The following is a 72,089-nucleotide window of genomic DNA, read 5'->3' as shown; positions in this document are numbered from 1 at the left end:
CTGTCTCGGATCACACACTCATTCCTCATATGATCAAGCATGTTGTCCAGAAGGATCTGTTTCATGATCTTCCCAGGTACAGAGATGAGACTCACCAACCTGTAGTTCCCCGAGTCCTCCTTTTTCCCTTTCTTGTAAATGGGAGTGACGTGACCCTTCCTCCAGTCATACAGGACCTCACCTGACAGCCACAACTTTCCAAATATAATGGAGAGCAGCTTGGCAACCACCTCAGCCAGCTTCTTCAGAACCCTGGGATGTACGCCATTCAGCCCCATAGACTTGTACACAATTCAGTCTCATGAGGCAATCTCGGATTTGCTCTGCCCTTACAGTGCGGGGGGGGATTTACTGCCCTGGTCCCCACCTACAGGTTTAGGGATACAGGGCTCAGGGACATGAGAAATATTAGAATCCTGGCTGCCAGTGAAGATCAAGGCAAAGAACTCATTCAGTACCTCAGCCTTCTCTTCATCTGTTAAAGCCTGGTCTCCTTTTCCATTTACTAAAGGAGGTACACTTGCTTTGGCCTGTCTCTTCTGGCCAATGTACCTGTAGAATATCTTCCTATTGTTTTTCACGTCCCTCACCAAGTTCAGTTCTGCCTGCGCCTTGGCTTTCCTCATCCCACATCTGCAAGTCTGGATGGCATCCCTGTATTCTTCCCACGTGACACATCCTTGTTTCCAGAGCTTGTACGCACCTTTCTTTGCCCTCAGTGTGCCCAACAGTCCTTGTTGAGCCTTGCTGGTTTCCTACCTCTTCTGCCTACTTTCTTATTCAGAGGGATGGAGGGCTTTTGTGCTCTCAGAAGGGCATTTTTGAAGAGTAGCCAGCTCTCCTCAACATCTTTGTCTTTAAGAACAGCCTCCCAGGGGATTTTGGCCAACAATTCCTTGAACAGCTTAATGTTCGCTCTCCCAAATTTCAGGGTCCTGATGCCACTCTTTGCCAGACCCACATTCCTCAAGATCACGAACTTGACCAGGACATGGCCACTGCAGCCCAGGCTGCCTCCAACCTTAATACCTTTAATGATCTCCACTGCATTGGTGAGCAGGAGGTCCAGCAACGCTTCACCTCTGGTCAGTCTGTCCAATACCTGGACCAGAAAGTTATCATCAATGGATTCCAGGAGCTTCCTGAACCTCTTGCAGCTCGCTATGTGGTCTTTCCAAAAGATATCTGAATGGTTGAAGTCCCTCACCAGGATGAGAGCCTGTAAGCATAATGCCTCCCACATCGAAGCAAGAAAGCCTTGTCAACAGTCTCCCCTTTATCAGGTGGCCTGTAGTATACTCCTATCACCAGCTGGCCTTTATTAGTCCTATCCCTAATTCTAAGCTACAGGCTCTCTACCTGTTCCTGACTGGATCTATGGCCTGAATACTATGACCTGGATGAGGGCATTGAGTGCACCCTCAGTAAGTTTGCAGATGACACTAAGTTGGCTGGAAGTGTCCATCTGCCTGGGGGTAGCAAGACCCTACAGAGGGATCTGGACAGGCTGGATAGCTGAGCTAAAACCAATGGGATGAGGTTCAACAAGACCAAATGCTGGGTCCTGCACTTTGGCCACAACAACCCCAGGCAAAGCCTCAGGCTTGGGGCAGAGTGGCTGGAAGACTGTGTAGAGGAAATGGACCTGGGAGTATTGATTAATGCTCGGCTGAACGTGAGCCAGCACTGTGCCCAGGTGCCAAGAAGACCAATGGCATCCTGGCTTGCATCAGAAACAGTGTTGCCAGCAGGAACAGGGAAGTGATTGTCCCCCTTTACTCAGCTCTGGTGAGGCCCCACCTCAAGTACTACGCCCAGTTTTGGGCCCCTCGCTGCAAGAAAGATATTGAGGCCCTGGAGCCGGTTCAAAGGAGGGCAACAAAGCTGGTGAGGGGTGTGGAGTACAGGCCTTATGAGGAGCGGCTGAAGGAGCTGGGATTGTTCAGTCTGGAGAAGAGGAGGCTCAGGGGAGACTTTATTGCAGTCTATAACTACCTGGAGGGAGGTTGTAGTGAGCTGGGGGTCAGCCTCTTCTCTCATGTAACCAGTGATAGGACTAGTGGGAATGGCTTCAAGCTGTGCCAGGGGAGATTCAGGCTGGACGTTAGGAAATACTACTTCTCTGGAAGAGTAGTCAGGCAGTGGAATGGGCTGCCCAGGGATGTGGTGGAGTCACTGATCCTGGAGGTGTTCGAGGAACGTTTGGACAAGGTTTAGTGAGAACTATTGGTATAGGTGGATGATTGGACTGGATGGTCTTGTATGTCTTTTCCAACCTTGAGGATTCTGTGATTCTGTGATTCTGTGATTTTCTCAGAGGGATCTCCTCATTGTCTATCCACTCTAGGTAGTGGATATCAGGGAGCTATTTATATATTCACTAGTATAGTTTTAGTAAAAACCAGACAAGTCGCTGGCTTTTGTTTTTGATGCCATCAGACAGCTTTCCAACAAGTTTTACTCAGTTGTCCACTTTTAATGCAGTAACAGCTAGGCAGGCTGGTAGAGTGCATGCAGGTGTTAAGGCAGTGTCTTTTGCTATTAAAAAAAAGCAGTACAGTGATACAAGCTGCATTAGTTTGATTTTTATTTGTGATCTTCAGAATGAATGAGATCATAAGGTCAATATACTTTTTTTCTCTTTTACTTTACACTTCTGATAAAATCTGCACTTGTATTGGGCAAAGAAGTTTTGATACTGTAAGGTTAACAGCCATCACAGTGTATTATGATTCTGCTAAATTTAAGAGGAATCTCTCCTAAAAATGTTCTTAGCGGTGTAGTCTTATAACAGTGAACAGAGGTACCTGAATGTCAGCAATGCTATCTGCTTAAGGCATGCGATTAGCCTGTCACCTCTGAAAGTGATCTTATGCTGAATATATTAATGCATGACAAATGCAGCAAACATGTATGAGATTTCCAAGCAACATAAAGCAAATCCAAATTATTCTTGAGCTTCCCATGTATCCTGAGCTGTTTCAGATCTACTGACTGCAGCTGCTGATGGAAAGCTTAGATATCTATATGTTTGTCAAAAATCTTACTAGATCCCTGAGTACATTTACTTTCATTAAAAGCACTATGTTAGCTGTTGCTTACTTGCCTTAACGGTTGGCATCTGCATTCAGATCCCATACTGTTTTCAAAGAACCAGACCGTTGCTTTTGGCCCTGTATCAGAAAGTCTTACTTACTCCACTCTAAAAGAAATTAACATCTTAAAGACATGTTGGTCAACAATGGAATAGTAAATACTGGCCTAATCTGAGAACTGTGGGTGAGACGTTTAGTTATAACCATAAAGAAGCAAAGGGCATACAAGTACCGGGGTGTTTGGATTGTCAGGGCTGGCGCAGCAGCATACACACGGGACCACGAATAGCTGCTGCTCCCAAGCACAGCCAGTATGCCAGTGTGTGCTGTACTGGGCCCTGAGTACTAGAGTGGGTAAAAGAACAAGAAGTGGTTTGACTGCATCATAGAAAACAGTTCCTCAGAAGTCTTCTGGGCATGAGCAATGCAGTTTTGCACCAAGCTGCCTTGAGGCAGGGGCAACTCCATTCCCTGAAAGTTCAAAACTTGCCCAGATAAGGCCCTGAACAGCACAATTTAGCTTTGAAACTGGTTCTGCTCTGAGAGTGGATTAGATGATTTCCAGGAAGTTTTCCTATGGTTCTGCATTTAAAATCCAGTTAATGACACAGATCTTTCTGTTTACTTGTCTGGTAACATTCAAACTCGCTGCTTACATCTCAGGCACTACCGCTCATGGAATAAAGACAATTTCTGTGTTTGCATTACAATTTTCATATGTAACTTTGGTTTTCTCTCTCGTTAGGCACAGCATACTGAAAAATTTTACAACTAACAGTGAAGTAAATGTTCTTATGATGCACACCAGGATACACGACCTAATGGGAAAGCCAACGTAGCAGAACAGTAGAAATCACCTCAAGTCTTTGTGTAAATCTGGTTAAGAAAGAGGTATCATTGGCCATCCATAAATGAAATCTGCTTATATATGTTTCCTTATATTTATGAGTGTTCATACATGCACTTGCATCCCCTCCATGCTCTGCTAGAGTTTTACAAGCTCTTGTTAATGTTCACCAATCTGTTGTTACATGTTACACATAGAAAAACTGATGAACAGAAAAGAGATTCGCTGTAAATGAAATGAGAGACAAATAGAAGAATGGCTGGAATATACTTTCCATTTGCTTACCACAAGGGCTATTTAATGGCCTTTCAAATCTACCTAGTCCAAAGGCAGCTGTGACTCCTTACGCAGCACGGGACTGTGTTGTCGTGCCATACCTCTAAGGTCCATGAACCATAAATAATAGAACATGATGGACTTGAGCACAGAAACTCTAACAAGCCAAGGGATCCAGTGACAATACCTCTTTGTATCTAGCTGTGTCAGCTTGTCCGCTTAAGAAGATAAAGTGCTGAGCGAGGCATTTTCTTCTGTGCCAGGCTAAGGATTTCTGTGAATTTTGCACATTTATTTCCCTCTTTCAAGCACACTGTACAGAGCAAACTGGACTGTTTCCTGATACACTTATCTGTGTACTTCTTTTAAAAGCAAACTGTTAAGTTTTAGACAAGTTAAGCTATAAATTTGTCAAGTTGGAAATAGTCACTGGTTTAGTTTCCTTCCAATTTGCACCAAAGAAAAGCACCAAAGTGAATTAAAGCACTGACAGAGTATATTCCCTGCTTCTGACTTGTGCTGTACTCACCTTTTAGATTTTCATTCATATTCAAAGTAGGGACTGGGAATCTTTTTTACGTCTTTTCTGTGTACTCACGGCAGCTCATAAAGTAATAGTCTGAACCAACACTGATTCCATGCAAGACAAGTTAATATGGCAGCTTAACCTCTGGCTTTAATTGATTTTATGCTCTTCTCTGTAACCAAATACCCCAGTATTTTTATTTGTTTCTGAGAATCAGAATAATCCAGGATGTACTTCTGTTTGCTTATTCTTGTTCTTTGTCTCAGGAGATGGATGGTGAATGTTACTCTGGACTAACCCAAGCTTTAGAACAGCTAGAAGTGAGTGCTGTATCCCACACTGGTTCAGGGATTGGGGTTTTCCTGTTCTCTTTTTGAATGCATGATCAGGCTGGATGCTTTGCTTCCTCCCATTCTAAACTAATTTAAAGGCACATTCATTTTCTCAGTTGTCCCTACAGCACCATGTTGAAAAGCGCCACACTGTTTTTTGTTAAATTGACTGCTACTGAAGTGTCAGACAATGAATAAAAGAACAAAATAAACATCAGGATTGCTGATTATTTTTCATTAGTGCTGATTTATTTCACAGCTGCTTGCAGAGGCCATTCCCCAAAGTGAATCCGTGTAAGTGCTGAACACCAGATGAAAGTGTTGGGATAGTTCTTAGCGACATTCATGCGTGAAGCACTGAACAGCCTCCTCACTCACCAGCAAGGGATTCTCACTGGTCAACAAAGGACCTTCATATGGTATCCTGTAAGTAGAAATGTTTGATGACTGCAAGTGATCTTCGAATTACTGAAATGGCCAACAAAATGATAGTCTTCAACATTTGGTGGTGATTTGTATTCAGGTTGCCAGCTTAAAAAATCACTTTTAACATGTTTTCTTTTTTCTCATGAAACCATTTAAATCCTGTTCCCTGTAAATAAGAAGCTTTCAGCTTTTCTTTCTCTGTGTTCACTTAACATAACTTATATCAGCAATGAACATGTCCAAGGAATAAAAAAGGTTATGCAGAGCAAACTATTAATCTACTGCCAGCTCATTCAATAATCTGTCAGCTATCTACTTCTTTCCAAGCAACTGTGCAAATTCTATCATTAAGGCAAAATTTACCTGGTAGTGGGAACTTTGTAATTTGAAGGGATCACAACAAATAGTTCAGATATATATTCAGTGGTGACAGATTCCTCCCTCAATTACTTTGTCAATCAAAAACAAACAAACAAACAAAAAACCCAACAACCAGCAACCATGAAACTAACAAAAAAAAAAAAAACCCTCCACAACACCCCTACTACTGCTACTTAATGAAAGAGATAGTTTTTTCTTCTTCAAAGAAAATTAGAATGACTGAGTTGTTCTTGCATTAGTAATTGCACATCTAATCTGAATTTTTGTACTGAGATTTTAGTAAATGTCATTATTTGAAAAAGGTTAATGAGAGAACTTCTTTTAGCACTTGAGGAACAAGCTGAAGTTTAGAAAATAACTATTTCTTAGATAGTAAGAATATTCTTTAGAGGGAGTAAATAAGTTTCAAGCTTCATATGACCAGCAGACTACAAGAGCTTGAAGTAGTAATATATTTTGAAGTGTAAAATTATTGAGCTATTTATTTCAGATGGAACTGGAGAATAAAATGATGCTTTTTCCAGCAGATGTGGCTTCTTTCTGCAGCCTGTTCTCTCAGGGCAAGAGCTCTCTCCTAGAGCCATCTTACTGGCTGCTTGCTGAATAAGGCCATTTTTATCAATATCCTTCCTCTGTTGGTGGCCCCAAACCAGATGCAGTACCCAGATGAGATCTGATGAGCTCTTAGCAGAGGAGACAGCCTTCCTTGGTTCTCCAGGCTGTATTCTTCTTTGAGACATCTCTCTGGGTGCTGCTGTTCATGGGGTCCCTACCAAGCCCCATCCTCTCACATGTTCAGGTATCCACAGACAGCACTTCTGTTCTAACCAGTGTTCTGCCTCTTCACCAATTTGTTGTCCTCTGCAAGCCTGATAATCACATCCTCTATGCACTTCTCAGAATTCCTGATAAAGATGTTGATCAAGACTCATCCCAGGATAGAGGGAAGTCTTCCAGGCTGGAAGACTGTGTAGCGGAAACGGACTTGGGAGTTTTTGTCAGCGTTCAGCTGAACACGAGCCAGCAGTGTGCCCAGGTTCCAAGAAAGCTAATGGCATCCTGGCTTGCATCACAAATAGTCCTGCTAGTAGGAACTCTGTACTCAGCTCTGGTGAGGCTGCATCTTGAATACTGTGTTCAGTTTTGGGCCCCTCACTACAAGTAAGACATTGAGGCGCTGGGGTGTATTCAGACAAGGGCAATGAAGCTGGTGAGGGACCTGGAGCACAAGTCCAATGAGGAGAGGCTGAGGGAACTGGGATTCTTCAGTCTGAAGAGGAGGCTCAGGAGAGACGTTATTGCTCTCTACAACTGCCTGAAAGGAGGTTGTGGTGAGGTGGGGGTCGGCCTCTTCTATCATGTAACTAGCAATAGGACTAGAGGGAACAGCCTCAAGTTGCACCAGGGGAGATTCTGGATAAACGTTAGGAAATACTTCTTTGAGAGAGGGCTCAGGTTGCTGGAATTGGCTGCAGTCACTGTCCATGGAAGTTTTCAAGAAGTTTTTAGATGTTGTTCTGAGGGACATGGTTTAGTGGGGAAATATTGGTGGTAGGTGGATGGTTGGACAAGATGATCTTGGAAGTCTTTTCCAACTTTGGTGATCCTATGATTCTATGGTTCCCTTCTTGTTACCCACCTCCACGCAGTGCACAAATCATTGACCATATCCCTCACAACACAAGCAGCTAACCACTTTTTTCCCTTCCTTTTGTCCTCCCCTTCTAGCTACGATGTATCACAGATTGTACACAAGAATATTGTGAAAGATGGAGTAGAAAGCCTGAAAGTAGGCAGGTTGGTAAGGTGCAATCAACACTTGGTAGCTCCATACAAAACGTTTCTCATGATCTTTCCCTTCACGTGTCCATCAAATTTTATCATGGAGACTAATAGGAGTACCTAGGCCTAGGGAACCAGTGTAGTTAAAGTACAAATTAAAAATATCAATTTTTTTTCTTTGCTTTCTGTCTCTTATGCTGAGTTGATGCTAACCATGATCTGTTACATAGGCACAAATTTACAGGCTTTCATGAATTAGAAAGGGTAAGTGAAAGATATAAATGTACAAATTAGTTTTTATACAATAAAGACCTAAAAAATTATGAAGTAAAAGTAGCCCAAACAAAACCACAATTTATCATTTGCATGCAGCTGCAAGAGGGACCTCACAGGAGGCAACACTGCTTTTATGCACTTATGGCAATCTATATTCAGTGATCAGGGACCATTTCCAAGGGGCCTTTCAACAATGAATATCTTCCACTGGAGGGAAATTGCTGTTCAGAACATTAAGCTAATCCTCTCAAGTTGCTATCCAACTACTTGAAATCTATGGACTGACAGAATAATAAAGCATTTTCATTTATGAACAATCTGAAGTTTGAACTCTAAAAATCATGTCTGGAGAATGTAGGGAAAAAGTACCTGAAAACCACTTTTTCTACAGAAGTTATGTTCTCCCTCCTATTCTCATCCTCCTTCTCCAGCCTGGTTATTATGCTCAAGGGTTGCTCAGGACTACGCTACACTACACTACAACACTAAATACAATGAGTCAACCATCTTATCCCATAAATATGAGCAGCCCAAGAGCTTCTTCAACTCTAATCCTCAGAACAAGACTGCTTGTGACCTCCCCAATTCCTTCTAAATATTGTGAAGCTCGAGTGACTATAGTCTCAGTGTGAATTATATGGAACTATTACTGGAAATAACTTATTCGGATATTCCCCTTTTAAAAGAAGAAAAGCTTCAGATAAACCTTCAAGGGTGCAACACAGCAAACATCCATGGAGCGTGTTCCATGGCAGTTCCGTAAGCAACACAAGATCTACAAATCTTAGCTTCTTAGCACCACCAGAGGAGCTTAGAATACATGGAGAGTAGAGCAGAGTGTAAAACTCCACAGCCAAATTCTTAAGGGTGATCATACAAGTCCATTCGGATGCAGCTAGATGAAGGTGCTCCATGCTATCAGTGAATTCATAATGGTAAGAGTTCTCACTGGGCATGGCTAAACTCACACAATTCCATTCCACGCAACTGGACCTGTACCACTGAATTGGGTATTAACCCTTTAGCATGACAGTATGTCTACAGCAAACAAACAAAACCTATTAATCTCTTTTTCCAAATAATTTAACTTGACTTTGTGCCCATTGTTTCCTGTGTTCAAGCAATTCATTATACACCAGGGTGTGTCCTAGTTAACTTCAGGTTTCTGTAATCGGTTCACAGTTTGTGGAATTTAGATTTTTATCCACAGATTAGGTCCAATTCCGAGCAAGTTTTTATAGCTTGGTAGAAGTATGTACTTGTCCAAAATAGGACTATGCAAGGGAGAATCAAGACCAGTATCATTCAACATGCACTCTATATTTTAGATTTTCAACTGCCTAGATATGCAGCAGGCAAACTGTATGATTTCATAGCCTCTCTCATTCCCCTTCTTAAAGGCTTTTTCATTCAATAGGGAAAATCTGAGATTTTTTTTAAGAAAATGAAAGTGAAAAACAGTAAACCATGAATGTATTTTATTTTGCACTTAAATAGAGCAGATCACTTCAAGCCTGTTCTTTCAATACTTGGTAATACTAACCATTTGTGTCAAGGCAAGATGAAGAGGAATGTGTTCTTTTACAGACATCCTGTAGCATGCTGGCAGGCCTTCACTTAGCTCAGGTAAGAATGAGCTCTGAGAATCCATTTAGCAACTATCAACACAGCCACAGACTGCTGCAGAGGCAGTGCTCAGTGCCACTACACCACCTTCATTAGGTGCCAAAAGAGTCACATGACAGGGCAATAAAACAGAGTCAAAGACACGCAGATGGCAGGGGAAAAAAAACTGTTCAAAGATAGTAAGGCATTTGTCTAAGCAAGTTGGAATTGTTTATACAGAAGGAATCCCTGACTACTTTCCAAGCCTGCAGTAGAAATAAACAATCTCAAAACACAAAAAAAATTAAAGAGGGCAGAGCAGAAAAACCTATGTGAAAGAGCGAAAAACCATCCGCAATTAAGAGCAGACCATTTTATGTACCCTTAGACCATGTTATGTAACTGGCTGTTATACCCCTTTCCCTCCTCCCTCCAGCTATTTGAAGGCATAGTGTTAGGCCTCCTATGAACTATAGAAACAACTTTTGTGTCTAAGCACTGTTCTGACAACTTTGTTCAGTAAACTGAAATCAAAACAGAAGATAAATCCCTAGAGCTTACAATTTCTGTTTCAGATTCTGAAAAAAGGGTTTAAGTTTCAACTTCCACTGAATGTTAACATCATAAGTGCACTTATTGATTATTCCAGGTGGCGTTTGGTACGACACCAGTGACAGCAAGGAATTTTAGCAAAAAAAAAGTGGAGTTAAACATATTCTGTACAAAGACAAAGGCAAAGCTTTTTGCTTCCATTTAGTGCTGGCTGAGAAATCAGCTTTAGATTTTGCCACATTTCAGCACACCAGTGTCACAGCATTCTGAGTTAGACAGCTAACAGGAAAAACCAAACAACAACAAAAAAAGCAAAACAAACAAAGAAACAAAGCCAAACTAACTGATGATTCTCACATTAGGCTGAAATTAAAGGCACTTTATTTTGCTGAGTAGTTTCTGGGGTAAAGAGTATTCTTAACCAAAAAATTTAAAAGGTCTCCTTGTAATCTCTTATTTTCAAGTTATTTTACGCACATTCCAGATACAGGAAACATCTAGAGGCATACAAGAGTTGCCAGAGATAGCTTGCTAAAGCTTCAATTCCCCAAGGAGTAGTGAGTTTCCTAAATCTGCAGAAGTTGGAAACTGTCCTCATCTGTCAAGACATACAGAGAACAGCATCAAGGGAGCAGGCCCTAAATGTAAGCACAGTGAGAAGAGGCATTAGAACCAAGTCCAGGAACTAATCCAAGTCCTGTCCTGACTTTTATGGTTATTATTTTAGAGCATAATTGATGGAGAATTCTTAACAAGTCATTACTAAAGCAAGACCAAGAAATGTTAGCTTCTTCCAGAACATGTCTTATCCTCAAACCTTTATCCAAGCAGAAGTAATTTCTTCACCCTGGGAGAGAAATTAACCATTTTATCATAGCTGCATTAGGCTTAGCCACAACAAAGTACAGCACAGTTCATGGGAGTGACAATTCAAGACCAAGATCCAAAAAATGAATTTGGCATTAAGAAAATGACTGAGCAGAATATGGCTTCCCTAGCCATAAGTTGGAGACTTCTGAAGTAGTCATAGCATAAACTAATAAAATCTTTGTATTTCTTAATTCCATACTTAATCACAGAGCAAAATACTTGAACCACAGAATCTGCAAGGTAATTCAGTTGTAGTTCTTTATTGCACTAGTGTACAAGGAATAGATTTGGTGTTACTAAATTGAACACGCAAACAGAATGCACTAGACAACTGCTAGGGGGATGAATTCCACCTTCTAAGGAGTCAGAACAGTTGTAGAATTTATTATTAATTCTTGTTGTCACTTAGGAGAAAGGCTCCAGCAGTGAAGGTGATCAGAACCACTACTATAAATTGACAATCTAAGGTGAATTGTTAACTCAGTTTGCATTTTACTTGCATTTTAAGTTAAATGTCCCAAGGTACAAGCAAGTGGGAAAAACTCAGCAGATCGACCTACTGCATCTGTTGAAGGCAGAGCACCAAAAGTCATAAAGTACAAAGGTCAGCATCACTCACACAGCGGCTCAGTTCCTCCCCTCCTATTCCAAATCAGACAGTGCTCTTGCTCCAGAAGGGAAGGGAACACTACCTCACACGTGTAGCAACATAGGTTTTTTGACCCTGAGACTCCCAGAGCAGGCTACCATGGTGAACAAAGCAGCTACATCTCCGCCATTCCTTCACGCAAACGTAGGCACTAAGATGGCACCAGCACCATAGTTGCCATCAAGAATAAGGGCTAACAACTCGCATCACTGCTAGCTTGTACTATGCAAGGCATTTACCTGACTGACACTGCTTTGACACCCACCTCTGGCATGTAGCATCTGTCAGTACTACCTCTTATGCATGGAAGCGTAGTTGAGGACTGACAGTAGCTAAAAAAATACTACTCCAGTTGTCCAGCCAGACTCTTACAAAAGACAACACTGTCAGATCCCTCAATCAGCTGGCAGGTCAGTACTGCCTTTACAGTCTAGGTACTACTGAAATAACTTCAGCCAGCACTTCACACTCTGACTGACTCTGGAGATATGTTTCACTTCAGTGGAAGGAGAATAACTGAGACCAATACTTTAACTGTTTTTTTTTTTTTTTTTAATATATTTTTATTTTCACCCCTTCTCTGAATTTCAGATTTACAGTGGTTTCCCCAAAGAGAACCCCAAAGATTCATAGTAGATTCATGTAGAGTTTTAAGAGGTAACAGACAAGATTGTTTCAGTCATACATACAAAATTACTTATGCTTACAAATTTTTGGCAATCATAGTAACCCGTTTTCTCCTATTGCCATTGCCCCAACTATTGAAAAAGACAGTGTACAATAATTTACATTTTAAGTATTTCAAAGTGCTTGATAGTGATTTTCCAGAAATATTTACAAGTGGCATATACACATATGTACAGCTGTTATACTATAGCACAAGTTGTGGCTGGAATATGGCTTTCTATGGAAAGTGCTTTGTATTTGGCCAGTGGTGTTACCGACTGACCAATTCAAGGGTTACTGATAAAACAGTAACCACTAAAAGCTGAATTGTTGTGGACAGGTATTTACAGAGTTAGTTGTTAAGCTGTATAAAACAGCTAATTATGTAAGTGTTCCATACACAGAGAAAGTTTCTTCATTCTTCCAAGAATGGAGGAAGTCTTTCAGCCACAAGCATGTTTATCATCCCCGTAAGTGTAAAACACAAAGTAAACTGAAAGTGATTGCTGATCCAGTGCTCACAACGTATCATCATCTGTGCTTACAACAGATATCTGTAAAAAGAAAAGCAGCATGTTAATTACAATTTTACCAATAAAGGACAAAAAAAAATGCAAGTCTTTGGTATAGGGCAGTCTGAAGTAGGTGCTAGTTCTGCAGGCTAGAAACCATACTCGCACTGGTTTACAAGTTGCCTACTATGACTTAAATCTTGATTAAAAGTATGAACTCTCAGTTGATTCAGCCCAGTAGTTTCTGTGCCTCCAATATGTCTCTGCTTTCCAAAAACAGACACCTCTCCCAATTTACAGAATCATAGAATCCTTAGAGTTGGAAGAGGCCTTTAAAGGTCGTCTAGTCCAACTGCCCTGCAATGAACAGGGACATGCACAGCTAGATAAGGTTGCTCAGGGCCTGATCCAGCCTCATCTTGAAAGTCAACTGGCAGTTCTTTGCTACATCTGCTCTGAAGACTAGCCTGGAACCTCAGGCATGTCAATCAGTTTACTTACTGCAGGGTAGGTGTGTCCAACTGAAGCACCATGTCTGCCAATATCAATTGCAAGATCCTCTTCTAAAGTTTTCAGATAGACGGGATTATCAAAATTCATGCTTTTCATGTTCTTGTGCTGCCAATTACGCCATATGAAGTAGCCAGCCACTGCAGCCATCGCCAGCAGTACTTTAGGAAGAGACATACATTTTAAGTATAGAGTAGCATCAAGTCAAACTTGTGAACAAGAGCTTATCTCACCAAAAGTGAGCTCAACAAATGGTACTCACAGATAGGAAGAACAGCCCAAGCTCCTGCTACTCCTCTTGCAGCTACTTCAGACACCACACCACTTGTGTTGAATCCTGCACAAGAATTCATAAAGTAGTGAGGTTGCTTAATCACAAACTAGCAGATTTTTTCAGATTTTTTACTAAGACATTAAGCCCAAAAGTTGCTCCAACATTATTAAGTTAATATTCTATAAGAACAGTGCTAAGAGGCTTCATCTTAACAGTAAGTTTTTTTGCTACCCTTCTTTGAGCACTCTTGGCATTTCATGGAACCTACAGGTTCCATACAGTCATAAATAAATTCTGTTTATCACATACTCCAGCTGTTGTACTTCTACTACATACATGAAGTAGCTTGTTTTTTCTACTTGCATGCAAAGGAGAAGATTTCAAGTATGCTAGTAGGTCAGTTGCATTTCTCTTTTGTTTAGCAATCTGAGTTATTGGGACCAGTACCTCCAGGAACTAGTCCAACAGTTGGAGATTTTTCAGTTGTGCTGGTATCTTTAGCCTCAGTGTAAGCCACAGTTGTTCCAGTACCTGAAACTAATTATAGATCAAGAACCCAGTTAATCCTGAAGTTCTGCAATGGCTTAACTTAGACAGCCATGGCAGCGAATGTTTAGCAGATGGCAGAATGGTCATGCAGCTTGTTAGCTTTATTGGAAACACTAACATTAGTTATTTCACTAAGTATAGCTTCTATTGAAGGTGTTGATCAAAAATGATTCCATGAACCAAGTAAGCCAGTTAAACAGGCATAAGCTCTATTGAAAATATAAGCCACCCAACTCCTCATTTCAGGCTCTCTATATAATATTTGGTTCCATAAAGTTCAAATACAGCCTTTGACATTCATAGTTATCCTATACAGCAGCCACTACCTTCAGCCAATGGAGAACCACATCTTCACATTCACTGCTTTGACTGGAGCAGTCAACTGACATGCAATTTATTAAGAGACACCTTGGAGATACTACTACCACTAGGCTGGACAAACAAGCCTGCCACACAGCCAGCGCTCAGCATACTAGCAGCAGCAGGTTTACTTGGAAGTGGGAAGGAGGTACACAAACTCAGCATGATTAACCCATGAGCATTTCAAGATAGTGGATTCACTGTAAAGCAATGTTAGTTTATACCCTTAGTTTTCTAACAAAGGGACTAGATATGCTTTGTGCACATGCCTGCTATCTGCAGAAAGCTGCGGAAGCACAAGGTCTTATTGCAAATGATGATGATACAGAAGCCAGGCATGGACTTCGAACAGTACCTGCAGACTTGGAGGGCAGCTTAATGCATGCTACAAGACCACCCTCTCCAAGATGAATTACATCAGATTTACTCATGCAAAGTTGTCAGTCTGTACTGTCATGTTTGCCTCTTACAGGTTTAGTATCCTGATTCCCAATTCTTTCCCCATCCATCCTGAAAGAAGTTTGTTACCATACCTTCACATCTAAGACCGTCCTCCTGCAAGAAATATCCAGCTGGACATGCGCAAGTATACTTTGGAGAGTGTTCATTTATCTGAGGAGCAGGCAGGCACAGGTAGCTACAGCCTCCATTTACCATGTTCTCTTCACACCAGTTCCTGCCTGTTGGTACAGGTTCATTTTAAGTGATTGACAGGAGTGAGCTTTCTTGCTCCAAAGGTACAGCATAATTTTTTGCTCAGTAGTTGCTCTGGTGAGTTGTTTATCTCTGCAGGTTATATCTGCTCTGCCCAAGCAAGAAAAATTGCAACTAGATTCTCTCTCAAACCCAGTGGGGATGCTAGACTAGCAGAAAACTTCAAGTACCAAAATGAACTAGATAACTATACAGGGGTAGGATACCATTCACTAACACACAATCACGGCAGGTTTCATGCAAGTGTATGTTGATATAACTATAAACTGTAGTAATTACCTGAAGGCTGAACAAGTTCATGATAAACAATGATGTCCTGAGCATCATTGAGGTTGTTTACTAGGGTGACCAATTCAGCTCCAGTAAATTTGTTGGCACCATAGACTGCCTCATTCTCTCCATCAATCCAGAATACACGATCCTAGAAAACAGTCATTACCTCCCATTATCTCTGTGTTTCTTTCAGCACCATTATTGCTAGCCACATACTAGGAAGAAAAGCAGCTCTGACAAGTACTGTAGCAAGCCATTCTTACCTCAAATATTGTTAGGGCAAGAGGATGAGGAAGGAACATATGAGACTTTAGCACAAGTCTACGATCCTGGCCATTCAGATCCACACTTGACAGCATATGTAGCTTAGAATCAAGCCAATACAGACGGCTTTTTACAAGATCTAGGAGGGGAAAAGAAATACCAAACACCACTTATTGGCTACATGGACAAGACTGCCAGAGTTTCCTGCGAAGGCTGCAACACCCACAGGCTCAAGAATACTTGCAATGCTACCATATTGTTTCTTATTATATGGGAATGCAGAAAACTGCTGCAGTGCTGTCTAAGCGCACTGTGCCTCAGCTAGATACAGAACAGTGCAGGGAAGGTTACCACTTCAGCATGTGAAGTGCTGCACCTGTTTGTAGCGTCTCTAGGCATGCAAGAACTTCCCAATATCAAAAGCTGAAAATAGTTCTCTAAAGGATGACCTTGACTTCTGTAGCCAAGAGACTGCTAAAGCTCCACACTACCTCTGGCACAGAGACAAACTCAACATACCTAGAGCAATTCCATTAGGCCATTGGATTTCTGTTGTCACAAGCTGCTGTCTGTCAAATCCATTCATTCCTGCTTTTTCAATTTTTGCTGGTTCACCCCAGTCTGACCAGTACATAAAGCTGTGAAGCAGAATTTATGTTATATAAACACACTATAGTAATGTATAGTATCACTTTTAAATTATGACATTTGCTAACAAGTAGCTAGACAAAGGCTGTGTAAACCAGTTATCGGAACACACATGGATTAGATAGCAGATTTCTTCTTTCCAGAGAACTAGGACAAATACTCACCCAGACAGAGGATCCACAGCAATAGAAGCTGGTTCTCTGAGCTCAGAAAGAAATAAAACCTTTCTTTTCTTGCCATTCAGGCTAGCCACTGAAATGGTCTTTGCAGATGAATCAGTCCAGTAGATATTCTTGTAAATCCAGTCTACAGCAATTCCTGCAGGGCTGTATATGTTGTCTAGGATTCTAGTGTGTGTACCAACCTTATCACGGGTATCAATAGAGGCACTGGAAAACAAAAATTACTTGCTTTTACTCCTCTTTGTCACCACAGACTACAGCTTTGCACACTTCAGCAAATGCTGCATGCATTCTAGAAGATGTACTTGTAAAACAGACACCTTAGAAAAAGTCATAATTGAAGCTGATACAAGGAAGTGCAACAAGTATACACATGCTAGCTCCTGGAGGTTGTACCTGCTCTGCTTAGTCATGGACATCAGTTATCTAGTTCTCAGCACAAGAGCCTACAGGAGAATCTTGAGTAAAATGCAGGATGCTAAATGTAGCACTAAGAGTGAGAGGCTAAGTCCATTTACCTGAAAATTGCTTTTTGGCTGAAGTCAGCCCAATAAAGCTTTTGCTCAGCAATATCAGCATCTAGAGCAACTGTGTTTCTTAGCTGCTCTACTAGTTGAATGTATTCTTTTCTCTCAAGGCCAATCTTCCTGATATCCCGTCGGTTGGTGAAAATTAGACATGGTTCTTTCCCTGCAGAAAAAAGTATATATTATCTATGTTTCTAGACATCAAGTCACACACCAATGGCCTTTAAGACAGTTTTAACGAGTATTTAGTATCTGCCATTCCACACTTGGAAATGGATGCTGACAAACAGCTGTACCATACCCCATTCTTTTCTTCCTTTATGATGGACGCCCTCCTCCCCTGGGAAAAAGTTTGCCATGTAGACATGGTAGCTTTAAAGGCTGCCATGCATTATTCAGAATGCTAGGACTGTCCAGGCCTGTACATGTTATGTTCTTAAAAGCACAGCTAGTGTCATAACTACAACAGCATGAAAATGTACATCACTTCCTGCCTCACTTCAAAGCAATGACTTCAGGCTTAGGGATATTGTCTTATGCCAATACTTACCCACAGCCTTGCACACTCCTGTAGCAAGATCCATCTGATAGCCACGGCTACATTCACACTTGTAACCCCCCTTTAAGTTGATACAGATTTGGCTACAGATACCAGGATTCTGGCATTCATCAATATCTGTAAAGAGAAATTAATTTTGTTCTCATCTACAGTACTACTAGTAGGTTTACTATTAACTTATTTGATACTTGCCTCCACAGGTTCTCCTGTCTACAAGCTCAAACCCAGCTGGACAGTCACATTCATAGCCAATAACAAGATCTCTGCAGATGTGAGAGCATCCACCGTTGTTGACTAAACATTCATTTACGTCTATAGAAGAGAAGAATTGGTCATTTCTTAAACAGCATATATATGTAGTCCTGAAATCTTAGTCATGGAGTTCTGTACCAGACCTCATCTGCTTTCTCACAAAGAGAAAAACCACAGTGGTACTTGAAGTCATTTGCAAGAAAACCACCTCAAGACCACATATGCTTAGCTATCAGCATGCTGCTTGTGTTATAAGTAGTCAGCAGAAGAATAATACTATATATATGTATATGAGGATCCTGTAACCTTCAGAGTTTAATGGACTCATGTATCTTCAGGTCACAAAGTCATCCCAATAGTCAGTTTGGCTACCATAAAGACAGTCCTATTAACTGGGGTACTCTTGTTTATTTTTGCTATTAAGTAAATACACATAGGTATTTCAGCTCAACATCTGACAGCTGAGAAATCATTTAGTCAGCAATGCATAAGAAGTTCGTTCACTTACTACATTCCTTGAGAGGCTCATCACTCCAGTCCTTGCAGTCTCCCTGACGGTTACACACTTTATTAATATCTATGCATTCTCCACTTCTGCACTTGAATTTGCCAGGTCCAGAACACTGAATAACTGAGATAATGAAGACTATAAGGAGACTGCCAGCTTTAGCAACTCGGCAAGTCTTCAGTCTTGCTTAACTGCCCACTTACCATTGTTACAGTTTGCTTCATCAGTGCCATCCAGACAGTCTCTCACACCATTGCACTGCCTACTCCCATGGATGCAGTTTCCATCTTCACACCTGAACTGGTCTGGTCTGCAGGTCCGAGAAGCTGCGGGGACAGCCATTAGACAGTTTGACTCCTGAAGTCTGCTAAAGGAAAATCAGAGGCCAAGGAGCACCTCCTATAGAAGAAGGACCAAGTTAACTTACGGCAGTTGATTTCATCACTTCCATCTTTGCAGTCAGGATCTCCATCACAGCGCCACTTCTTGTGGATACATTCACCTGAGCCACACTGCACCTCACTGGTAGAACACTTCACAGGAGGTGCAGGCTGTCGGCCACATTGCTCCAAAGACTCATCAGAGTGGTCAGAGCAGTCAGCATCATCATCACACACCCAGCTGATAGGGATGCAAGTTGAGCTCTTGCACTGGAACTCATGAACACCACATGTTGGAGGTGCACACTCCAACTCATCACTACCATCACTGCAGTCATCTTGACCATTGCAGACAAAGCTCTTGGAAATACACTGTCCACTACTGCATGTGAACTCTGCTGCACTACAAGTCACGTTGCCTGGAGTAACAGGAGTGAAAAATATTAGCAGGTTATCACAAGGAAGACTTTTGAATTAACATGTTTTGCTTCTCAGTTTCTCTGCTCCATCAGCTGTAAGCTGACAGTAGGTCAATATCCTGTACAAAGAAGGCTCTAGGATAACCTGATTGACCACCTACAAGGCACACGCAACATGTAAACTGCTGTCCTTGCCTTAAGTATGAAAAGTGAGAAACATCAGTTCTGAGCTACTGAGTGAAAATAACCTCCCTCTGAAGCAGTGAGTTTGTTCTGCTTTAGCATGCTAGCCTTCAGGAAAACAGGCTCAGAACCTGTGAACCAGAGACAGAAGGTAAGAGAATTGCTAACTCTGGAATACAGTCTAAAGTATTGGTAGCCAGATGGTCAGCATGCACTGTAGTTTGAAATTGAAGTGTTTTGTGCAGATCCCCAGGATAGTAGTGGCCCATTTACCTGGGCCACTGAAGATAAGCTGATGAAGATCTTGCAAAAGTTGGTCCTGTGACATTAAGCAGTCACAGAACTGCTTAAAGTGGTACAGAATCTGCACCACAGAACACAGTGGTACACATAACACTGGTTTTATAGTAATGTAGCTAGCAGCTCAGTATGCCTAGGCTGATAGTTCTATCAACTTCATTAGAAATGTTGTCTGTAGATATACTTGTCAGGTTAAATAATTTGCTTGCTGAAAAAGACAGCTACCCCACAGATGCAGAGTACAAGTCCAAAGATCTATACCTCATTAGCAACCCAGGCAAGGTAGCTGTGGTAGAAGCGAGCCCTGTAACTCTGCTTACAGCAAATTTGTCTCAGGACACCTCAGGCAACTCATTTGCAGCAAAAACATTAGAACAAACCACAGACACTGCACTCTAACTGGCAGCTTTGGCTTCACTTGTAGACTGGCTTGAAGTTGCTCCTTAACGCTTGAAACCCAGCTTCCTTAATCTACACATTCAAATAAGTGTGCAAAATACTGTAAAACAGGGCTATGTAGTAGATTAGCTGCCTCCTTGGTCACAAATCCCAGCTACATCTTTAGGAGACAAACTTAATATAAGCAGCAACTAGAGTTACCTGTTAAGAAACCCTGAAAAGAACAAGTTCTGATGGTTTGTCTGACATGTAACTAAGTCTACAGCTATTGCCAAAACTATCCACAGAAAAAGACAGATGCTGAATAGCTTTCACTGTTGTACTTCTTAACTTCAAAGTTAAGAAGAGGACTGTAAGAAAAGGTTTGCTTTATTAAGTGGGCTGCAATACAAATAGGTTTAAGTAAATAGTGATATAAGGAATTTATCTTCCCAGGTATACTGTCCAGCTAGCTCCTTTTCAGACAAGTCAATTTCAAATAGAGTTATGCAGCCACCATTTCATCCCTTACCACAATTCTCTTCATCTTCTCCACTGTCACAGTCTTTTTCACCATCACATTTCCAGGACACTGGGATACATTGGGTTGACTGAGGACCACAGCTGATTTCATTTACCCGGCATGTTCTCATATCTATTGAAAGAAGTTCAAGTTCAATTTAAGAGTTCTGAAATTTAAGAGCTATTGATCTTGGATTTTAGCAGTTGTCCTGAAAGTTGAATCTGGAAGGTTTCTGCTCTGAACACAGCCAGAATCCAATGAAATCATTGGCTCTGCCATGGAAGAGGTTTTATTAGTCTGTAGTATTCAGTAGAAAAAAAAAAAGAACTGGAAGCATCTTTTAGAAGTATCTCTGTCACAGTAGCTTTTGTGACTGAACATCACAAACTGTTAAACTGTAGAAGACTATGTAATATACAGTAGTAGGCAAGAGTAAATACAAAGTGAACTTAAGCTCAGGGCTGAAATACAGTGATTGCACCTTAGCATAGGTCCTAGTGATAAAGAATGAGGCTTCACAGGTCCCACAGACCTGTATCTCTTAATTAGGACTGTACTTAGGATTGATGCTGCTAATCTCATAGTCAGAGATTAGTACTTCTGCTTCTGTCCCCCCAGCTCAAAGTCAGTCACTTATTTCCTATGGCTAGCCCTGGTAAACTTGCATAGTAGCTGTCTTGGAGGATGGATCACTCTGAACAAGACACAGGCCTGCAATACTGTTCTGTTACAATTAGAGATGCTAAGCAATCTTATATTTGCTATCTTTAGCCAAGAACAAGTGCAGACTTCCCAGTTCCGAATCCTTTTAATCAGCAGTAAGTCTTGTCAAGACCTTGACGTGACCAAAGCCAAGCTAGTGCTTAAAGAGGTGCATTTCCAAGACAAGTGAAACTTTTTTTTTGTTTGTTTTTTTAAAGGACGCAAGCCAGGTGACAAGCAAGCAAGAAGTCAAATGGCTGTAACCTTCTGGCTTGCTTGCACTGGTAGGCAAGGCACACTTACGGCACAGTTCAGCACTCTCGTCAGACCCATCCTCACAGTCTGGATCTCCATCACACTGCCATCTGTTCGGCACACACTGACCACTGTTACACACAAAGTCAGATTCAGCACATGTCTTCTTCACTGAAAGGGAAAAGGACAGGCACTTTTTTTTTTATACCAGATCTCATTTTTTCTGTTGCTAGATAGAGATTAGCTACTTCACCCACAGGAAACCAGTGCAACAACCTTAGTTCTTGGATGTCTGGTGTTTTCTTCCACCAGTCTAACACCACCACCATTTGACACTTCCCAGAGAGTTATACAGCACACAGAAACACTTATACTCCCAAAAACAGATACTGAAGAACTGCTAATGTTAAAGAAGAGTAGCTTGGTAGACAGAAAAATTTACATGAGTTAAATTAAGGTCTGTTAACAGCTATTTTCAGATTTTGAACTTTATGCTCATTACCAAGGCATTTGATTTGTGGTGTCATTATAGAAGCCTGGTATTATGTAATCCAACTGCGTAACTCAAGCAGACCAGCAGTCCAGCCACACCAGTGCTGGGATATGAAGTCTGTTCTGCCTTGTCTCTAAGTACGTCTAGTCACCTGCCCTGGCCTTCATGTCAACAAAAACCACCAGGTTGGCAGCCAGAGCTAGAATCAGCATTTACATGAAATGCAGGAGAACCACTTTCACACATAACAGGATATCTAACTTTGCAATAGCCATCAGCTGCATACTAACGGCAACAAGCTTCTATTGTGTTTTAAAGCAAAAACTAAGAATTGCATTCTAGGCAATTGCCACCCCAGCAAATAAAGTTTCAATCATGAGCCTCTCTCTCAATATCAGAAGACTTCCAGGAATTAGGAAAATTCAGCTGAATCATACTGATACAGGATATCCAGATAGTCCCCCAGCTTTTCTATGCAATTTTTCCTCTACTCTGTATTAGAGCTGTAAGAAGTGCTGGTCAGAATAAACATCTCCAGTTATCCATTTTCTGCTGTTAACCCCTACTGCAAACTACTGAGTACAGCTGCAGAGGGATTACAGCTGCTTGACTACTTACCACAAGCACTTTCATCACTGCCATCTGAACAGTCTTCATCACCGTCACACTTCCAGAGTAAAGGAATACAACGTCCATTACTACATGGGAACTGGGATTCCTCACATTTTGTTTTTGCACCTTCAATGAAAAGAAAAGAATCTGAGCCCCTGTGCTACATAGCACTATTTCCTTTGTTTCATCCCATACTCAATAAACAGATGTTTTCATGCTGATGCCAAGTTCTGAATTATTTTATTGTCACCTTTGTGAATCACGACAGTAGAATCAGCAGCTTTCCTTCACTGTACAACTGCAGAGATTAAGCAGTGTAACAGTTTACCTGCCAAATAGCAGTAAACCAGTCTCAGTGTTCACGATATTGAGCTTCCATTTTTAAGGCAGGGTCAAGTTTACAGGGGAAAGGGATGCTCATGAACAGGCTCCTGCTACCTACCGCCTATCACTGCATTCTAAAAACTCCACAGACTTTGAGTAAGCTACTTTTAAACATGACTGAATTTCAAACTGGACTGGCATTCTAGTACTCTGAAACTAACATATTACAACCCCAGACGTTTGTAAAGGTGGCTTAGATATCAGCTCTATAACTGAATGACATTTTTTCATCATGCAAGTTACTTCAGTAATAGCCCCAAAGTCGCAAAAATTACAATAATGGACAGAATTAGTTCCCACTATCTGACTGCTAACAGAGTCCCCATAAGCAAGGGCCCACAGAGGAATTCCTTGCTAGATGCAAAAGGAAGTGCGATGACATATCTGAATTTTTTTCCTCATTATTAAAGCTAGGTCAAGAATAATGGTAAGAGAGCAAGATAGTTCTAGAAAGAAGTGATAAATTAAGTCTCTTGTCTCCAAACTGTTAAGTCTGATTATTAATATGCTTAAGTCAGGTACTCTTTTGTGCATGACGCTTGAAGTGAACTCTCCAGAATATCTTCCATCCTGAAATGGTATGTCCCTGTCCCTCAAGGGAATATACTTTGTCTTGAAGCCCTGCTATAACTGTCAGTGAAAGCAGCAGCATGCCTCTTCAGCAGAGAAGTCAGAGCTGTTCCACGTAATGCTTGCAGGCAAGTGAGTATATGCATGAGTTCTGGATGCACATGTCTATGGCATGATGTAAAAGTCCTGCTCCTCCTTGATCTACTGTAATGGTGGTGCTCTGTTTCAGCCTTCCACAACCTTGAGAGGGCATCTAATTTTAGTAGAACTCAACTTGCTATTTTGTATCTTCTGTGTATGACATGCAATATGCAAGACAGTTTCCAAATGAAGGGAAGCCAATCCACTTTCTGAAACAGATCCATTTCACATTATGTTGCTAGCTCTCAGGAATTAGAAAACAACAAGCACTGGACAGAGCATAAGCAAGAAGAACAAGGGCAGTTTTACTTGCCAACTGTATAATGTAAATTCATGCTGTAAGTAAATGATTTGAAATAGCAACTTACTGAGCTCTGCTGATGTTTCAGCAGTTTTACTGGTTGAGTAAAACACTGACAGAGTCAAGCTGTAACAATTTGTTTTGTGGGAACTGTTTAAGGAGTGCCAGGACAACTGAACATCAGCACATACACTCTGTAGTTCCATCACTCCTTTTCAGGGTGGGAGTTGTGCCAGCAGGCAGTTTCCAACACAAGTTTTTCAACATTAACACTGCTTGGTCAACAGCTGTCAAACAAGCAGCTTGCCTAGTAGTGCCAGAGGGGAGACCTCAGCCAGCTGAGTGGGTACAGAGGCCACAGCTATCAGCTTGCTATTGGTTGGCATTACCCTACTGTCCGATTGCCTCTAACAGAAGTAGACATCTGCTTGCCTGGTCGCACAGCATTCTAGTTATTTCTGTATTACTAGCTAAAACACAAAGTGACTGACTCCTGCTAGTTTTGAGACATTCTTATCCAGGCATTTGGAGTGGGAACAGCCAACCATTCCCAAAATAGCACACTAGAGCTATAAGACTAAGCCTGCCACTCAGGAGATCCCAAAATAACTTCTGCAGTCTTTAGTTATGCTATTTCAAGCTAGAATAACTTAGTAAAGGCTTGCACAGTATATTGTGACTTACAGCGTAACACCACTTCAACCAAAAACAACAGGGAAGCTCCCCACAAAGCTAAATGGAAAAGGAGCTGAGCTGGGAGTTAAAGCTATAACTTTACAGTCATAACAAGGAGGCATCCCAAAGAGGTGCCATTTCTCTTGTAGCTGACCTACCAAAGCAACTACTTTTGTCAGCCTGTGAACAAATAAGGAATTGTTAGCACCAAACACTCACCCACCAAAGTCATCATCTGTTGCTACTTCTTTAAGTTAGTGCTCAAGCTCTGAAGGCCGCACTCAGCAAGCTCCAGCTAATCACCACCTTCAGTCCCATCCTGCACTAAGCACAGTTCTGCAATGCCAGGCAGACATTTAAGCAAGAGGCTACCTCTAATCCACCGTTCTTTGAAACAGCCTCATAGCTCAGCTGCTGCTTCTGTCACTAGCCATCTAGTGATTTTCAGATTGATATCAAACAACCATTAATTCAAAAGCTGTTTTGCATGTGCTGGTCATACATCAGAAGCACCTTCACACCTTTCATTCTCTTTAGGAAAGTCTTATGTGGAAGAATAGAAGACAAATAACTACACAGGCCAAGTGTAAGAAACATCACTGTACTGTTTCCCAGGTTACCCACTTCTGAGGAACGAACTTACAAGCAGGGTGAAGGAACAGTTACCATTACCAACTAAGTTAAAGCATCCAAAACTTTTTCTCTTAGCTCTGCCTTAACCATTTGTCTCCACTCCTTAAGCAGATTGTCAGCTTACTTGTCTGAGGACAGCTAGACATGTGACAGTTGTGTGCTGTCATATGACACCAACTACCAGAAAAGCCTGCAATCGTGATTGGGAAACCCGCACACAGAGGAACAAGCAGAGCCAGCTGCTTTGGGAGGCCACTACCTCGAAGTGAATGAAGAAACTCAGAGGACTAGAGCTGCCTGCAATGCCTGACTCCTCATATAATTTCTAACTACCACACACTAGTGGTATCAATGCCAGCAAGCTCCAATGTTCACATTACAGCTGCATAACCAAAGGGCCTGTGTCTACCGTAGAGAAGGCATGGGAGCCGTCTACAGATCAGGAAATGGAGGCATGGTCTGAACATACACTTCTTTCCCATTTATGCCAGGAGAACTAGGAGGCAGCCTCCTGGCAGGGTCCCACCCAGCAAAGCCCATGTCTAAACTGCAGCACACTGCTGGAACTACAAAGCCTAACTCTATAAGCACGTGTTGAGAACACAACCAAAGCCAAACCCTTCAGTGCACGTCAGAGTACTAGTCAGGAGATTATGGCACGCTGCTCCCAGGCCTTCAGCTCAAATGAGGGCCAACAATACACTTCAACTGCCCACCACCCACCTAGAAGAGCAGCTCAGACCTCAGATCCCAGAGAAAGAGAGAAGTCCGTTCATTGATTATCCCTCCAATCAAAGGGAAAATGATTTTAATCGACCATGCAACTAACTTAACGTTCAAGTTCCACTGCTGCAGAGGTAACCACATCGACACCGGCAACAATCACCGTCTGAGCTACCTGTGAGGGCCCGCTTCGCGAGGGCTTCAGCGCGGGCAAGGCTCAACCTCGCCGCCAGGTGGCGATCCCCCATGGTGGTTACAGCTGGCCCGAAGCGAGCCACGCCAGCGCCGCTGGATGCCACCGAGCCAAAGTTGCCGAGTAGTTTGACAACCCCTCCGGCACGGTGGCCGTCCCGGAGCTGCGCTCCTCGCAGCCCAGCGTGGAGACCCTCCCTCATCGCCAGGCATCGCCAAACCTCCCGCAGCAGCGGCGGCACCGCAGCGCTCCCGGCAGAGCCGCTCCGGGGCGGGGAGGGGCGAGCCGGCCGCGGGCTCGGGCCCACCCGCAGCGCCCCGTGCGTGCTCCGTCCGCCCGTGGAAGCGGTGCCTCGCGGCGGAGGGTGGTGGTGGCAGGCAGAGACCGGAGGCCCCGCGCTCCCCCTCCTCTCTGCGGAGCCCCAATCCCCCCCGCACAAAACAAAAGCACACCCCAACTAGACAACGCGCAGACAAAAAAAAGCCAAACGCAAAAACAACCGAAGAGGGTGAAGGGGAAGAAGCGATCGCGGGGAGCGGCGGGAGCAGCCCCGGCGGTGCGTGCCCCAGACCCCCGCGCCCCGCACTCACCGTCGGTGGCAGTCAGCAGGCGGCCGAGGGCGAGCAGCAGGCAGAGCGCACCGCAGCGCGGGAGCGCCCACCGCCGCGCCCCACACCCGCCGCCGGCCACCGCGCCCCGGTCTCCACGCTGCCGGCTCGACCGCATCGCCGCGCCGAGGGGACGGAGAGAGGGAGGAGAGGCGAGCGTGCAGATGCCGTGGTCAGAAAGGCGACGAGGAGAAGAGGGAGCCCCCGCGGCGCTCTTATATCAGCTGCCCGGCCGCCCTGCGCGGCCGTGGTGACTCACGGCGCCGCGCCGGGCCCCGGTTGGCTCGCCAGCGCCGCCCGCCCCCGCTTCCTCCTCCGCGGCACCTGCGGCCGCCTCGGCGTGCCCGCACACCGGCTCGGATCGGCGCGGTGCGTGCCGCGGGCTGAGCTACCTCCCCTTCCCTCGCCTGCGGGCAGAGGCTCGCGGCTCCGCTGCCAGCCCCTGCGCGTGGCCGGCGGTGGGGGCAGCCCTGGTGGGAGCGGGCTGTGCCGGGCAGCGGCTTGCCGCGGCTTTGTTCCCGCACGCGCCGATCCCGCGCCCCGCCGCGGGGAGGGGGTGTTGCTGGGCCCTCCGTGCTGGGGAGCACCGGTGGGAGCGAGGCGTGCCGGAACACGCGCCGAGGGATGGCTGTTGCCAAAAGAGCGTTTGTTGAGTTCGGTGTCCCTTCGCCGCGTGCTCGCCTGCGTGTTTCCTCCCTCCCGCAGCAGAAGTTGGCTCAAACGAAACCGGCGCTGGCATGGAGCCAGCCACCCCTTATATAGTGACCTCTGTGCCCTGGGAGCCAGGAAACATCTGCATGGAGGTTCTGTGCCTTGGCACAGCCGTAGCCTTGCAGAGGCAGTGTGGGGGTAAAAGGGTCTGTGCTGCATTCTGTGAGTAATTTGTGGCTTTGGCCTTGCATGAGTATTCAAGCCCAGATAGATCTATACAAGAGAAGCAGAATAAAACAGTTTATATTGCGCATACACACACCTGTGAGAAAAGCAGCCCTTCTCTGCTACTGATAATGGAAGGGCAAAGCACCCAGGGGAGCCTGAATTTCAGTAAGGGTGCCGAAGCTTACGGGGAGTGTGAGATGGCATTTTTAGTACTGAGACCTTCCATCATCTGCCTGAGAAATGCATGAACATTGCTTTGTTTCTGTGTGTAGCTCTGAGTCTCTTTCAGTTCTTGCTGCATCTGTTTGATGGAACTTCTTCAGCTATCAAGAGGTCAGGCAGCCACAGATGCAAGGTGGGTGAAAAGGTGGGAGCACAGGATGGCATCGAGGTGGAGAGCTGGCATTGCCACCATTGTTCTGAAAGGTCCTGTAGCCAAGAGCAGTCTCAGAGAGTGCTCCCCTTGCTCACGTAAGCAGCATATGTCTGTCAGCTGTTACTCACATTACTACGTGTCTGCTATGATGTTATTAATTGTGCACTATAAATACACATGATGTGCAGAGCACAGGGCTAATGTTTCCAAAAGCTTTTAGGCATTATCCAGGGCTAACATCAGACTGTTTGGGAGACCAGAGAAAAGCATTCAGAAAATTTGTTTCTAGCTATGGCTTCTCATGCAGTATTGAGTAGGCAGTTTCAGTGGGGCTTCACCAGATAGGAAATTTTTTGTCACAGGTTTCGTCATTCAAGATGAGAGGACCTGCTTTGTGGGGTATTCTACAAATGATCTGTTCATGTGTGCAAAGAACTGTAAAGAGTCAAGTGGTACTTGGTATTGAATTTTATAAATAACAGTTTTATAGTTGCTTATTCTTTTAGACAGGTCTTCACATCTCCATTTTGTTTAATGCGCTATTACCAGCAAACATTTCTGAATATTTAGTGATGAAAAAAAAGCTGGAAAAGATTGCCAAGAAGCTTTGTGAACCAGCCAGGCATTGCCTTTGCCTTGGAAAGTGACCCTAGTAAGTGGAAATGGCATCACATTAACTTACCTTTTGGGAATTCTAATGGATATAAGGACCTAGAGACTTTGCAACATCAATTCAGCTGAAAATGCCTTTGGACTTACATTAGGCCTAGATTCTTTGGGATAGTTGGTTGTTTGTATTATAGAGTGTAAAATCAAAAGAGAAAATAAAGGACACGAAGGGGCCTTCTGGAGTCAATATAATCTATGTGAACTCAGTGTGTTTGGTGTTCCTTTATCTTTTGCCTTAAAGACCTTATAGTCTCCCTTCCAAATGAGTTTCTGAAGCACTGGGATTACTAGTTCACCCTCAGGTCTTAAATCAATGAGACTTTTGCCTTCAATTCCTTTGGTGAAGGACACAAAGTGAGAATACGTCTGTAGCAGTAACTTAATCTAATAAAGAAAAAGAAAGCTTCACAGGGAGAGAAAGTAACAGCTACATATCATGGGATAGCATCCTGATGTAGGATCGCTTGCAAAAATATTGTCTTCAGAAATGTGCTGCTATTAAAGATATCACTTGCTCATTGTATGCCTGAACTGACAGTAATTGAGGGAGCTGTTCTTGTGGCTGCATTTTTGAAGTCCAGAGCCAGGATCTATATAACTGACCTTAGTGGAGCTGTACACACCCTAAGAGACAGAATGCATCCTTTGGAAATAATACAAAGTAGGTATGTGCATGAATCCCTCTGCCCCACATCATTTCATAACTGTGTCTGAGGGACAAATTGGCCTTTTTTTTTTTCCTTTTTGTTGTTGTTGTTATTGTTGCAAGGTGTATGAGACTGCTGAATCACAGCCTGAACCTCTGATTAATCACCTGAGGCAGGCAATGAGTCAGCCACGGGAGCACAGGTGAAGGCAATTCTCTTTTGCTGCCGGAAGGGGTGGAGCCTGGTTCCACTTCTCCTAGACCCATTTAAGAGCTGACTGCCAGTGGGAAAGGATCTCTTCTGGAGATCTGCTCTACTGGAGTCTATTTTGTGAGCCCAGGATAGGGTGAGCGTCTTTCTTTTCTTACTCCAATAAAATAATTATATCAACCAAGCTCCTGGATATACTATATCATCTGTATATTCATTGATTGTACACAAGATCTCTCAGCAAATTATATGGCAGCCTTTTTCATTGTTAAAAATGCTACTCAGGTGTGTTGTGTGTTTTCTGTGTAGCTTGAGAAAATATAGTGATAATAACAAAACTTTGCACTTACAATAGAACGTACCCATGTTGTTCTTTGGATACCTAACAAATAGGAATATAAGACTCACAGGCATATTCCCCTGCCCTTGCCATTAATATCATCTGAATTATAAAAATGAGGCAGACAACTGATGTGTTGCTCTTCATTGTAATACAACTTCTTACAGTACTTTGTTAGCATTAGGTGTACAAGAAAGTTAGGAGGATGTTAGGGTATGCTTATCTCTACTGGATGCATTCTTCAACACTGGGTACAATCTTTGGCCATCATGAAGTGAAATTTCCTGATTTCTTTGAGGACTTTTTTTTTTCCTCTGTGCTGTGGATTACCCATTTTCTCTGTGTAGGGTTTTCTCTGCCTGTAAGGCTCTAGTATGTGTAATATGAACAACGGCACATTTTATTTAGTATTACACTACTGGAGGATGTCAAAGCAGTTAAAGTGCTAATGTGTTTTGCACATTTATTACAAAAAATGTCACCTGTTGGATCCAAAATTGCCCTTTTCTTTTTTTTCCCCCACTAGAACATGGTAATATTTCAATTGTGGTGGGAAAAGGAGATGTGGGACAGAGTGTGGCTTCAAAATACAGCCCAGCTCATTTGGCAGCTGTGTCAGTACTTGAAGTTTTTATATTTATCTTTGGAAATAAGATATTCTTTCGTAATTCCCTCATGTGACATGCAATGTGGATTCCAGTAGTAAGCTAAATAGCTGATACCTCAAAATTTATTTTCAGTATACGTAAGTTGCTCTGAAGGCTATGCCTCCTATTTATTTCTGTGGACACTACAATGAAGAGCACAATAATACCATTTGGTAGAGCAAATTCTCAGCTACAAATCACTATTTTCAACTCACCACTATGAGCTGTGCGTTTTCATCAGCTATGAACAAGAGCCTGCACACTGCTCTTGTAACAATCTGCACCAGCAGAAGTGACCCACAGCTATCGCTCCTGAAGTGCTACTGCCCACCGCCTCACTGCTCAGCAAGCATCAATGAATGTCAGTAGGTGCCATTTTTTCTGCATTGAGAGATTCAGCAACACATCTTTGCTTCATCCACACTTCCATGTCAGATGCCATTTTGTCAGAGTGCCACTTTGCTGCCATCTGTTACATGGCAACAACATGCAATGAGACACTGGTGGTTCAACCTCTGCTGCCGTATCACCAGTGTCTGCCTCTGACATAGTGGACCAACATTATAAAAAAGGAACTGAGGTATATTCTGGGGAGTTTTTCCTGCGATACCTACTTGTATTAATAAAAGCGTTCACTAAAATTCATCCAGAAGTAAATATTTGTAAAGTTTTCTGGTGGAAAATAAAGAGGAATTTTAAGTTTATTTGCATTTTCCTCGTGTGTGCTCATGAGTAATAGTGATTTTGTGGCAGTACACACACATCTGATATGTATTCCAAAACCATGTTTGGTGTGGCAGGATATTAATACTTGGATTCTTTGGAAAGGATGGAAAATAGTGGTGTATATTAAAAATAATGAACAGGTTCAGGTTTTGTTTTGCCTGGAGAGTATAGGAAGTATGATGAGGAAGAGAAAAAAATGTTACTGAAGAGTTTGCAGTGGACCACTGTGTTCTTGAATACTAACAGGGAGGTTTCTTAATTGGATAATGAGGTGATTAGGGTGTAACTGCAGATACGTGAAAAGAAATGTTATATTCCCTTAACACAAACCCATGAACAGATAATCTGTAACATTTTGGAGTCATTCAAATTTGTAGAATAATGTGGAAAAGATTAGAGTCGGAATATTGAAAATTCCCACAGGTCTTTATCTGAACAAATGGTAGCAAGTGTGAAAGAGAATTGTTCCTCTATAGAAGGGCAAGCAGTGGAGAGCTCTACTGAGGGAGTTCTCTGTGTTGGTCAGATAGGCTGTTCTGCTTGACAGTGGAAAAGGAGTAAACTAAGGACATGGATAGTGAGACACAATGGGCTCATCAGTTATTCAAAGTGACAGTGGACTGTGTCTTCCGTGTCCCATGGTTGCTGCAAAAATTATCTATTGACACCCTGTGTGTTTCCTACTCATACTTTAAATGCAAATTTAATTTCTCATCCCTAAGGGTGTTGTAAACTCTTGCCGTTTTCATTGACTAGCTCTTCCTCTTCCCCTTGTGTTTGGTTTCTCAGTCTTTTTTTGGATACCATAATCTGAGAGAGGGTGGAGTATTTGACAGGAAAGTGGTCAAATTTTCTGATGCAGGTGGTGTTTTGCAAGAAGCGGCAGACAGATTTACAAACTGAGGAAGTGCAGTATAATAGCACTTCCTTTAAATTTCAAATTACATTGAAGTTTGTCACCACTGGTGTCTTTGAATTTATATACAAGATATTATTGTTCTACACGTTGAAAAATTGTTTGATTCTGCTTACAAGGGAATTACTTCTGTGAAATGATGCCATGAAATCCTGATTCTCTGTCTATTTAGAGAACATAATGTAAATCAGTCTTTTTATAGGAATTGAATGAACTCTAGCTCTCGTTCTGCTGGTTGAAATTCTGCTTTCTTGAGCCTGGGCTATTTTAGGACATACCTGGACAGGGTAGGTATAAATATGTTTTATTCTTGTAAGGTCAATTATTCCCTTGTTGCGAATCTTTTCAAAAGAGGAAGCATCTGTTTATAATATTAGGCAGAAAGCTAGGAGGGAAGGTTAAGTCTAGACTGGTGTCATGCTGTGTAAGCCATAAGGAAGCTGTAAACTGATTGTGCATCATGTTGCAATCCTTCCCAGGATTTTTTAGTGGCAGAGGGTTCCCTGATTATTTTTTCCCTACTTCTTTCCCCAGTGAGGTTTACTGTACCCTTTGTCAAGGTTTACCTGAATGTCTTGCTCCTGGAATACCTAATTATTTTCTGCTTTTTACACAAAATCCATTTCTGATCATTTTGTTTCTAATTCTTCTGTTACTTGACATCCTTCTCTCCATGCTCTCATTCCTCTTTTCTCTAAACTAATCTAGCAGAACTTTGAGACACTCCATAGGTAATAGGCAGTAGCTGTCACTAGTGGAAAGCTGGGTGATAGATCACCAACCTGTCTCCCAGCTTGAGTCCAACTTTCTCAAGACTGACAAAACAGAAAAGTAGATGGTGTTGAAGAGTGTATAGAGTTCCAGAGAGGCTCTCATTCCATCCCTTTAATGTTGATGTTAGTACTCTCCTTGATAGAAATACCTTGACTCTGCCTCTTTTTCAGATTCATTTGATAGTTCCATAGTCTGTGTTTTACGTATTCATCTCACCTCAGCACTTAAAGTGCAAGAGGTGGAAACTTACCCACTAACTGAATAATCAAAGGAGAGAGGTGACTTTTGCATAGCAATTCATAAATTTTTAGACATTTTCTGCCATTCAGTTTGGGGTTGATTTTCTATTATGTGCCTTATTCAACTTTGGGTCCTTAATTTTGTTATCCACTTTCTAATTTCTGTGGCTACGTTGTTGGTGATATTAAATAAATTGGTCTGATGGCTGATCACAGATTATTAGTATCCTTTTTAACAGAATATTTTCTCATCATGTTCTTTTCAAGGTGTACATTCCCATCTGACTTCTCTTGTACAGAATTGCCAGGATTTCCTTCTTAACTACTTGTTTCCTGTGTAGGGTAATAAAATGCTTTGCTGGGTTCCATATGGACTAAATCTAAATATTTTGCTGAAAAAAAAATCAGACTGCTTATGGAAAAATGGACTCAGGTGAGCTGGGCACAATCCAATTCTGATAAATCCATGTTGTGTTTTCTCCCATTTCCCAAACATATTCAAGTTTATGTTATCTTCCATTTGTCTTAAAACCTTGTATGCTACTGAAGTCAAACATTAGATCTCACTGAGAAGTTCTAGGAACAGCTCCTCTTTCTTCCTTAAATACGTTTGTTTTGTTTGCCTGTAGCGTGTCCTAGGACAGAGGCTGTCTACTCCACTGCAAGATCTACAGAGTTTCTGTTCTGCTTCTATTTGGTGGTTCCTGTTCTTCCATTAGCTGTACTACCCTATAGTCATTATTTCTGTTGAAAAATGTAATCAAGTATTAATATAGTGATAGAGCTGCACTTACAGAATCTTTAATTTGGGTATCAGATGCAACACATACATAACATTTTCATTTTTATTTATTAGTATATTTGAGCATTTGAAGTAGTTCCAAACTCTTTAAAACCCACCAATTCTCTTAGTTTTTCAATATTTAATATTTTACAATAGAAAAATTAATTCTATGTATCATTTTATTTGTGTTTAAGTGAATCAGCTTATGATCATACAGGTCAGATCTCATCTTCATTTCTGAGCTGAAAAAGCTGATGGAAAAGAAACCTAAAGCTGAACAATAGCAGTATGGGTTATGCTACTTGTCAAGAAATTCTCCATCAATCAAATCCAGAAATTGTCAGGACTAACAACTAGTATTTGTTCTCTATGTAGAAGTTTAACTCTTAGCTAATAACAAGCTGTCCTGACACATCTTTCTCACTTGTAACACTGCAGAGCTGTCTCTATCTGTTGGCTCTTTTTCCAGACTTATTTTGATTGAATCGATTTTTTTTTTTTCTCCCCCATCTTTTCCACTGAAGTCTATCACATCATTAGTATGCAAAATTACTATACTATCATAACCGTTATCTCTACTTGAGCACTTTAAAATGTAAGTCCATACTCTTTTAAAGCTGTGTTTTTGCAATTCCATTATGTTACTGTTTTTCTTTGGAGATGCATTTTGTCCCAGTCTTTGTAGTCAGTCATTTCAGCACCAGCACAGTGTAGCGTCTTCTGATACAGGAAGATAAATCTTATTTGCATATAATGAATGATTCCTAGGATTTTGCAACTGCAAAATTTGTTTTTGTTTGTTTGTTTTTTAAAAAATGTAGTGATGAAGATACTGAACAACCAGCTCAGGAGAATAGGTTCAATTTATGGCCTGGCTCTTTAAAAGTCTTTTCAAATATTATTTGGGCAGCTCCCTTTTTCACAGAATCACAGAATCACAGAATCACAGAATTGTAGGGGTTGGAAGAGACCTCTAGAGATCATCGAGACCAACCCCCCTGCCAAAGCAGGTTCCCTACACCAGGTCGCACAGGTAGGCGTCCAGGCGAGACTTGAATATCTCCAGAGAAGGAGACTCCACAACCTCCCTGGGCAGCCTGTTCCAGTGCTCCGTCACCCTCACCGTGAAGAAGTTCTTACGCACATTCGTGCGAAACTTCCTATGCTGCAGCTTATGTCCGTTTCCCCTCGTCCTGTCTCCACGTACCACTGAAAAGAGACTGGCCTCACCACTATGGCCGCCACACCTCAGATATTTATAAACCTGGATCAGGTCCCCTCTCAGTCTTCTTTTCTCAAGGCTAAACAGACCCAGTTTACTTAGCCTTTCTTCATAGGGGAGATGCTCCAGGCCCTTCACCATCTTTGTGGCCCTCCGCTGGACTCTTTCCAAGAGATCCCTGTCTTTTTTGTACTGGGGAGCCCAGAACTGGACACAGTACTCCAGATGAGGCCTTACCAGGGCAGAGTAGAGGGGGAGGATCACCTCCCTCGACCTGCTGGACACGCTCTTCTTAATGCACCCCAGAATGCCATTGGCCTTTTTGGCCACGAGGGCACACTGCTGGCTCATGGCCAACCTGTCGTCCACCAGGAGGCCCAGGTCCCTCTGTGCAGAGCTCCTCTCCAACAGCTCATCCCCCAGCCTGTACTGCTGCATGCAATTATTCCTCCCTAGGTGTAAGACCCTACACTTGCTTGTGTTGAACCTCATCCGGTTTCTTACTGCCCAGCTCTCCAGCCTGTCCAGGTCTCGCTGAATGGCAGCACAGCCTTCAGGCGTGTCAGCCAATCCTCCCAACTTCGTATCATCAGCAAACTTGCTGAGGGTGGCCACTATCCCCTCATCAAGGTCATTGATGAAGATGTTGAACAAGACCGGACCCAGCACAGACCCCTGGGGGACACCACGGGTTACAGGTCTCCAGCCAGACTCTGCACCACCAACGACGACCCTCTGCGCTCTGCCAGTCAGCCAGTTCTCAACCCACCTCACTGTCCACTCGTCTATCCCACACTTCCTCAGCTTTGTTATAAGGATGTCGTGGGAGACAGTATCAAACGCCTTTCTAAAATCAAGGTAGATTACATCTACCGCTCTTCCCCTATCCACCCAGCATGTGACAGCATCATAGAAGGCCACCAAGTTGGTCGAGCACGACCTCCCCTTGGTGAACCCATGCTGACTACTCCTGATAACCTCCTTTTCTCCCAGTTGTCTGGAGATGGTATCCAGCACAAGCTGTTCCATCACCTTTCCAGGGACGGAGGTGAGGCTGACAGGCCTATAATTACCCGGATCTTCCTTCTTGCCCTTTTTGAAGACCGGAGTGACATTGGCTATCCTCCAGTCTTCAGGGACCTCCCCTGTTGTCCAAGACCTCTCAAAAATGATGGAGAGCGGTTCGGCAATGACCTCCGCCAGCTCCCTCAGCACACGTGGATGCACCCCATCAGGTCCCATGGACTTGTGGACCTTAGTACTGCCTAGGCGCTCACGCACGTCCTCTTTCCTGACTAAAGGGAAGTCTCCCATTCCCCAGACCCTCTCACTAACCTCCAGGGTGTGGGATTCCTGCAGGAGAGCCTTTTCACTGAAGACAGAAGTAAAGAAGGCATTCAGTATCTCTGCCTTCTCAGCATCCCCCGTTACGAGGACCCCCCCCTCACTTAGTAAGGGGCCCACATTTTCCCTAGTTTTCCTTTTGCTATTAACATACTTGAAGAAGCCTTTTTTATTATCCTTTATCACTTTAGCTAGATTCAATTCCAGACGGGCTTTAGCCTTCCTCGTTGCATCCCTGCAGGCCCTGACTACATTCCTATATTCTTCCCAAGTGATCAGACCCTTTTTCCACATTTCATGGACCTTCTTCTTTCCTTTGAGCTTGCGCATGAGCTCCTTGCTCATCCACAAAGGTCTCCTGCCACCTTTTCCCGATTTCTTGCTCACAGGGACGCACCGATCCTGAGCTTGGAAGAAGAGCTGTTTAAATGCTGACCAGCTCTCAGAGGCCCCCTTACCTTCTAACACCCGAGCCCACGGGATAGCTCCAAGTAGGTCCCGGAAGAGATCGAAGTTGGCTCTCCTAAAGTCCAGATTTCTATCCCTCTTTGTCTGGTAAAATGAAGATAAAAGTGCTTCACTGTGTCTGAAGGCATGTCTAGGGGTTGTACTAACTAATGATTGGAAGTGCTCAAGTAATTCAGTGGAAACACTGTGGAAATAGAAACAGTCTACAGCAGTACGTCTTCAGTGTCTGGGTGGCTGAATCTGGAGAATAGCAGTTAATAGATTTTTAGTTATGAGTAGAATGTCAGTAGATTGTGCAAGGTCCTGCACCTGCACTGGGGCAGTCCCAGACACAAATACAGGTTGGGCAGAGAATAGTTTGAGAGCAGACCTGAAGAGATTGGGGGTTATCAGCTGATGAAAGGTGGAAATTTGTGCTTGCAAACCAGAAGGCCAACTGTATCCTGGGTTGCATCAAGAGAAGCGTGACCAGCAGATTGAGGGAGATGATTCTGTCCCTCTACTCGGCTCCCATGAGACCTCACCTGGAGCACTGTGCCCAGTTCTGGGGCCTTCAACACAAGGACATTGAGCTGTTGGAGCAGGCCCGGAGAAGGGCCACAAAAATGATCAGAGAGCTGGAGGACCTCTTCTATAAAGACAGGCTTAGAGAGAGCTCTTCAGCCTGGAGAAGAAAAGGCCCCGGAGGGACTTCATAGTGGCCTTCCAGTACCTGAATGGGACTATAGGGAAGCTGGGGAGGGAATTTTTATAAGAGCATGTAACAACAGGGTGAGGGGAAATATCTTTAAACTGGAAGAGAGTAGATTTATACTAGGTATCAGGAAGAAATTCTTTACTGTAAGGATGCTGAGACTGAACAGGTTACCCAGTGAGGCTGTGAATGCCCCCTCCTGGAAGCACTCAAGACCAGGCTGGATAGGGCTTTAATCAACCTGATCTAGAGGGAGGTATCCCTGCCTATAGCAGTGGAGTTGGAACTAGATGATCTTAAAAGTCTTTCCGCTCAAGCCATTCTATTTTTCTATGTTTTGTTTTGTTTTGAATGAATGAAAATCTGGGAAGACTTTGAATAATCTATCAATTCTATCAATAAGCCAGCACATAGTAATAAATGAAATGATTCGCAAATAAAGGCTGAAAAAATCTATTAAGATTGTTCCCACAGATAGATGGAAACCTCTATGTTATTTAGCCAATCCTAATTGTTCTATTCTTAATGCTTTCTTTTATTAAAGCCACTTTTATTTTATGTATTCAGACTGAACTGTTTTTATAATAAACTTTATGGTTGTCTTTCTTAATTTTTATCATTGTTGAAGATTTTGGTAATTTTTAGGGAAATATTCTTCATGATTTAAATTTTAAGTTCATCTTGATATGTGTAAAAGGTAACCACTATCACCCTGATAGATAAAAACATGTTTTTCTTTTTTAGAATTCATTTTAAGAGTGATGGCCTGTCCCCATGTTTTGCATCATGAGAATGAAGAAAAGACAGTATCTGTGACATGCCTTGAATACTTGGAGCTTTGCTGTTAACATTCCATGTTTAAAATGTGTGAATTGCCATTTGAAAACTGTTGTCAAGGCCTTCATAATCTATCTGTCACTGTCACATAAAGCACACCCACAATTTCCCAGGTTCATGTAGCTGTAATCTTGCTATATTTAGAATGGTGAATGAAATCTAGTCCCTATAATGTTAAAATTGTTTAAAAAATGAGGTAGATACAAAAGTAGTCATGGATGATAACATTAAAGTAAGATATATTGTAGAAAAAGGATGCTCAAAGAGCTGTGTCAGATGGGGACCTGAGAGATTTGCAATAACAGACTATAAATAATTGCAGCAATAATAGTATAAATGAAATAAGGGAATATAAGGGAATTATTCACATTCTCAGAAGAAGCAAAAACAAGGTGCAATGGCCTGAAGCTGAAATGGGAAAATCTCAACTCATTAAGAAGTTGTTTCTAACGGTGATAGTAATTGGACAGTGAAACAGAGAACAGTGCAGCGTCACTGCAGATGGGCTACTGGGGCTGAGGGCATTTCTGCAAAGTGGAGCTTGACAGTCTAGGTGACGTAGGCAAGATTTCCAGCTGCTATAGTCATTTTAAGAATTTGCAAAAGCTAATCTGTTTTTCTGCATCATCTTAATTAAATTCCACATCCTTCTACAGCTGCCAGTCACATTGTTCCAACAAGATATGCTGGAATTCATTCTGCAGCCAGGATTGTGATTTCTGGAAAATTCAGTGAGAAAAGGGTCACAGTCACTGTATGAAATTAATGAAATTGAAATTTATATTGAGTGTGTTTTCTGTGTGTTGTTTTTCCCAGCATGTCCTGACTCTTGCTCTGACTGTTGTTTACTGAGCCCTTCGAGAGTAGATTTTCATTATCATCCTTATTGTCATGTTTGAATTTACTGCTTATGTGTAAGCATCAGTGGTGCTTTTGACAAGTGCTGAGGAATACTCTTCAGTTAAGAAAGATGTGAAGTAGAAGATATGTCTTATTATGACACTTCAGCTCCAAATGAGAGCTGAAGAACAGCTGAGAACTGCTGCCCCTCTTTTATCTATGATATTTTAGTTAAGTAGTCATTCCTATGATGAGTAAAAGCCAAAGTTCCAGGCTCTCACGTCATCCTTCTCCATGCTATCTGTGGGTGTTATTAGAGTAGTTCCTTGTGGTTGTTGCACTGCTGTGAGTGAGTAACCAGTAGTGAGATTTCTTGCCATTAACCCAAAAGTTAGCTCACTTGGTCCAGGGTTCCAAAGAAATGGCCTCTGTGGACAACAACAGCTAGGGAACGAGGCTGTTTAACAACAAAATGGAACATGACTGACTGGTGCTGCATGCTGCTCCACATCTGGAGATGAAAAACCAAGGGTTAATATTGGAACAAGATCCCAACCTTCATCAGCAGACTCATGGTGGCTGGAATCTGCTGTTTCTTATTTAATTTGCAGGGAGTGAATTCTGTGGTTCCTGCTGACATGCTGTGCTCCACATATATCTATAATTCAAGCTTTACAACAGACAGCCCAGTAGAAGAGCTTGTTCAGAGTAGCCTGAGGGACAGCCCACAGGACTGGTTCAGCAGGAAGGCATTTGCCATGGTAATCTGTCCTGGTTGTTTACTGACCACATTCTGCCTCACTGCTTGATTCAGTCCCGTCACTGTTTTATTTGTTTTCACTCTGAATGTCGTTATTGCCTTAGAGGTGGTTCTGGAGGAGTCATCTCCAGGAACTGTGCATCCCAGTTTGGTGGCTAAAAAACAAATCAGCTTTAGTGTAAGCACATAAATTTTCATAGAATCACAGAATGGTTTGGGTTGGAACAGACCTTAAGGATCATCCAGTTCCAGCTACCCCATACGCACAGGCAGAAACACTTTTCACTAACTGAGGTTGCCCAAGGCCCATCCAGCCTGGTCTTGAGCACTTTCCCAGGTCACCCTTGTCAAACTCGAGCATTTCTACAGTTGGGACCAACCCCCACTCCAGGTCCTGAAAGCTGTGATGGTGAATTTCTCCTATGCTGATGTGAATCACACTTTCTAACCAAGCCCCTAACCTAAGTTTCACCTGAACCTGAGTTTAAAGAAAAGTAGATACGAGTAGTCTCTATGCAGTTTCCAGCATGCTTCTTGCCAATTAAATTTTAAAACCAATTATTTAATTAAGTAAATATCTTTTATGTCTGTTCTTAACGCTGGGGTTTAAGTACTATATTTGGACCCTCAGTAGAAACATCTTGCTGTTCGCTTTGACAGTTAAGGAATTTCGTGTGTCTAAATCCAGGCCCCTGTCTATTTTTCACTTTCTTTGCTGGAGTAACAGTGACGGTAACAACTCCTAATTGATTGTTTAGTAGCACCTTGCTGAATGCATGCTGGGCAGTTGCCTGGGTGTAGCTAATTGCTGTGGTTCTGCTGCTCCTGTGGATATAAATGTAGCAACAGACTTTCTCCCTAGGCTTCAGCTATCTGTATGGGGAAAGTACATAAATGAGTGTATTGTATAATGTGGAGGTGGGTCAACCCAAGCAAAAAGAAGTGCTTCTAAAAGAAATATTTGTAAAGATACAGCATAGCTGCTGTTTAGACAGCTAAAGTTTAATGCTGTAAGTGAGTAGGGGATTGTAACTCTCACACAGTTAACTCTCAGTATTTGTTATTATTTTATGACAGTTTTAATAACTGGTGATAACACTTCATAAAATCTTCACCTAGCTTTTTCATGGGTCCAGTGACACACTTACCAGATTTGGGGGTAAGCAAAGATTGGCACTAGCATTTGCCTCTAAAAACTGGCATCTGGGTAAGTGCAGCTGGAGGTAAGCAGTTCAAGGCAGACTTATAGAAAAACTGGGTTAGAAAGGCCTCTCCAGAGTCATCTGATCCACATGCTTCCTTTAGGGAAGGCTGTGATATTCCCATGTCATTCTTGACAGATGTTTGCCTAATATGTTCTTAAAGCCTTGCAACAATGGAGATTCCAGTCTTTCTCCTGCAACTAAATACTATTGACTCTTTAGTTTACCCACAAGTTTCTTCCCTATATTTAAGAGGAATTAAGCTTTACTGGGAGAAAATTAACAGTATTCTAAGCGTGCTATATTTAGGTCACACTTGGAGAGGAATGAGAGGCTCTGAGTCCATCTTTGCCAATTTAAATTACGCAGTTTCATTCTTGGTTAAACAAGCCAAATGTTCCACAGAGCTTGCTTATCTTAATGTATGGAGCAGTTTTCAAGGACACTTAGCAGAGAACTGGAACTTCAACTTACAGCTGCTCTGTGAGGCAGAAGCAGCCCTGGGATTACAAGCAAATTCACCTTAAGAATTGATCTAAATGTGATCTGGCCAAAAAGTCATGCTGAAAGTCAAAGGATCCAGTCCCTTGTGATCTTGGTGCCACTGCTGGCTGAGCTCTGTGCACACACAAGTCATGGCGCAGGTAGGTGATGAAATCTGCTACCAGAGGGCAGTGGATAGGACTGCTGCCAGCGGCTCGCTTTTCCCCTGTGTGCTCAGGCGTTGGGGCTCATCTGTACAATGGCCTGCTGTAGGTGGAGGGGCTGGGTCCTATCCTGGCTCCTGCCTGTTTCCTGCAATTGCTTCCATTGCAGTTTTACATGAAATGATACTTTTTCACTTGCAGGTAATAAGAACAATAGCAAAATAAACCAGCAAATACTTTTGTTACTTTTTCCACTTTGCAGGATCTCAACAATTATTTTCAAGTGGATAATTCACCTGGTAACATACCCAGGCCTGGACAGCAAATCCCCTCTGCAGTGTCTTGGTTCTACATAATATACGGACATCTCTGTTCCTCCTCACTCTGACCTTTTGCAGGTGGTGTGTCCAGCAAGTTCATTGAGAAAACAAAATTTTTGCCATAGAAACTTGAGCATTCCATGGTGTGTGTGCAGGTACAGTGTGGTAATACTGAGCTCACAGACAAATTTGCTCCTGTGTAGAAGAGTCTCTCTTCTGTTCCATTCCTGTGGTGAGTCTCATACCTCCACTTTGAATGGCCACAATGGGTAGTTCTTGGTAGAGTTTGCATCACCAGAAAGATGCTTGAGATTGTTTCTTCAGTGTTAATGGAAGAAGGAAATACTTATCTGAGCACCTGTTTTTCTAAAGTATATGATTTCTTTGTATTTGCTTTCATTAGATGACTTGACATAAAGATAAAGCATTCTGCTTCAGCCTGGATTCCTGGAGCTGAATTGTTATCAGAAGCAGAATTGCATGGGAATGTACATGGTAGAGGAACAATAGATCCATTATGACCTACTAACATTGTAATCTAATTTAGGTTTTACGAAGACCTACATATTAACATCCAGCACGGAATAGCTGAATGTGTTTTTATAATACCAAAAAAAAAAAAAAAAAAAAAAACATCACCACCAAAAACCAACAGTTTGAATAGATCTTTCTTAGTTATACTGCTTAGCCAAGATTTGTTTTATTTTGATTATTTTATTATTTAATTTTAATTTTTTTCTTATTTAAGGTTAAAAAGATTTAAAAGCATACAATGATGAAAAATGTCTTTTTAATTTAGGAATGCCTCCACAGTCTTTTTCTTGAAGCACTAAAGATATAGAAGAGCCTTAATTTATTCATAATGGCCTAAATTAAGGGTAATGGTGTAACTGCAGTGATCAGTCATGGCCTATATCACAAACTGTACAGCTCAAGTCTCTAATGCATTTCCCAATAGGACACAATAGGAGGTCTATTTTGCTTCTATTTTACAGGCACAGCTTAAACAACCTTCCAAATGCCCTGGCAGGATTTCTGTGTCAGAGCAAACAGTTTGGGCAACTGAAGCTGTGTTCCTGTCTTTCCTAGTCATATGACTGAAATCCCCTAGGGAATTGGTGCACTTGCACATATGGGCTAGATTATCCATACTCTGCTCTTACCCTCCTTGGAGGTGATGGGAATCAGTACTTTTATGTATCAGATTCCTCAATGTTCTCACAGATTTCTTTCCTTTCCTGTTGAAGATGTCTCCTATGGGCATACTTTCTAAGGTATTTAAGTGAGTTAGAATAAAGGTACCCAGAGGAGATTCAAAGATCAAGTTCGCTTTGCTTGTTTAACTGTTGTTTAAATGAGCAACATAGATTCCTAAATCAGACAGACAATTTAATAACACTCCTTGCTCATTATAATGAAAATCTGAATACTGGTCCTTCAGACAGATCTCTGTTATGTATGCAGTGTGACAGCTGGTTCTTTCTTCCTTTCCAGGAAGGGGGGAGTATTGATTTTCTTATTTTTATTTTTTGCTATTGCATTCTGGGTAGATGAGGTGTCTCCTAATTTCATTGTGCCAGTTGATATGCTTTAATCCATTTTTTTTGTGCCAGCAGTTGTACCAGCTGTTTAAAGACACATCAATAATGATACCTTTTATGTAAGTTTTGCTTTCACAGTGTCCAGTGTCAAAATTCTTAATGCAATTTTAAACAAGCTGTTATGAATACTGAGGAGGTTGCAACAAATGTAATGACAAAAAATCTGGGCAGTTTTGAAAAAGAAAGAAGAAACTGCTCATGACCAAATATGTATGAAATTAAATAGACCATAGCATCATATCTTAATGTTAGCCACTCTTAACAGCAGGTAGATATTACATGGTAAAGGCACAGAATTATTTCATGATGTGGTCAGAAAAGTCCTTGAATTTCTTGTTGCTATATTAGATGTCTTAGTTGTACGCTTCCACTACACAAGAAAAATCCAACATTTCATGCCGATGCTTGTAGGCCAGACCTAAATTGTCAGAATATCTGCCTAAGGTATGGTATGCCTTTTCTCCATTGGAAGTACCACACTTCAGTTAGTACCCAATTACTCAATAGTGGACCTAATTTCCCTCTTCGGCATTGATTTTTAGATTTGCCTTTCCTGTTCTAAGTACTTTCTAACATCTAACAGCTGTCTTTTTCTGCTTTGCACTTTGTATAATCTATTACCCTTCTGTATAGAGCTTGGGTTTGCTTTTCAGTTTGGTTTTCCACACTTATTTTGCTTTTCATTTGATTGACTTTCATGTCTTCAGAGGTATAGAGCATTATGACATTCAGCTTTGTCAATAATTATATATAGAGAAGAGAGAGGGTGAGAAGGAGTGAAAGAGTGAATTTAAGTTCCAATTGTAGACACAAAACTATGCAAATAATAAAAATTCTTGCTTCATGTATTGTGATAAGTAACTGCAGCAACCCTTCTGAAATGCATAAAAGAACTGGGTACTACCTATAATCATCAAATTAGAAAGTATCCTAGTTTTTTGGGTGGCTTTTCTTCTCATCTTCAGTTGTGATTGTAGTGAAATGAACTAAAACAATTGTTAATTATGTAATATGGTCAAAACATATATATTTTCCAATGCTTTAGAAGACAAGCTTTACTGAGCAAGCCATCTTTAGTGCACAGACATTCATATGAAGTTTGTACAAGAAACATGACCAGACTTTAGCTCTGGGAGAGATGGCAGTGACAAAACTGAAACACATATAACAGTGTTTCGTATGCCCTGCAAAACCAAAGTAACTATAGGAATGTTCCTTAAAACATAGGGAAATGGGTTGTTCGTGCAATAAGAGACTCCAAATAGATCCTACGAAATTGGAACTGGTAGGAGTAAGAAATGCAAGAAGATAATAGTGATAGTTAGTTTGTTAGGGCAATGCAAAAGGTTTCCACTTGCTCAGAAGGGAAAACTATGTTTAATGCAGTGCATGCATTTGGAATTGGAGGTCTTTTGGAGATAAGGCATAGCCTTTCACCTGATGATACTGAACTGTGTCTACATGTTTGTGCATGACTGCAACTAACCTCCCTCTGACTGTACATTCAGCCACCTGGACACAAGCCAGCTCCAGTTCAAAAGCATATTTGTGAAGCCCAGCCCAGATCACTCTGACTCGGAGCACAGCATATTAGCTTGAGCGCAGTGTCACCCTAACAAGGTCACAAGAATTTTCAGTTTGGAGCTGGCTGGAGGCCCATTAGATTGGTGTGCTGGCAAAGGGAGTCCATGTCTGCTTATTATAGCTTGCTTGTATGCATCCACCACAAGTTAGCAAGGTGCCAGAACTGGATAAGCATCCAGTTGCTGCATGTTGCTGCTCAGGAATAGTGTATTCTGAACTTTTAAATGGAAGTGCTTTAATGAAACAAGCTTGTAAATTAATTGTGAACTGGATCATCGAAATAGCTTTAAAGGTCATTGAAATGGAAGTTGATAGCTTTTAAGTACTTAAAGGAAGGGTTAGCATATACTTAGGGTATTGCCAAGCCAGCCTTTTGAATTGTAGAATGAGCAGTCGCACCTCACCCGCAGGACTGTTTTACAAGGGCTGCTCCGGAAGTAATGTCTTCTATTTTATGATGCTGGCCAGTGATGTCAGAGACAGATTTTTGTGGTATGGCAGTAAAGGTTGAACCTTCCAACCAGTAACCCACCACATGTTGCTGCCATGTGACAGATGGTAGCAGAGGGGCACTCTGACAAATGATGTCTGACATGGAATATGAATGAAGCAAAGTTCTGTTGCTGAATTCCTCCATGTGGAAAAAATGACACCCACTGATATTCATTGACACTTGCTGAAGCATCATAGAGACCAAACAGGGGATGTGAGCACAGTGAGGTGGTGGGTGGTGCATTTCAGGAGTGATGACAGTGACAGTGGGTCACCTTCACTGGTGATTTTTTTTAAAAGAGCAGCATGCAGGCACTTGCTCATTGCTGATGAAAATACATAGCTACTGGTGGTGATTATTGAAAACTAGTGCTTTGTAGCTGAGAATGTGCTCTATCAAATATTGTTGTTGTGCTCTTTTTATCTGTTGTATCTGTTCCCATGGAAACAAGTAGGAAGAATTACTTTTGGAGTAATCTATGTACCACTCAGTCCTCACTGAGCTGCCTCTGACACTATCCTGGCATGCCTGTGTGGCTCAGCATCAAATAACTACACATTTCCTAAGGGGCAGCACAATTCAGGTGTTGTTCCTCAGCTCACTGCTTTTGAGTCCCCACATGTCTTAGGCATTGGTCTGGAACAAATCGAAGTTTCTTAAATCTGAGCTAAGTAACACCACAATTTATCTTGATATTATCCGTTACTTTTTTTTTAACTTAATTTTATGTGGCAGATGTACATTTTTGTTTCTTCATTTCACTTCTCCTGTTCTGAGGTTCTGACAACCACAAAAACTGAATATTGAGTACTGTGATATGAAATCTTATGAGTGGAAATGACCTTGATGCTTTCCAGACATGTTAGTGTGAGGAGTTTTCTCTCAGTTCACTTTAATAAACCAAAACAAAGAGGGGAGTGTATCTACGAATCTACCTTTGACATTTGATACTGCAGAAGAGAATGAAGATTGAGTAAGGGGAAGAAGCTCCACGTTTTCCAGCTTTCATACCTCATCAGTGCATTTTCTGATAACCTTTACCTTTGACAAATGCTGCTTGCTAAGAAGTCAAAAATAGGGAAGTATAAAATTATTTATCTTATTTTGAGGGGGTAATCTGTAAAATTCAGGCAAAACCTTAGTCATGAACTGTACTTATGGTATCTTAGTTAGGGAAAAAAAAGACTATCCTCCAGTGTAGGATAGTCTGCTACTCCAGCTATGACGCAGGCACCGCATAAGACCACTTTCAGAATTACTATTATGGAGTAGCATTTTGTCCTTCAGTAAGAAATATTCCTTGAGGAGCAGAAGATGAGGCAAGACTAGAATTCACATAATTTTAAGTTACACATTTTTCTATAAATAGAGTGCCAATTAAAATGAAAAAAAAAAAAATAGAGCACCTATTAAATCTGCCATGGAATTCAGTGGGAACAGAAGTGGGTCATAGGTCTGCATAGAAACCATCCAAAATAATGAAATTTTATGCATGATAGTGCCAGCACAATGCCCCAGATTCTCCAGCAGGTTTTGTACTGTTCTTTTTCCACACAGATTTGAGTTCCTGCAGTGACTCTTGATACAATAATGTTCATATTTATAACACATTTCAGCAAAAAGTCTTGATTAGTCTTGTGTTCTGGATATTGTCCTGTCTCTGTGGACAAATTTTATCAGCTTGTATTATTTATGTCTTACCTACAAGCATAGAAGTTGTATAGTAACCAACACTCATTGACAGGTTTACTGTGTAGCACTGCAGCATAGTGAAAGCGACAAAAGATGCAAAGTTCTGTCAAATTAAATGTAAATTAAATGTACAGCTTTTACATTAAGGTCTTTTATGTTGTTAGTGCATTGGATCATGGAGGGATAAAGGAATCGTGCCTACATTCACAGGACAGTAGGAGGAATGGTATTACCAGCTAGTTATAGTGGCTAAGATGTTGAATGAATGAAGAGCCAGAAACTGGTCTGGCACTCCATATACCACACTCTGGCAGAGGTTTCTTCTATAAAACTTCTATAAAAGCTCAAGGCCCAGTTTTGGAATATCTAGTTTTGCTCTTTATTGTTTTTCAATCATAATAATCTATTCCAGACAAGATTAATTAGTAAACATTTTGCGATGCAACCAGAAGCACACTTTATGTTTCACATACAAATAAATATGTTTGTAAAGTACATACAGCCTACACAAAAAGTAAAATGGACTTAGGTTGAAACAATGACATTCTCCACTAAGTGAGGGCATTCAAACTTGATTAGGGCACTCAGAAGTTTGAAAGCTTATTATAAGGTTTGAAGATATTATAATAAGTCATACAGAATTCTTTCAATCTACTCAGTTCTGATGATCACATACAGGTGTGACTGCTGTGGTAGCTTGATGGAAAATGACTATAATTCAATTAATTAATTTTAGGTTACCAAGGCCTCACAGAAAAATCATTATTCTGAATTAGTACTTAGGATAAAATACTATAAATATAAAGCTGTGAACAGCATTAAAATGTATTGTTGTCTTGGAGATACAGGAACATATGGGTTGACATGCTAGATCATGTTATTGATTCCAGTTATAATTAGCAGCTATAATCAATATTTTAGGTTTAAGACAGCTGCTGTTGTCTGTATCTAATCAATTGCACAACAAGACTACATCACAGAGAAAACTCTTTCCATAAGTAATCCATTTATGCCTATAAATGAGATTTTACTAACCTTCTCTTGCTGCTTGCATAAACCATTCAAAGTTTTCAATTTTATATTATCTCTTCTAAATGACAGAAAAATATTGGCTGAAGGAAATAAGTTGGGAAAAAATTTAAATGTAAGCCAACGTATGTTTTGTGTTATTTTTTAATAACTATATACGAATAGAAGTAATTCCTGTCATATATGAGAAGCCTATTTCAGTTATTACTAATGCTAATGGGAAACTTTTCATCAGTGTGTGAAATCTTCCACACATTAGGCTGCATTGAACAGAGCCAAGAGATTAAACAAAACAGACCTTCTTCCTAACCTTGAAAGCACTCAAAAATGAAATAATACAAAATATTTTCTTTCTTTGATTTTTTTTAAGTTTGCAATTCTATTTTGTTGCCTTGCAACAGCATCTCTTAATGGTTTGGAAGTTCTAGATATCTTAACAGTGTTTATCTGTAGGTCAACTTTCAGCCATTGCAGTTGGCTTCAGTAACCCTAGAAATGCAGTAGGCTGGGAAAACATGAGGAGGAGTAATCATGGGAAAAAGGAAATGGAAATTTCCCTTGTATTTGAAAAAGCTTTGTGCCATCTGTTTGACCTGCTACACAATGCCTCATTTAAATTAAAACGGGAAATATTTCTGTCTCCTGTATCCCATATTTTAATTATCTGTGATTTTTCATTTTACTAAATCTGACAAGTGGAATTTTACCAAGTTTATTTTATCATGAGTTGTTCATTTGTCCATAGAATTTGTTGTCTTGCTGTACACCGTGGCTCTAAAGAACTGTTTTTATGCCCCTCGAGCCCATGGATGACATGACTCCTCTGCTAGATGTACAGTAAGGACAATCTCCAGAAAATAAGTTTGCTTTTGAGGCAGGAAAAATGTTAAATATTTTGTTTCAAGTTTCCATCAAAATACAAGGTTACTTTCATCATCAAGTTAAGGACTTCTCTGTTGCACTGTTGATTTCATGTCAGTTGTATCATTTTCTACTGATCATGAAACATCACTTGTGTGTATTGACACTTTTGTCCATGATGACTTGGTGTATTTCATATAGTGTCTTATTGGGATGGAGTTAACTTTCCTCATGGCAGCTTGTTGTGCTTTGCATTGGTTAGGCAGTTTTGTCTGTGCCTGAGCAGTGCTTGCACAGTATCAAGACTGCATCTCCAAACCAACCTCTGCACTCAGAGTCAGTAGGCTGGGAGTGAGCAAGTTGTGGGAGGTACACTGCTAGGACAGCTGACTCCAATATACCAAAGGGATATTCCATACAATGAAATGCGCAGCAGTAAAATTATATTATGTTATACTCAGCAGTAAAATTTGGAGGAAAGGAGAAAAATGCAAAGACATTCATGGGTATGATGTTTGTCTTCCCAAGCAACCTTTATGCATATTGAGTCCCTACTTCCCAGGAGGTGGCTGAACATCTACCTGTTGACTGAAAGTTGGCAAATAAATTCCTGTTTTTGCTTTGCATTCATGAACACCTTTTCCTTTTCTTGTTAAACTGCCTTTATGACAACTCATTAGCTTTTCCATCTTACATTTTCCTTCTCTCCTGTTAAGGAAGGGGTTGAGAGAGCAACTGGTGGACATCTGGAAACCAGCCAAGGTCATCTCACCACAGTTGTCTTAAATAAGACATAATTTAAGATATGACCAGCCCAAATGATCGCAATGACTGTATTTGGCGTGCTTAGTTTTACGAAGTTCAAATCATCCTCCAAGCGTAAGTACTTAGGCACTAGTGTAGCTTTTGTTCATGCAGATAATCAGTACACGTGTAGTATTATCTCAATGTGATGCCCATTTGTGTAGGATGCATCGATAAGGAGATGGTGCTTTTTCAATAGATGACTGTCTCTGGTTTGCAAAATAAAAATGAAAGATTTGATTTACGTCTAAAACAGTATAATTACTAGGCCTTCACATTTTTCTCTTCCACACGTCCTGTTTTCACAGTGACTCAGGGGCCCATGAGCTGTTAACATAACCAATAATCAGAGGAATTTGGTGCCAGCAGATTAGTTTATGTCCATACAAAACTGAATTTCATACTGTATTTCCTGCAAAAACACAGAAGCAGGGAATTGTGAAAAACTACACAAGAAGCATATGAAAAACAATACAGAAGCAAATGCTAACTTGAGGTTCTTGCTGAACAGTTTTTCCCTGTTGCTGCGAGCATGGCACATGACAAAGCAAGATAAAATATTAGTGGATGTTATGAGTAAATGTAACTCTACAGCCAGGCCTTTCTTGAATGGTACATTCCTGATTCACTCAACCATGTAAAATTATAATTAGTCATGTCCCAAACTCAGTGCAGACTTGCTGAATAGGTTGTTTATGTAAGATCCCTGTAGCATACTTAGGAGTCACCATGACATATGAAATGACTGCTAGTATCAAAAATCACAGATCTTCTATCTCAAGCAGCTGTAGCACAGCTAAAGTCTTAAGTATAAACCCTCTATATTTGTTGCAAGAGTCATAGAAAATTTCAAGATAGATTGTAGATAAGTTCTGCCCTTCAGTATGGCATCAGTGCACCCTGTATAAAAGGTTCTTCACCATCCAAAAGACACAGCATGAATTCTAGCCTTACCCAAAGAAGTAGATGCCTTGTCATGTGTTCAGCAGGATCATAACTTTACTAATCGCCATGGGTAGCAGAAGCTCACGGATTAAGGGAATGCAATCACTTCAAGGTGAGCCCACACCCAACTTAGGCAGTGATGTTGGTGCACAAGCACTGGTGTGCAGTTGCTTCTTGGAAAAACAATAAGCTTTATAATGAACAAGTGGTAGATTTTGTGTCTCAATGCTTATGAAGCTCCATATAGGAGCATGAAAAGCCTGCATGTAAAATGCACATTTTAGATCTTTTGCCCAGAGTCTGGTGAGTATCAGAGTTGGATATTTATCTGGAAACAAACTTAGAAATGTTCTTTGACATTTCTTAAGGAACATTTAAAAAGCAAAGCATTCAAGCGAGTGGCTTAACTTCTTTGCTGACTTAGTGGATAGTTCAAGCATGCAGTGTCACACTTGTCTCTACAGTCACGAATTCTCCTGTTCTGCTAGTATGGAGCACCTTATACTGGAAGCTAGGAGCAGAAGTAGATCTGATGTGTGTTATGATAAAACACATCATAAATACAGTAATAATCAGCAGGAAATGAGAGTGTGGCGCAGAATTTGCTGAGAAGTCTGTTGTAACATCACCCCAGTGCATCATGCCACATAACAAGAAACAAGAGAGCAGTCGGGATTCTTATAATTGAAATTATTTGTACGCTGTTTCAATTAATTGTTCCAATTAGTCTCTCTTTCTTTTCACTTATGTTTTTCTGTAACAGTGTCATCTGGGATGCCATGAGAAATTGAAAATGCCCTAATGGTCAGATGCTCATCAGTTAAAGAGATTTCTACTTCTAATTAGCTCCCTGAGAAGACTTTACAGTAAGAATGAAAATTTTTATAGGTGGAAGAAACAAGGAGTTGTTTTTTTTATAAGACTCATTCTGCTTTAAGTGTTAGCAATATTTCTGTTGGGAAAAAAAAAATACTAGTCCTTTATAGAGAAGAAAAGAAGAAAACAACTTGTTTGTTTCTACCTAATTCCTGCTCTTAGGAGCTCTTTTTCTCAGTGATTTCGTAGGTAGGGTGCAAAGAGCACAACCACCTTGAAGCACACTGTCTTCTCCTCCTTTTTTCCCCCTCTTCTCTCCTCTTCCCCTCCCCCCCAAAAAAAACCCTCTAATCATCCAAATTAAAATTATGAAGTTTTTTTTTTTCTTTTTAAATTCAGATTGTGACTTACCATTCCTGTTTTTTAGTCAACAATATATTTCCAACAAAGACTGAGAAGAAAACAGCCAGGTTCCAATCTCTGTTTCTGAGTTTATATTGTGTTTAATATTTTTAAATGGGGAACTGAAGTCTAAGATGCAATGCCAAAAGGCTGCTTTTTCTCCTGATTTTTATTCACACTGGGAGTTCACATGGTGCTAAAAGCAGTTTCTAGCAGTTGTTTCCCCTGAGGCTGTAATGTGAAAGGACAGAAAGCTCTGCCTAGGAGCAGAGCCCAGCAGATGCTTTCTGCCACAGTCTATCACTATCTCCAAATCCAGGTGTAAGTGTCACACAGCCTTGATTTGCTAAGATTCCAGAATACCAGTTTTCAATAAATTTTTAACTGTGGTAACACATCCTACACCTTATGCTTGACCTCCAAATCCTACGCTTTAATAAAGGATTCCTTTTTAGGAGCTTATCCACAAATGGAGGTGTTTGTGGCTATCTTTGTGGTTAGCTCATCAATTACTGCACCTTTCTCCATGATTTTCAGTCAATAGGAGTGTGAAAGAAGCTGTGAGGTATTTTTCTGCACAGATTCCATTAGGAGTGCTGAGACAGATCAAAGTTATTTGGCTGTTAATTTGCTTCACCTGTGGTGATCCAAGGAATTTTGTCATATAAAGATGACAAGAAAGAGAGAAATTCACCATCTTGTATGTCAGCTATGTTATGCAAACATCACATGAAGCCTTCCTCAGCCCTCAAGTTTATTTCAGCAGCACGACAACCTAAATTCCTAGTTCTCCTGTCTCATTTCTTGCTTTTGCCTAAGATAATAACAGTAGTGATTACAGATTTGGACTCTGGATTCCTTTATCTCTTTCTCTATTGTAGATTCATATAAATAAATGTGTATCTATATATGCAAGTATAAATATATATGTATATATGTATTTATGCATTATACATATGGATGAATGGATGAATGTGTCTTAACAAAGTTGTAAGATAAATGCCACTGAAGTTTTACTTACACTTTACACATCAAAAAACTGCTGTTAACCACAACCCATAATGAGTAAGTTTCTGCATTCTCAACTTTTCTTTGTCACAGGCTTCTCATACTTTTGGAACGTCTCAGTAAAAATAGGTTAAGCAGCATTTGCATAGTCTGTTTTTGAAACTAATTAAATTCATTTTCAAGAGCCACAGATATATTAGCGGCCAAAAACTAAGTGTTTTTCATGACTCTATACTGTCAATGTGATCCATTTGATAAGTTCAAAGATAGAAGGGGCATAGGGGCATCAAAATCAACTTTTTGGTAGATTATTCACTCAATAAAATACTTTTTTAAGATAGCATTTGTACTTCTGACATAAGCGTTGTTCTAACACTTATTCCCTCTTATTCAGTCAGAATAGAGCAGAGTACCTTATTTGGAAAAGTGCTCAAAAACTGTAATATGAATTTGCTGAGTCCTGTCCTACCAGAGATATAAACATAGCTACTAATGAACTGTACGGAAATGTATGCCATCTTCTTTCCTTTCAATTTATGTTACTTTCATGTGTTTTTTGGGAGAGTAAAAAGAAAGATTACACTAGAACAAAGCAGCTTCTGGCAAACGGCTCTCAAATCATGGCTTCTCAAAAACCAGTCATGCAGCTCTCTGTTTATGCAGTGTTCCTGGTGTGACAATACAATGGTCCTGTCCATAAGCAGTGTGCAATTTCACAACAGTCTTAACTCCCAGACTGTGCATTCCTGCCATCTCTTTTGTGCTGGCATTAGCAACTACGTGGTGGTACTGTGAAAATGCAGCTTTTATATTTGCTTTTTTTTGTCTTTCTTTTTTTTTGCGTGTGTGTGGGGGGGGGGATAACCATTCAGTTCAGCAACACTAGTGAGCATTCTACGTTGCTCATGCTTACGCTGATTGTGAAACCTGCCGCTTGCTGCAAGGATAAGAAAAGGATGTGCTTAAATTACAGCATTATTAAATTACAGCCCATATTTGCACTGTTCTTTATCCTCTACTGTGCATGAGAGAAGAAAACCAGTCAGAAGTATATCAGTTAGAAAGGTACATGAGCTGCCTGTGCTACTGGGGCATGCTGTTGTTCTTCTCTGCTCCTCCATTTCCAATACCTTCTCTCTTGACTGAGGTGCAAGTCATTACGTATTTCCAACTAGAACTTCTCAATTGTCCCTTCTTCTCCAAGTTCATTCTCTGTTTAGTCTATTTATTTATTAGTCTATTCACTCCTTCTTTGTTTTAATTCTGAAATCCTTAAATTGTATCTAAGTGCATAAAATAGGATTGAACAGCAGCTCTTTCAGGGATAATGAAATACCACCGTATGCTTTTACTAGTCAACCTGCCCTGGTAAAGTTTCTGGTAGCAAGTAAACAAAACTCCATTAAAAATATTAGCTAGTTGTGCATATCATTTCTTGAGGATTTTGAGACATGTTACATGCTATGATTGGTAAACTTCATTCGTCTTAACCTGATGGATCAAACACACTTTTTTTTTTGGAGGACTACCTATTAGAGATGCGAATGGCAGTACAAAACCAGTCAAAGCTACCTCTGTGTTTTATAGGATAATTAGCTGGACTGGTACTGAAGACTCTGACAAGAAGTAGTCAAGTGCAACCCTGTAAGGCACCTATGCTAACAACACACATCACATTACTTTTAGGAGTGCTGGAAATGATGACATGTGTCAGGCAATATAAGATACAGCCTACACATTTCTGAGTGTGGTAAGCTACAAAATAATATATGAACTCTAGACTGTTTGTTTCTAGCTTCTCAGACCAGATCCAGGACTCGTCCCAGGGGGATAGGAGACTCCACAATAAGTGAGCATCCATTGCTTTAATATTTAACATCTGCTGATGAGCTGTGAGGTCCTACTGTCCAAATGGCTATTAAAAAGCAGCAAAGCATGTTTTAAAAAATGGTATAAAATAGGCAACTTAGGTTTAATTAAAATCATCACTAAATTTTTGATCTGTAGGCTGCTGAGTTCCACTGCACTGTACTAAGTTATTTAAACCTACTACTGGTTGTTCAGTTCTAGTATTTACAGTGATTGTAGGGCATTGACCAGGAACTGATTATAAAAATGTTTTTATCTTAATGATTCGGCTACAAAATGTTTATCTTCTCAGATGATGCACTGCAAGCCTTCAGCACTAGGAGCAATAAATTATTAACTTCTGGAAAAAATGGTTTAAAATATATGCTTGAAAGAAACAATACTGAGATACTGACAAAACAGATGATCATCCAAGAGGCTGTGAGCCATTTGCCGATCTCTGCTTCTTAGGGGCCTTTCTTTATCCAACTCTTTATCAGACCCTGTTAAGTCAATATCTCAGCACTGGCTTCTTTTTGTCATTTCTCACATGATGCCGTTATGTGGAAATAACTAACATTTGCAGGACAGCAGACCCTTGAAGAAGAGTAAATTTGGATGGTTTGGAGATGGCAGACAATGCTAATAGCTTCCCAAAAATTAGACAGTAGTCAGGATAAGAAGTAGCAACTGGGGGAATTTAGCCAGAGTGCAGCAATTTCTAGCAATTCTGGGCTAAAGTCCATAGTGAAGCTGAAAAAACATCAGAGTTTTACCGAAAGCTAAGGACAAGTCTAAAGCAATCTGGATGGAGGAAAACTAAAACAAGGAGAGAATATAAACTCTGACTCCTGACATCCTGGGTGTGCCCAGGAAACCACAGCCTGCATCTGGAAGCTGAAGCAGAGCATGGGGCTTTTCTTCTAAGGTGTACTAACAGCTAAGCTACAGAGTTAAAAGTTGGTGCACTTGAGAATCAGACATAAACAAACTAATCCAAAAACTTTGAAAAGGTACCCTGTATCTTCATATCTTTGTTTCTTTTTGTTTGTTTATTTCTTTTTTTACAGTGATATATAATCTGATTTGTGATGGCCAGTTTGTTAAACTAGCCACTAACAATGATTAGAGCTAATTTGAGGAAAAACATAGTAGTTCGTTTTCCATTTTGTAAGGTTTACATTACGTAGATTGCTTGTAATATAATTCTACCTGATAGGATAAATTAATTCAGTAATTAAGTACCTCTCTGGAACAAGTGGACTTATGAGTATTCCCAAAGCATATGGTTCAAATTAGTGCTGATCAAGTCATAGTATCTGCACTTGCCTCATGTAGTGGCACTTCTAATCAACCAGAGCATGGTTCAGTGCCTACACCATACAGCTTATCTTGCTGGATATCTTCAGTATAAATCCTAAAAGCAGCTGAAAATACCACTGAGAATAATTAACTAACACTACTGGCTCCATTCATTTTTAGGGTCTTTGTGTTTAATTCTCTGTCACCAGACTGCAGACAGCATTTCTTGTGGATATGGAATTAAATAAGCTTCAAGGCTCATAATGGAGGCAGACACTTCTCTGCTTCAGTCATCAGTTTTGATTTTCCTTCCTCTAAAGCTGCAAAGGAAAGTGCTGTTTTCTGTGCTTTAAGCAGCCAGGATCTTCACCCCACCAGTTTAGATCACTTAGATTACCAGCTGCTCCTGACCTCTTCAGCCCAAGGATTCAAGCCTAGGCTGTGGTGAGACATCTTTGCTTAACAGGAGTGCAGTGCTGGGAAGTCAATCTACAGCTACATTGCTAAGAAAAATTGTAGTTTGTATAGAGAGTACTGATCCTCCAAGGGAAAAATCCTTTCTGATTTCAGAGTATGAGATAAAAGAATATAGGCAAAGAGTCAAAATAAGCAGAGATGTATGAATGGTCTTTACTATTATTAAACTTTTTATTTCTGTAAAAGAAATAGAGGTGTTATTTACTGTGACCTGAAGGACATCTCCCTGCAGCTGAATGAGGTGCTGCTACAGTGCTGTGAAAGTTTATCTGTGCTAGATATAACATAGATAATGCTTTGTAATCTCTATGCTAAAGTAATAAAAGCAGGACACACCCAGTGGCATGGGCTCTAATGCGTGATTGCAGGTCAGATGTAAGCTGTTCAGGGAACTGTGCTGTTCATTCTCTCTGAACCCATTAAGTTGCGTGCTAAATGTAAGAGATAGCACTAGTTAGCTGTAAATATTCTTTATATCCTTTGGGAATGGGATAGCAGCATGTAGAGTTTTGAATATCCATGTAGAGGAACAGCAACTCAGTCAGGACTAGGAGGATCTGTCTTGCTTTTGATTTGGTTTATTTATTTGGTAGGCACCTAATAGATCAGGTATTTGTGATTAAGCAGGAACTGTACCTGAAGGTCTGCTTCCAGTTTAATTAAACTGAAAGATTGTTGATATTAATCACTGATATTAAATTCCAAAGCATTTGGTGGAGTAACTAGTATCTACAGCGCATTTCCAGCAAAGTGTGAATGTTTGCAGTACAATTGCTTTCTTGTAACACAAGCAATTTAAAACATCACACAACCCCAACTGTCTTTGATCCTTATCTTTCCCAAAATTAACACAGCAACTCTAGTCCTTTTGGTCACAGAGCATTGTGTCCCTTCGTTCAGGATGTCTGCTGAAGTTTCTTGCATAGACCAAGTAGGAATCTGAGCACCAAAGAAAGTTTTGCTGCTTGTTGTGTATTCTCATGATGTGGAAAAAGCATCTCTATTTAGTAGTATCTACTGCTGACTTGTTGCATAGCATTTTCAACTTGCTTTTTAGATACACAAAGGACATTCACAGGCCACACATTTCAAATGTTCTAAATGGGTTAAAAAGAAAGACAAGGAAAACCTGAAAAAGGCTTATCCACATAAATCGGGTTTTTAAACAGGAGAAAATACTAAGGAATACTAAGTTGAAAAGGTAGTAAACACTTTATTCTTGGAAGTGCTACCATAAGCACCTATAGCATGATATCATTTATAAGAATGAAGAAATCACAGAGTAAGTGAGGCTTTTGAATTTTTTGTTCTCAGATAAGAAATGAGGTTTTAAATCAAAATGGATTTTGGAACCTGGAAAGAAAGAGTGCTTCTGCACTCAAAAACCTTACACATTTAAGGTAACATTCTCAGCCTGTGACCTCATAATGTAGCATCTGACACTTGCAAATAAGAGGGTGAAGAGAAGATGAGTACTTTGCAGGGGACCCATTTGCATAGGTGGCCAAGGACATGATGGACATTGCTCACTCTGTGAGGACAGTGAGAGATACAGTCTTGATCTTGTGAAAATACCAGGGAGTGAGTTCTCAGGTTACAAATGAAAAATAAGACGTTCACAGGCAGTGAACAGGCAGTGTTTGTCACTTGCTTGAAATCTCCCAAATCAAGAACTGCTGTGTGTATTTCTATGTGAATAAATGATGTGTGGTAAATGAAGCCTGCCCTCTCTGAAGATATCTATCCTATATACACATTAACCAAAGGAGATTATTTTTATGGACAAATTTCTGACTTCATTATAAACTCATTTGTGCAGCAAATGGAGATCCTGGAGCTCTTTCCAATGAAACCTGTAAATCTACAGCTTGGGGCAACGACCAGTCATGGGCTAGTCCTGCCAGATGCTGCATGCCCTTGCCTTGCAGGTCACAGCACTGTTGGACTGAGTTACCTGGTAGAAAATTTGTCATTGCACTTCAGCCTGTTACACTTCTGCTTATAAAAATCTGCTCTCAGAAAGTGAGATTTTCTTCTCTAAACTCATCTGGTCCAACACCTACTCAAGCAGGGCTGTCAAGACAAGGCTGATCATGTCCATGTGATGTTTGAAGATTGCCAAGGAGGAGATTTGACAACATCTGTGCATCCTGTGCCAGTCCTCCCTCTACCATTTGTGCAGTAACAAAGTGCTTTCTGCTGTTCAGAGCTCAGAGCAACCTGTGTTTTGGTTTGTGACCAGTGACTCTTGTTCAGACTCTGTACAACACTGAAAATGTTACGGCTTCATCCTCTTTGTGCTCACTTTTTAGGTGTTCACAGGCATTGATGAGACACCCCTGAGCCTCCTCCAGGCTGAGCAGTCTTAACAAATCCTTCTCATTTGAGCAAAATAATTCCACTTCTATGCACAGAGGTGGCTTTAGCATCAGGTGAACAAACTCTCCCAAACTCTGGAAAAGGCCATGAAATCTCTGATGATAAGATGCTCCTCATTTATATACAAAATATCCCCAGTACTGACAGAATAGGGAATATTCTTAATGAGTTTCTTAAAATTTCCTAAAAGCTATGAGATTCTGCATTTAACAATATTTACATAGTGTCTTGTTCCAGACAATGGTGCCCTGTTGGGTGTCTTTTGTTTTCATTTGTCCAATGCCTGTATAGGGCTGCATTGCCTTGAGAAATTGTCTAGGCAGATGGTGAACTGAAAAATATCTTCTGAGGCATGCTTGTTCTTAATGAATTGTTTGGTCCACATACTAGCTGTGAGCTATACCAGAAGCAAAGCTGTAAGCTGGATTCTGAAAGTGGCTGGAGTTCGGCAGATAAAACTGGGCAAGATCTTTGTTTACTACTTACATCCTGAGAAACAAAATAGTTTGGTACAGTCTGTGTTGAGCCTTGGATACAAAGAATTAAAGTAATCCAGCTCAGAAGTTCTCATGGTGGGGTCATTGTGACCATTGTTTATCTGGGGAGGAGGGTTGACTCTTGCTTGGCTGAAGATGATAAAAGGCCTTCTTCCAGACTTAATATAAGCAGCCTGAGGGTTTAACTTGAGGTACTTTGAAAGATGCTGTATGGAGGATAAGGCCTGTCATTTGAATAGTTTTTCAAAGGCCTTCTACCTACTAATCAGCAATACCTCAGCCATACTGGCTCCTCTTAAGATCAGCCTTGGAGGCATACTGAAGTGGGAGATTACTGGTCATGAACACACTTCAGTATTTGCTGGCAGCAGCAATAGATCCTGTTGAGCTCCATTATTGAAAGGCCTGAAGCAATCCTGGCTGTGCTCCCTCTGGGGCTAGGTCTTTGCATACAAGGACAGTATCTGTCTACATGACAGTTACGTTGCTCAAAATCTGAGTTATGTTTCCAGGCAAGCTTTTGGTCATCTGCATGGAACTGAGAAGGTAGTCACAGCCAGCAGCAAAATGATGCTCCCTGAAGCAAAGGAGAACTAAGGCTATTAATGCTCCTGAGGCCTGGCTTTTTCCTGTCACATCTGTTCCAAGAGATGCACGTATCTATTCCTAGCACAGCTTGAGGAAGTCCAGCACTGCAAGATACACGGTAGTTTTCCACTCATCATTCACCATTTGCCTTTCAGGTTCCCCATAGCTGCTCTCATTGGTCAGCCTGGAAGTCCAAGGGGAGTCCTGTGTACGTACAGACCACTGACATTCTGCAACTCTCACCATGTGTATGGCACTTATTGCTAACAGGCCCTGTCATAGTATTTTGGTTTTTTTCAGCATATATTTATTTACTGGACAGCCATTTCCTCTGCTATGTGAGGCAACATTTTCTCTCCACATCTAAGTTCTGGGAATGGAAACAGCAGCTCCATCATATACTGCTCTCCCTTTTCCTGCAGTGTTCAGAGGCATAGGGCCAGAGGTGGCTTACCTCATTTCTAAGCAATAACAGGCTTTATCAGTCAGACTGAGCAGCTGGACAGAACAGGGGATGGTACACAGAGGCTTAATTATGGAAATTAAGTTAATTCTTTAAAAAAAAAAAAAAAAGGTTGTTAATTGTTTAAACAAAATATTTTCATCACTTCATGCAGCAAATCGATATAGCAGGGAGAATGACTTTTAAATTAAATGCTTTCCATTCTTTCCCAAACATTTAACAATTCAACTTTTTTTGAAGAAACATTGTCTATTCTTGCAGGGAGAGTGGCATTTATTCAACTTCTTCTGGCTGTGAACAGTGAACTAAACATACCACACAACTCTGATAATTTTAACATAGTATATTGATTGTTACAGTGCCAGTATGTGTGGAAAAGGGGCAGTGTTTTGTTTAGCATACAGATGATTCCTACTGCAGGTATCTGTAAGGCAGTAGAAATGTCCTCATTATGCAGTGTGATTTTCCAGTGTGAAAATCTCCTGGGAATCTAAGAATAGACTTCTGTATTTTGCAAATATGAATGAACAGCAGTGCACATTTCTCACCTTAAAAATGCCAGGAGAAGAAGAAGAGGAAATTAGATGAAGTGCTTTCCCTTTGCATTTATGTTCAGATGCAAAGGTGTATTTTAGTTAGTATCTTTCCAGTTAAGTTCCACAAAGACTATATGAGATCTTTTTGTATGGAAGAAAATGTGTACTTCAAAATAATTATTGCGTATAAAAAGGAAAATATTTTCATTATGAAGAAATTGGAAAGACGAATACATATGACAATCTTTTAATTTTGACAATCTTCTTTGAGTTTCACTTGCTTTATTTTCTAAGATAAGTTATGTTCACTTCAGAGTATCTAACATAGCCTTACTCCTCCCAGTCAACTGAGGTGGTCAATACAAAATAATCTTAGAAGTCAGAAATAGCATACTAAATGTAAATACTCTAACTTTTGTTAAAGGCTGTGGCATTTATTTTAATCTTCTTGAATGGCTCAGGATACTTTCAACAGAATATGTTTCAACCACAACCTGGGCTCACTAGACTCCAGTGGAAACGACTTAAGGAGAGATTTGTGTTATTCACCTTATTAGTATTTCATGAGACACCTTCTGGTCTGAAATGTTTGAGAAACATTATTAACATAGCTGGAATTCTACTCTATATCAGTCTGCATTTGCTCATTCCTCAAGACAGGTATAAAAAGGCATTTTCATTATTACAGCTCAAGGAATTCCTTCCTTAAGTACAGCTGAATGGACACAGGATTTGCATGTAGCCAGTGTGTTAGCCAGTTACAGTGGTTTGAAAAAGAGAAAAGCACAAATGCATTGGTTATTTTTATCCCATTCAGAATCTGATAGCTCTCAATACATGGAGATCATAAAGGGACTTTTGGACTGATGATCAAAACTCTTGAACCTGAAAGGGGTGAGAGGAAAAAAAAATAAAAATCATATGGGAATGGGAAAGATTTGCCAAGATAGAGAAAATGGTAGAGAGAAGCTCTGCCAGTTCTCAGTGCTGCTTCTCTGTTCTGAGTGTTAAATATAAGTGTGTATTTATGCTCAGCCAGGTAGGACTTGACAAACCACAATTAACAAAGCAGGATTATTTGGGAGCAAAACCTTATAAGACATGTGAAGTTGATGATAGGCTACTAGACACCATTTCTTGGCCTGAGCGGACTTTCTGTACTGAGTAAGTTTTTTTATTTCTACTCTTTTGTGTGCTAATTTTTTTTATTTCATGGTTGACAGTATGGTTTCAAAGTAGACTCTTCAATGATTTTGAAGTCATTCTTCTAAGACTGATAAAATAGAATAATTAATTGGTCATGGTGACTCTTGACATTTTGAGATAAGTTTGGTCTGCTTAACAAAGAAGACATGACAGAGGAACTGCAGACTTGATTAAAGAAAGCATGAGATCCCTCAGGGATGAATAGGTCATTGGGTGATTATGTAAATGTTGCTTTCAGAAGATCTGTTTGAGTAGGCTGGTGTATGGGATTGATAGTTTCTTCCAGCAATCTAGCATGGAGAAGGAGGAAGGAAAATAGGAATACCAGCTCCATTAACTAAATGACTACTGAAGGATAGTTGAATGACCAAGGATATGAGCTGTGTGAAGCCAAAAGAAATTGCTCAGCATGGAATAGATTGATCCAGATTACCCCCTTTCTGATTCTGATTACCCCCTGGAAGAGTATTTAGGCAATTTTCTCCCTCTCTAATTCTCTGTGAATTCCCAAAGCTGTTTCAGGCTGAGGCAGACCACGGATCTCCTCAGGCCTTGCAGATAACGGAGCTGCAGTTCACCCTGACCTGGTGAGATGGGCAGATTGCACTATCATAGCACCAGCAGTACCTGTGCTGGGGCAAACAAAGTCCTCTACCAACAAATAGCAGAGCTCAAGACAGTGCAGGGCCTTTCTGTGAGGGTGGAGGAAGATCCTGCTTCCAGACTTTGTGATCCACTTCTTTTCCTGTTACTTTCTTCTCTCACGTACACAGACATCAGTTACAGCATCTGGTTAAGCAGATCACTGTTTTGACCAGTTCACACCTTACGTAATTTCTACGTAGGAAAGCTACAGTGAGGGTATGAAGATAAGGCATTAAATCCAATCTTGTTATATCGCCTTATAAACCCCCATTCTGGTGTAACATACTACTAGTTTGTAGCAGATTTCTCCAGCTTGGGGGAAGGATAAATTACCGTGATCAAAACTGTACAGTAATAAATGGGAGTCCTCACCCAGAGTGAAGAGTTAATGATCTCAATTTATACCCTAAACTAATATATAACATAGTCACTGTGTGGCAAACATACATGAAATGCCACAGTGAGGTCTGATGGGAATTTTTTGTTATTATTTTTTGTAGTGATGCTCACTGAACAGACAAAAAAATCCCATCTTCCCTGCTCAGTTTGGGTGACTGAACTAGGCGCTTTTTGCCTTCAGCCCCTGTTCTCACATCAAAACATTCTGCAGCAGTCTGGAAGTAAATCAGTCCTGAGCTGGCACAGGAATTTCTTGGCATGAAAATACACATTTTTCATGGAAAAACTGCACAACATTTTCATCCGATTCTTTTTAACATTCAGCCTAGCTGCTGTTTTGTGTCATGTCACACATTCCCATTCTCCCCAGTCCTGCCCTCCACACATGAATGAAATGATGTCAGTGCACAATCCCAGCCCTGGATTTGCACACTTTTTGCCCTGATGACTGCTCTGTATTTTGGTGACTTGAGACACAGCACCAGAGGTATCTTTCTCTTTTGTGTGTCTGTGTCCCAGTTCTGTGAGTCTACACATGGAATGTGTGAGGCAGCTGAATATAAAAATCCTACTGGTTGTAGGGTCAGGGTGCAAGGTGTACAGTTTCTTTGAGAGGCATTTAAGTATACACAGACTGAAAACTTCTACAGTAAACCCAGAGGCACTGCCTCAGGATCTCCTTTTATGCCTGTTCATTTGAAATGAAGTTTGTTTACATGATTTAATATCTTTAATTGGTCTACATTGTTGCTGAACTGCTACTGTAATTTGCATTACAATTGTTCTTTGACATTTGTAACAGAATATATTTTCTTCAAGCATTTACCACTGATTGCATTTTGTTCTTTTTTTTTTTTTTTTTTTTAATGTCAACATTTCACTGTTCTCTGTGTAAAAATATTGGCTTTTGATTGGGCTGAGCAGGCATTCCTTGACCAGTCTGACCAGCTGAATTCCTTGTCTTTCTTTTGTGTTCACAGATCAGACTTACCTCACAGAAACAAATGCTGCCATGTGGTTTGTATTAATAATGTGCTGAAAGCTGCATCCACATCTGATGTTTCTACCATTCTTGTGGAAAAGGATTATTGTAAACCTTGAATGTTCTTTTAGTTCCTCCTGTTGGATTGGTCTTTAGGGCTCTTAAGGTACTTGAAGACTTAGAGTGGGCCTTTCTAAAAGAAAAAAAAGACTACTCTTTTTTCTATTAGTTCCAAAGGAGCATATCTCCTGAGGTGAAGGAATCCTAGCCAGATATAAGAGATCAAGAATAGCTAACTATCTTGTGGGTTAAAAATGAGTACTATGTTCAGCTAAATTAGCCAGGACTGTGCAGAATTGTTTCCTTCTGTGCCCTTCTCTTCCAACTTCTTTCCCAGGCTATCTCATCTCATCCACAAAGTGGAGGTCAGCAAGTTTTAAAGATGCTTTGTTGCTCTCTAAATTTCACTCCCCCTTTGAACATCTGAATCACTGAGTCTACCAGATCCAAAGTCCTCTACAGGGCTCCTCACTACCTCTGCACTGATCCTACATCCTTCCATCTGGGACCAGGAGCAAGGTATCTGCACATCCTGTTCAGTGCACGACTAGAATTGAACAGTAATGAGTGGTGATGTGGACTCAGCTTGGAGCTGCACAGACAGCAATCATGACATGGCACGCAGGATTGTTTGAAATCTTGTCCAGCTTTATCAATGGCCTGCACAACAGATCAATGACAAATGTTACTTACTTAGGATCTTCTTTTCCCAAAGTCTTCAGTTTTTTCATGGTGTGTTGACTGGCATAGTTACCAATGGAAATGTTGGGAATATCTCATCCCTCAACTGCACCAAACTAAACCTGATAGCGCGCTCTCCTGGCAACTGGAGACACGGCTGTGAGCTGTTATCAGAAGTTGCGCTCTATGCCCTAACGGAACACTGTGGTGAGAGTTAGTGTATCTTCAAGTTGCAGAATGTCAGTCTTCTTTTCTCTCTGCTGATAAACCCATGCTTAAGGCACTGTGGTCACCATCCTCAGGGAACTATTGTGGAAGATTCTGGGCTACTTCACTACTAACAAGTGATTATTAGCTTACTTGTTTTTGTTTGTTTGTTTTCAAACAAGATATTGTACTTTCTGCTTTGGTTTCTTCTCTTCAGTCTTTCTCCATTTCACTTATCCTCACTGAAGTGATAGATGTGATGAATATCAGTATTAGCTGCATACATCCTGTCATTTCTTTTCCAGCCGATATTGCAAATGTTATGCCACATTCTGGATCTGATATGCTTCTTACGACATCTGTCTCTGTAAGTTCTCAGTAGACAAGTTCAAGTTCACTGATTCAGGTAATTATTCATCTGTCAATTTCCAATCCATTTGGCAGCACTCATTTCCAAATCAGTTTCCATGTGAAGTGCTTTATAATTTCTAAATGTTTAAAGATCAAAATAAAAATGAGATCTGTTATGGCTCATGAAATTCCATCCTAGAATGTAGGCAAACGGTAGGGTGTTCGTTAATTGGTTTTAATGGCAATGAGTGGTTAATAGACTAACCCTTTCAAACCTGACATTGCAGACTGACCCTGCAGAAACTGATAAGCCTTTGAAGACCACATCAAAGGAGGGAACAGACTATTTGTTGATTTTATATACAAGACACCAGGATTTCTTAGATGTCTAAAGCTATACTCTGAGAAGACCTGTGAAAGTAAAAGGTTTTTTTGTACTGAAGAGAAAATTGTAACAGGTGACTGAGAGCCAATACATTCTTTAGATGGTTGAATATGTATTTTTTTTTATATGGGTAGTTTGTTATACTGGTGCATTTATGGCTTGGTGTCTGACTAGGACAATGATTTTGAGAATGACTTGTCAGCCTCAGGAGTAGTGGAATACTAAACAAAAGAAGTTTGAAACTATGACTTTAGTGGAATTTATTTTGCAAGACGTTTGCCATGCTCCAAGACCACATCCTTATCTCTAAATTGGAGAGATATGAGTTTAAAGAGTGGACTATTCAATGGATAAAGAATTGATCAGATGATCACAGCTCTCTGGCTTTGTCCAGTGGGAGGCCAGTGATGTGTGAAGTCATCCAGGGGTCCATCTTGGGACTGATATTCCTCAACATCTTTATCAGTGATATAGACAGTGGGATCAAGTGTATCCTCAACAAGTTTGCTGATGGCTGAGGCAAAAGGTTCATTTGAAGTGACAGAAAGGGATACCATCGAAAGGAATGTGGACAAGCTTCAGAAATGGGCCATCTGAACCTACCTTCAGTAAGGCCATGTGCAAGTTGCTGGCAATCCTAGATATGAATGAAGTATGGGAGAACTCATTGAACTCTCTTCTTCTGCAGAGAAGGACTTGGGGATCTTGATAGATGAAAAGCTGTACACAAAACAACCTTGGGCTCTTGCAACCTGCAAGGCCAACAAGATCCTGGTGTGCATCAAAAACGAGGCCAGCAGGGAGAGGTAGGTGACTTCTTCCTTTTATTCTGCCCTTGTGAGGACCCATCTGTAGTATTGCAAACAGGTTTGGGGTCTCTAGCACAAGGAAGATGTAGTGGAGTGGATCCTGCTGGAGTGGATCCAGAGGGCCACAAAAAATGATCAAAAGGTTGAAATACCTCTCCTATGATGAAAGGTTGAGTGAGTTTGATTGAGACTGAATGACATTGAGTGAGTGAGAAAGGATCATTCCTGAGTCCTGAGGGAATTGGCTGATGTAGTTGCCAAGCCATTCTCAATAATATTTGAGAAGTCATGGCAGTCAGGTGAAGTCCCTGGTTACAGGTAAAATGCAACATCACACCCATTTGTAAGAATGGTAATAAGGATGGACCGAGAATTACTGACCAGTCAGTCTCACCTATGTGCTGGGAAAGATCATGGAGCAGATCCTCCTGGAAGGTACACCAAGGCACATGGAAGGCAGGGAGGTGATATGGGAGAACTAGCATGGCTTCACTAAGTGCAAATACTGCTTGACCAATCTAGCAGCCTTTTCTAATGCTGTAACTTCATCAGTGGAAAAGGGAAGCACCACTGATGTAATCTATCTGGATTTCAGTGAGGCCTTTGACACAGTATCCCACAACATCCTTCTCTCCAAATTGGAAAGATATGGATTTGATGGGTGAACTGTTAAGTGGATGAAGAATTGGCTGGAGAATTGAATTCAAAGAGTGATGACCAATGGCTCAATATCTGGATGGAGATCAATGATGAGTGGTCTTCCCCAAGGGCCAATGCTGGGACTGATACTCTTTAATACCTTCATCAGTGATGTTGACAGTGGGGTTGAGTGCAGGTATATAGATTATACCAGGGTGTGTGGTGAGGCTGACATGTTCAAGGGACAGGATGCCATCCAGAGGGACTCAGACAGTCTTCAACAATGGGCTCAGGAGAATCTAATGAGATTCAATTCAATAAGTCCAAGTGCAAGGTCTTGCACTTGGGTCAAGGCAACTCCAATACCAATTGGGGATGGGAATGAGCAGATTGAGCACAGCTCTGCTAGGAAGGAACTGGGAGTACTGGTGGATGGGAAGCTGGACATGAGCCAGCAATGTGCCCTCACAGCCCAGAAAGCCAACCATACCCTGAGCTGCATCAAAATTAGTCTAGACAGCAGGGCGTGGATGGTGATCCTGCCTCTCTACTCTGCACTGATGAGACCTTACCTGGAGTACTGCATCCAGATATGGAGTTCTCAGTACAGGCAACCTGTTGGAATGCATCCAGAGGGAGGCTGCAAAAATCATTCAAGGGATAGAACATCTCTCCTACAAGGACAGGCTGAGAGAACTGGGACTGTTCAGCCTGGAGAAGAGAAGATTCTGGGGAGACCTGATAGCAGCCTTTCAATATCTAAAGGGAGATACAGGAAAAAAGGGGACAGATTGTTTAATAGGGTCTGTGGTAGTAGAACAAGGGGAAATAGTTTCAGACTTAAAGGGGAGATTCAGGTTGGGTATAAGTAAAAAGTCTTTTACAGAATCACAGAATAGCCCTAGTTGGAAGGGACCTCAAGGATCATGAATATCCAACCCCTCTGCCACAGGCAGGGCCATCAACCTCTCCATTTAATATTGGACCAGTTGCCCAGGGCCCCATCCAATCTGGCCTTGAACACCTCTAGGGACAGAGCATCCACAACCTCTCTGGGAACCCTGTTTCAGCACCTTACCATTCTCTAGTAAAAATTTTTCCCCTGATATCCAACCTAAATCTTCCCTCCCTCAACTTAAACTATTGGATAATAAGATCACATTAGACTTTTATATCTGGTGCCCTATAGTGTCTCTGTTATAAGGTGCTCTAAGGCATTCTAGAGGATATTTCCCAAGATTTCATGAGATTTCATTCTCATGAAATAGCAAACTGAGTGAGCAAACTCATAATTACAAAATATATTAAGAATTATCCCTTCTTTATAATCTTCTTTCTTTAAAAAACCTGTGCACCTTAACAGTAACAGTGGCATTAGTGATAGATATAAATACAAGACTGAAAGTGGCCTAGGGATAAACACTTGAGATAAAGAAGGAATAGAAATGATGCTTGTGTGTTGTGCCTGCACTGAGTTATGTTACTATTCTGTGTACACCTGAAGGCAGGTGTAAGTACAGTGCTTTGTCAACAAGCAGTCAAGTTAATGAACCCCAATGCTTAGGTAGTAGATGTGAATATAGCTTAGCACTGAACAACACAGGATGTGATTTTTGTCATCTGAAATGATTTTTCTGGATCTTTTGCTATTAAAACAAGGTTACCCGTGAGAATCCTATGAGGGAAAGATATCTTTAAGTCGTCACTTAATCGTCACTTAGATATCAAAGATATCTTTGAGTTGTCACTCAATTTCTTTGTGTCCCAATCTCTAAAAATGTTCTAGGATGTGGATGCATTTTTGGCATAATTTACGAAGTTGAACTGGAGCCAGAAAAAGCATACTGTCCTCCCTGTTAGCATTTTTGTTGAGAAAGACCACTTATGTCAAATACGTACTGATTCATCTAGAGAAAGAATTGATATTAGACAAGTGAAACATGAACCATAAAATACAGCACTGGGAACTCCTATAGAACAAGCATCCTCTCAGGTTCTGTAGATGAGAGCTATGAACTGACTGAATTTGCTTCTCTCTGTTTATAGGTGTCCAGAAACACTGGCAAAGCAGGCAGTGGTGAAAGGTATTGCTGAAAAAGACAATTCTTATTTTTCTTTCTTTTCAATAGTCTTGTCATTGTGTGGCAAATGGATGGAAGAATCTGCTCCATGGCCAATGACAGTGCTGGATCACTTTGTGACAGAAAGAAATACTCAAGTACATAAAACTGGTAACACGTATTTCTGTACTGAAGAGTCTAGTAAAACATAAACGCATCAGAATGTAATATCCTGCTCCTATGCAGGATTCTGTAGCTGCTCTGACTGATTAAGCACAATACAGTCTGGGCAGAGAATGGCTTGAGAGCAGCTCTGAGAAGAAGAATTTGGAAGTGTCTGATTATGAAAGACTCAACATGAGTGCTTGCAGCCCAGAAGGCCAATTGTATGCTGGGTTACATCAAGAGAAGCGTGACCAGCAGATCAAGGGAGGTGATTCTTCCCCTCTACTCTGCTCTCATGAGAACCCACCTGGAGTGCATTATCCAGTTCTGGAGCACACAACACAAGACATGGAGCTGTTGGAGCAGGTCCAGAGGAGGGCTACAAAGATGATCAGAGAGCTGGAGCACCTTCCCTGTGTGGACAGGCTGAGAGAGCTGGGGCTCTTCAGCTTGGAGAAGAGAAGACTCTGGGGGTACTCTATAGTGGCCTTCCAGTACTTGAAGGGGTCCTACAGGAAAGCTGAGGAGGGACTTTTTATAAGAGCATGTAGCAACAGGACAAGAGGAAATGTCTTTAAACTGGAAGAGAGTGGATTTAGACTAGATATTAGGAAGAAATTCTTTACTGTGAGAGTGGTGAGACACTAGAAAATGTTGTCCAGTGAGGTTGTGGATGCCACCCAACCCCGGAAACATTCAAGACCAGGCTGGAGGGGGCTTTGAGCAACCTGATCTTGAGGGAGGTATCCCTGCCTGTAGTATTGGGTTAGATCTAAGTGATCTTAAAGGTCCCTTCCAACCAAAACCATTCTATGATTCTGTGATGTAAGGGACCCTTAAAATTTGCTGAAAATGGATTGCAAAATACCTGATAGTACATTGTTGCTTTTCTTACAGCAACTGTCTTACAAACTGCTTTTAAGCATCTTAAATAAAAAGAGTAGAGGCAATGAATAATCCTCCTAAATTGAAATGATAAATCTTAACTGGACCAGATCAATTTTCCCCAAGTTGTTGAGGTTTGATAAAGTATAGGCAAAGTGAAAAAAACTTATATGGTGATGGCTATATGGTAGCTACTCCAAATAGGTAAGCAGGTTTGTTCATGAAGAGTGGTCTTTGCATGTTCTTCTATGTCAATATTATTAACACACTAAAGACATGTAGATCACCATGGAAATAGTGCCTCCTATTTATTTACATGGAAACAATAGAAATAAAAAGCACAGTAACACTGTTGGATAAAGCAAATTCTCAGAGACGAAACACTGTTATTCAACATAGTCACCACCACTGCTGGCATTCTCACCAGCAACGAACAAGAGCCTGCATGTCAAGCTCATCAAAATCTGCCTCTGTGGAGGTGACCCACTGTCACTGTCGCTATTGCTGAAACACACCACCCGCCAGCTCACTCTGCCCACATCCACTGTTTGGTTTCCAGAAACTTTCGGCAAGTGTCAGTGTGTGTCAGTGGGAGCAATTTTTTCCATATGGAGGAATTCAGTGACACAACTTTGCTCTATCCACACTTCCATGTTCAGATGGCATTTTGTCAGAGTGCCCCTCTGCTGCCATCTGTCACACAGCAACAACATGTAATCGAATACTGGTGGGAGCATTCAGCCTCTACTGTCATACCAGCAACATATTCCTCGGACTTCATGAGTCAACATAACATAGGAGCCATTACTTTCAGAGCAACCCTCATATGATTGCAACTGCAGAAAAATGAGGATATATACT

The 72,089-nt window shown here is 41.1% G+C and overlaps 1 protein-coding gene across 2 annotated transcripts; it reads right to left on the bottom strand.

Moving 5' to 3' along the window:
• Window positions 1-12,154: 12,154 nt before the first annotated feature.
• Window positions 12,155-27,408, bottom strand: VLDLR (very low density lipoprotein receptor). 2 transcript variants are annotated; one of them, XM_085213148.1, is made up of 19 exons: window positions 26,871-27,408; window positions 22,667-22,786; window positions 21,604-21,726; window positions 20,608-20,730; window positions 18,843-19,214; window positions 18,619-18,741; window positions 18,416-18,538; window positions 17,848-17,967; window positions 17,647-17,772; window positions 17,088-17,259; window positions 16,552-16,776; window positions 16,259-16,377; window positions 15,739-15,878; window positions 15,482-15,623; window positions 15,022-15,168; window positions 14,027-14,116; window positions 13,568-13,642; window positions 13,297-13,466; window positions 12,155-12,837 (listed from the first exon to the last, which is right to left on the bottom strand). In XM_085213148.1, exons 1-19 carry the CDS (start codon window positions 27,004-27,006, stop codon window positions 12,802-12,804), a joined length of 2,682 nt encoding a protein of 893 aa, XP_085069274.1. In that variant the 5' UTR covers window positions 27,007-27,408; the 3' UTR covers window positions 12,155-12,801. The 2 variants fall into 2 exon arrangements, with proteins under 2 accessions (XP_085069274.1, XP_085069275.1); XM_085213149.1 differs by lacking the exon at window positions 14,027-14,116 and having other exon boundaries at window positions 26,871-27,405.
• Window positions 27,409-72,089: the final 44,681 nt, after the last annotated feature.

The sequence above is a fragment of the Meleagris gallopavo genome, chromosome Z, assembly GCF_905368555.1.
Source record: "Meleagris gallopavo chromosome Z, MGAL_WU_HG_1.1, whole genome shotgun sequence".
NCBI lineage: Eukaryota > Metazoa > Chordata > Aves > Galliformes > Phasianidae > Meleagris > Meleagris gallopavo.
The sequence above is the reverse complement of the archived record's forward strand: the minus strand, read 5'-3'. Positions and strand labels throughout refer to the sequence as shown.

What these genes read in the sequence shown, in the direction of transcription:
- VLDLR (XM_085213148.1), bottom strand. Translation starts at nt 27,006, where the DNA reads ATGCGGTCGAGCCGGCAGCGTGGAGACCGGGGCGCGGTGGCCGGCGGC. An exon ending in GGACGGTCTTAGATGTGAAG is followed by an intron (nt 14,117 to 15,021) that starts GTATGGTAACAA and finishes ATCTATAATTAG; the next exon opens with TTTCAGGTACTGGAACAACT. An exon ending in TTGGACACACCTACCCTGCA is followed by an intron (nt 12,838 to 13,296) that starts GTAAGTAAACTG and finishes TTCTTTTTACAG; the next exon opens with ATATCTGTTGTAAGCACAGA.